Here is a 60,948-nt window from a genome sequence, read left to right on the forward strand (position 1 = left end):
CACTCATTCACCGTCCTAACCATGCTGTTGTGCCATGTTTTGTTAGTAGCACAACATATGAACATAACAAAAACATAGATTAGGCGTAAAGTGGGACCCACCACCATGTGCATGTGCCACTTGTGGGGGCCACCTTGTGCTCTTTTGCACATTTTTTCTTTCCTCATGCCCAACCATGAATTTTATTGTTAAAGACAAAAGACCATAAAGTGTCCCCACTACAACGTTCGAGTTTTAACCCAATCTTTGATGTTGGTTTGAATTAAATATATATAAAAGCTCAATTAAAAGCAAATTAATAACCCCCATTCATTTTCATTGGGCAAGTATCTTATCTTATTATAGAACTACGAGCGCTTTATTTTCGGACCCGTCAGCGAATTTTTTTTCCATTTTAAGTCGGTGATAAATCAGTAAAATAAGTGTACGTGATCGTCCTTTCGCGCCGAGAAAACGGCGTCGTAGCACCATCATGTTTATGATATGCCGTCGTTTAGTTTAAAACTTTCTAGTTTCTATAATCACACATATTTTAATAATACAGGAAAACGTTCCTATTCATATTTTTTATAATTATACTATGAAGTGTGGTTCAAGTTAAATTCACGTTATTTTTTCGAATAATGTTGACTAGTTATACGTGTGAAGTGTGTTTTCAATTAAATTCATGTTGTTTTTTTTAATATTATAATAATAATAATTTAAGTAAATGTAATAAAGCAATCTAACTGATAATTTTTATTTAAGGAAAATTGAAAAAAATATTTTACAGTAACAATAATAGAAGTCTAACAAACTATTTTTCGCACAATGATCTTGCAAAGTAGACATATTATGTTTAAAATATTAAATTGTAAACTTGATCTTCCTAATATTAAATTGATATCAAGCTAATTAAGCTAAAACTGAAAAGTGTTGATTTGATTTTAAGATTACTAAATTCTATGGATAAAAAAAATTCCAATTTTAAATTGATGGTAAATCTTGTGTTACTTATGTTCAGTTTCTATAAATAAAAAAATAATCCTAATTTAATAATCTTAAAATCAAATCAATCTTTGTGAATTAAATTAACATTTAAAGTATATTTTTTTATATTAGTTTAGGTGTTTATATTATTGTGTAAGATTTTATAATTTTTCCATCAATAAAAGAACATCATCAAGATTATTTGGCAACATTTAAGTAAGATTTTTTACGATAATAATAAACAAAATATTGTTATGAATGCTATATATTTACCGAATACTTTACTTCCTTAACATCCTCGTATATTTTTTTCATAAAAAAAATCCTCGTACAGTATTTTTTATTTTTTACAATATAAACGGTCATCATTTAGTATTATTAGATAATTTAATTAGTGCACTGCAGTGCAAACCCACCAAAAGTGAAAGGAGACAAGCCGCAGCAGAGCATAGAAGAACAACGCTTTTTGAGTTTTTGTGGGTCATTTCTTTTGTTTCAGTCTCTAAGAGTTAGTGAGTGCTAAGTGCTAACCAAAGGAAGCTTTTTGAGTAAGCAAACCCCTTTTTCTCTCCCCTCAAATCTCGCACCCCATAATCCTCTTCTAGTTTCTATTCACTCCATCACTCTCTCCACAAGAGTGTTTCGTCTTTTGTTGCCATTTGGTACCCTCTTAAAACTGGTGTTCTTATACATGTCTGAATCAGAATGCGATAGTTTCCTTCGTTCCTTGTAGCACCCTTTTGCTTTGTTTAACCAAAAGCTTCGTTTTTTTTTTTTTTTTGTGTTAGGCCTTTCATTTTGAAGAAGTGCATTTGCATCAAGGGGTTTTGCTTTGTTTGAGATTTCAACGGTTAGGTTAAGATGTTCACCGAAGGCCTTGACAGAAATGCACTTCGATGGGTCAGAGAGGTAACCTTCACTCGTTAATTCCACACCCTTTTGATTTTCTTTCTCAAAGATTGATTTTTTTAACGGTATATCAAAATGGGGTTTTCTTGATTCGGCTTAATATTTGTAAAGTTTTGTTTTTTTTTAATTGTTGTGTTGGTGTTCTGGACCAACATTACCACTACATTGAGATCACGTTAATGTTTGTAAGGTTGTAAGGTTGTGATGTTTTTTTTCTTTTTCTTTTTTGGGTTAGTGTTTAGAGGGAAGTTTCATTCTCCAAGTCCACCTTGAGATCACATTAGTGTTTGTGAAAATTCTGATTATTTTTGTCTTTGTTGGTGATTAGAAGGAAGTCCCATTCTCAAACACTGCATTGAGATCTCGCAATGATCCCATCAGTGGGATGAAGAGTGGTGCTGGCAGAGGGTTTGGGTTGCCACCCCCAGCAAAATTCAGAAGTGGGCATCTTCCTGCTAATGCAATCCCTGTGTCAACAGTCATGCCGGGTGAGACTGGCGACAGCGGTTCAAATTCTGATAATGACGACAGCATCGAATCGGAGGAGGAGGTTTATGGTGGCAGGTATTCATTGGATTCGTCACCGCAAGACCGAAGAGTCCCCCCCAATGGTGCTGCTAGGAGATATGGGAACCTCACTCGACCCCGGTATGCAAGTGATTATACATATTCCGAGGTCAGTTCTTCCAGGGAAACACTGGTTGGCAAACCTGGTACTGTGAGGGATCCATTGATGAGGGGGGCGGCAAATGTAAGACAGAGTGGCTTCACAGAGGATGATTCATCGGATTCTGCAGCCAGCTCCGAATTCTCTACCACACAGGTAGGAGGAAGTATCAATGGAGCACTGCCTAGAGGTAGAACTTATTTGTCTGAAGGGTATGCTTCTAGTGTGCCTTCAAGGATGAATGTGAAAAGTACTGCAGAAAAGGTATGGAATGGTGGATATGATATAGATTATTGAGGCTGTAATGTGCCTACAGTATTACTGAAAAATTGTTAATGTTGATTTTTTATTTATTTATTTATGAAAATGGTGATAAAAAGTATTGTTTTTAGAATAGCAGTTTTTATTTTACGAATTAATATGAATTTGATCATGAAAACTACTGCTCACAGTAATTTAAAATTTATATTTGATAAGACAGATACTGTGTTACCCGCTATTGTTGTATGGGCGGTGTGTCTCTTCTTTGACATTCATTATTTCCTAATAAATTTCTCATCTTTGAATTAGTCGCTTCACTGCTTACCTACCAGTATTCAACCGTATTGCTGAAATTAGTCTAACTTATTGATTTTGTTATGAAAATCCCCAGAATGGAAGAATATCTGATGATGAGGATGATGACATTCCCAGTGCACCCCCATTTGTTGGTTCTACTCAAGAGATCAGACAAACACATGAGGAAACTGCTGCTTCCAGAGTTCATGCTACTCCAAATAAAGCAGAATCAAGTTCTTTGAAATCCATGTCTGGGGATAAGATAGAAAACCATGTCGAAAATGGGAGCCCTGACCAATTTGCTAGGTTAGTATATTTGATAATAATTGTATAGCATTCCTTCCCAGCCAAACAAGTTATAGGAATGTATAGCAATCCAATATTATTTAATCTTGATTTATGTTCACAGAATTGCTACTGGTTCAGAGGCTGCTACATCTTCAAATTCACACCCACCTCGCCTTCCAACATTTCATGCAAGGTATTTTGTGTGTTCTTTATTGTGCTGAATATTTATCTCCTTGAATGTGCGCTAATATGCAAATTCATTTCAGTGCTCTTGGTCCATGGCATGGAGTGATTGCATATGATGCTTGTGTGCGTCTTTGCCTTCATGCTTGGGCAATGCAGTGCATGGAAGCTCCTATGTTTTTGGAAAATGAATGTGCTTTACTTAGGGATGCATTTGGGTAAGTTAAGGCTCTTCCTCCACTGCTGTTTCTTCCCAATCCTTCCTCGAATCTTTATGTATTTGGTTCTGGTAAAGATGCTATTGCTTTACGCTGCTGTGTATAATCCATGAGTATAAACAAGTGTTGCTAACTGTACATGGTCTGGTTCCATGAGTAAATAGTATCTTGTAGAGAATTTAAAAATAGGTATTTACTATGCCATGCTGAGTCTGACCAAAACATTTTTTCCTTATAAAAAAACTATATTTTGCTGCAACCGTGAAACAAGTAAACATTGAGCTTGCATGATTCCATTCAGAAAAATTGCTGGTTCAGGAACAACTAGGATAATAAAAACCATATTTGAGCCAATGCTCACTTTTCTTTTCCAAAGCTTTCCACAACTTCTCTTGGCAGTTGGCACTCAATCTTATTCTTTCCCCAAGTCAATAAAAACCACATGCAAGTCTTTTTCTTTGCTTTTGTAGTTGTACCTTTCCATTAGCTCCTATAGAAGATAAATAAATTCTATTGTAGACCTTCTTGCCATAAAACCAAATTGATTCTCTGCAATTCCAATCTTTGTTCTTAATCTATGTTCATGATTCATTTTCTGAACTGTTTTTATTGTTAGATATAAAACTGCCTTCACTAATCTTATGCTTTTGAGGATGTTGGTCCTTAACATGGTACCATAGACTCTATGACCAAGTGATCAGTAGTTTGATCATTGTCGCCCTCGTTCTTCTAAATAAAAGTTGAACTTCAGCATAAGGGGAGTGGGTTTGTAGTATTGTCTTCAAAGTTTAAATGGCTTGTGTGAATGGAGTGTGATATTTATAAAACAATTCACAGGCCTCTATTTAACTAAGGTTTTTTTAATAGTTGGTCCTTGACAGCTACTTTGCTTCTTATTGGTTTTTTGTTTTTGAATATTCAGATTAACTAAAGTTTTAATAGTTGGTCCTTGACAACTACTTTGGTTCTTATTGGATTTTTGTTTTTGAATATGTAGATTGCGACAAATTCTATTGCAATCAGAAGATGAACTAATGGTGAAGTGCAATGCGGAGCCTTCCAGTGAGGGTGTTGCTCCAAAACCCAAAAAACTTATTGGCAAGATGAAGGTGCAAGGTACATTCTCATGTTATCTTTTACTAATTATTTAACTTCTCCCAAGCGAGTCTTTGTTGAAACTTTATTCACTTTGCAGTTCGTAAAGTCAAAATGGGCTTGGACCCTCCTACTGGCTGTAGCATGTCATCGATCATGACGCACAAAATTAAAATGGAATCTGTGCGACACCATTTCTCCAATTTGCAATCATCACTGTCTGCTGGATGGCAAGCTCTCAGAAGAATTCGATTTATACCACGTTTGCCTGCAAATGGTTCCTTGGCTCGACAGAGCTTGGCATATGTGCATGCTAGCACCCGCTATATACAGCAGGTGTCTGGACTCCTGAAAGTTGGTGTTGTAACAACTCTAAGGAATAATTCATCATCCTATGAAGTTGGGCAAGGTATGTAAGAATGCAACATGCATTATAATTATTCATTATTACTATGCATTGTTGGTTGTAGTACTCCTTAGTCCTTACTAAGGATTGTGTAATAATAACATTCTTATCACAATTAAAATTAAAATTGCACTGTAGCTATAGAGGTTGACATAAAGATAGGAATAAGATTGAATAGAGTCAACATAAAAGTTCTCCAATTCCTACTGTAATCTGTAAGGTCTCATTGACACGTGTCTTTCCCTGACCTTATAATTGGGAGCCTTTCTCTCTCTCAACTTTTTATTACTAAGAAAAAAGAATTGTGCTCTAGCTATAAGGTATACTCCTGGGCTGGAACTAACCTTAACAATAGTTATGAGAGATTCCTTTGGATGTTATTTCTGTTACAGCTTGAGTTAAAAAAAATTATTCCATTTCATTTTATTATAATGAGTTATTGCTGAATTTGTGGATCTTTGGTTGACTTTTATACTTCCTTTCATGTTTTATTACTTGGGTCAGTGATTCATGATGTTGCTGTTCTAAATGCACCTATTTGATTCTCATTTCACTAGTTTGGTTTTTGCTTGGATTTGTTCCATTTTATTTATTTTTCTATCTATGCATGTGATCAGAGACATACTCATGTTCCTTAAGGTTGAAAAGCACAGTTGAAGAAGATGCAATAAGGTTGCAGCCTGGATCTAGTGAAGTCCATATGTTGTAAGTTTTACTTGTTTGTTTTTTTGTGTTTTTAATCTTTTATGATTGTACCTCTTGAAAAAATTTCTGAATACTTGTACAGTTTTCCAGATAGCCTCGGAGATGATTTGATTGTTGAAGTTCAAGAATCCAATGGAAAGCATTTTGGCCGTGTTCTTGTCCAAGTGGCTACTATAGCTGATGATCCGGTAATACTATATGCTCCTTATTTTTCTGGACGTTATTGGTGCCTGTCATGAGTGATGATCATCATGATAGAATTCATGTTCAACTGAAACAGGCTGACAAATTACGCTGGTGGCCTATTTATCGTGAACCAGACCATGAGCTTGTGGGCAAGTTACAGCTGTATGTAAATTATTCAACAAGTGCAGATGACAATAGTCACCTCAAGGTTAGTTAATGTGAACAATGACTTGATTTTTGTGGACATGTAAGCTGTAGCAGTGAGAGCCTCAGATCTCATGAGCTGTTCTTTCTTAAATCACCATCAAACTATCATGACAACTTAAAAAAACTAGGGATTCTTCTAACTGATAAATTATTTAAAGTAGAAAAGATAATTATATCTCCTGGTAAATTCCCGGGGCTTCTTATATATAAGATAATTGAAGTTATTTTTATTTTTTAGAATCCATTTTATGATATCTAGAACTGACTTTACATGATATCATTACAAGCCATTGTGTTTTTGGGCTGCCAAAAATACAATACTATTTGATTAAGTATTTTGATTTTAATGTTAAACTTTATTTGCATTCATTCATCAGACCTATAAATTGTGTGATTTTACATTTTAGTTTAGATGCAATGTAAGGATCTGTTTAGTTTCAAAAACAATTACAAAACTGCCACATTGTTTGTCAGCCATGGTAGTTGCCATCAGACATACTTTGTTTCTTGTTTTCAGTGATTTGTATAGGAATAGTGGTCCTGAAAACAGGAAACATTTCTCAAATAATATTGGCCCAAATTTTTTCAATTCATAGGCAGGTGTCACTCTCTGTCACCCCCTTTCCTTTCTTGTATGTATCCTCAACAGAAAACGCAAAAAGAAACAAAGATATCATTATTCTTTGACAACATATCAGAAATAGGAAAATAAAAATGTTTCATGTGCTTTATGTTGGAGTCTTCATTTGCTCAATGATGTGCTATTTTAAATTCTTGAGTTTTCTAATAATTTGTGCATCACGTATTCACATTTTATTCTCTTTTCTTGCAATCCCAGTATGGTTCTGTAGCAGAGACAGTTGCATATGACTTAGTTTTGGAAGTTGCAATGAAAATCCAGGGATTTCAGCAAAGGAATTTATTGTTGCACGGTCCATGGAAATGGCTGTTGACACAGTTTGCATCTTATTATGGGGTATCTGAGATATATACCAAGCTGCGGTAATGTGAAATAGATTTGCACTTTTCCCCTGAATATTTGATTTCTTATATGTCTAGATTTGCACTTTTCCCCTGAATATTTGATTTCTTATATGTCTAGTTTGACGCTTTTCTAATGATACTAATGGTGTTCATAACATTCTGTTTAAATAGATATCTATCTTATGTCATGGATGTGGCTACACCTACAGCAGACTGCCTCAACTTGGTGTATAACCTGCTAGCACCTGTTATCATGAAGGGCAATAGCAAGACTTCTTTGAGCCACCAGGAGGTATCATTGTCATCTTTTAATTCACAAGTGATATAACTTCAACTGCTCACTGCAATGTACTGTATTTTAGATGCTGTCAATATACTTGAACTGATCTCATTTGCTTACTATTAAATTCATTGATTTTTTTGTCTTGTCTAACATGGTATGATTTTTGTTCATCTCCAGAACCGAATACTAGGAGAGACCAAGGATCAAATTGAACAGATACTTACACTTGTTTTTGAGAATTATAAATCACTTGATGAGTCTTCTTTCTCGGGCATCATAGAGGTTTTCAGACCAGCAACGGGTCAAGCAGCACCAGCCTTGGAACCTGCTGTTAAACTCTACAAGCTTCTTCATGATATCTTATCTCCTGAGGCTCAAACTGCATTTTGTCATTATTTCCAGGTTAGAGAAACTTGAGTTTTTTAATGATATCAATTGCTAATTATATTCACATATCAATTTATTTGACAACTTGCTGATAAAAAAAAATAATTTATTTGACAACTGGTATCTTCCCAGGTTGCTGCAAAAAAGAGGTCCAAGAGGCACCTGAGTGAAACAGATGAATATATTACACAAAATAATGAAAACAGTTTGATGGATGGCATGGCTATGTCTACTGCTTACCAGAAGATGAAAACCCTATGTGTAAATCTTAGAAATGAGATCCATACTGATATCCAGATTCATAATCAAAATATACTACCTAGGTATTATTTGTTTCTCAAAGCATCTTGTATGTATTTAGTTTGCTAGAATTTTGATGCAGGTTATGTGTATTGTTTCTCATCTTTATGTTCACACTTAAAGAACTTAACTTTTTTTATTTTGGTCTTTGTTCTTGTTTATTGCATTTTGTATTTTATGTTTAACTGTTTATTTTGGTCTCTTTAACCCCAACTGTTGTTATCATGAATCTGTATTCACATGTGACAGCATATCTTTCTTGATTACTTTTGTTTTAAGCTTGGCTCAGACATAGAATCATCATTTTAATTGCTTGATTAGATGCATTTCAAACTTCAACTTCTTTAGTTTTAAGTATTCTTGCATGTTATGTTAGTTTGTCAAACTACTATTGTAGGCTAAAGGTTCTAATGTAGCTGGATTAATATTTTCACAGCTTTGTGGACCTGCCAAATCTTTCTGCTTCCATATACAGCACAGAGCTTTGCAATAGATTACGAGCCTTCCTCATATCTTGTCCACCGACGGGCCCATCATCACCAGTGGCAGAACTTGTTATTGCAACATCAGATTTTCAGAGAGATCTTGTAAGCTGGGGTATTGGGTAAGTGCCACTATGCTTTAGTTGGAGAGACTAGGGTCTAGGAGTATAGCCCTGTTTTTCAAGTTCAAGAACGAATCCCTACTACTACACAAGTCTAACTTGTTTTATTTCCTTCTCAGTCCTATCAAAGGTGGAGTGGACGCAAAAGAGTTGTTCCATTTGTATATTCTTGTTTGGATCCAAGATAAACGTCTATCTTTGCTGGAGTCATGCAAATTAGATAAGGTACTTATTTATCGCAATGGTATTGTCATATTCCATTTTGTGTCTTCAGGACTTCATCATAGTCCCTTTAGGTGATCTAGGCTTGAATGAACCTTTTGATTTTGAAGGATACTTCAAAACTGGTCATGTTAACTGCTGCATCTCTTCAGTAGTAAATTGTTGTGACAACGGGTTGTCTAAAATCTAAATGCTTTGCTGTTGCAGGTGAAATGGTCAGGAGTTAGAACACAACATTCTACTACTCCCTTTGTTGATGATATGTATGAGCGGCTGAAGGAGACGTTGACAGACTACGAGGTCATCATTTGCCGCTGGCCAGAATATACCTTGGTCTTAGAGAATGTATGCCAGTTCCTATTATTTATTTCCTTGTCCTGCATATTTCTTTCCCCCCTTTTCCCGGTGAATTTCAGATGCTATCCATTTCCATTTTCATCTTTTGATCTCTCTTATAAGCAAATACCTATCCTTAGGTTTTTTTTTTTTTTTGTAAAAAATATTATTGCTCATATTGAAAAGGCATAATTTAGCACTGGAGTTTTTATTCCTTGATTCTCAACGTGCTATTGAATGAGATGGACAAAAGATTGATGAAGGAGTTTGATTTTTTTTTTTTTGAAAAAAATGGCAACAGGCCGTTGCTGATATTGAAAAGGCCATTGTGGAAGCTTTAGACAAACAATATGCGGATGTAATATCTCCTCTCAAAGAAAGCATGGGTCCTAAGAAATTCGGCCTTAATAAATATGTCCAAAAACTTGCCAAACGCTCTACATGTGCCTATGTGGTTCCTGATGAGGTGAGTTGAATTTCTGAAAAACTTGAGATACTTTTTTTTTATAAGCAAATATTTTATACTTTGTTTGAACTTGTCACTTTTTTCAGCTTGGAGTTCTTTTGAATTCCTTGAAGAGAATGCTCGACAGCTTGCGCCCCAGGGTCGAATCCCAGTTCAAGACATGGGGTTCTTGCTTGCCACATGTTGGAAACACAACACCTGGTGAGCGACTTAGTGAGGTGACAGTGATGCTGAGAGCAAAGTTCAGGAACTACGTGCAAGCTATTGTGGAGAAACTTGCGGAGAATGTCAGTAGCCTTTTGAAAGCAAATTTACTGTTCTTAATAGCATAATATTTAACTTAAGTAGGTAGAGCAGTACTGCAGTCAGGATATTTATGCATACCAATGACTGACCAGAATATTACCATTAAATTGAAAATGTGAAGTTACTGTTTTCTTCATATTTATGCAGTGCAAGATATCTCAAATTTTTGTTCCCATTTCAGAATAATGTTAATAAAGTATTCACGTATCCTAATATCATCATCTATGTTGTTCCAGGCAAAGTTACAGAATACCACAAAATTAAAAAAGATTCTTCAAGATTCGAAGGAAACTGTTGTGGAGTCTGATTTAAGAAATAGAATGCAGCCACTGAAAGATCAGTTGGCTAATACCATAAGCCACCTTTACAGTGTCTTTGAGACTCATGTTTTCATTGCCATATGCCGAGGTTATTGGGATCGTATGGGACAGGTCAGTTCACTTTCATCTGGATTTCGTTGCCTTGAGCATCTTTAGATTTCAGAGTCTTGAGATATTAATTGCATCATATTTGTTGTATTTCTTATTTAACAGGAAATTTTAAGTTTCTTGGAGAACAGAAAAGAGAATAGATCGTGGTACAAAGGTTCAAGGGTTGCTGTTTCTGTGAGTAGCTAGCTACCTTTATAGTTTTGAAGTTATGAAATTAATTTTCACACTTTCCAATGAAAAGCATGCATACCAATGTAAATAATTTTTTTTTCACATTACTTAACCTCTAAACTAAACCAGTACATCTTTGATTTGATAACAGTGTATTTGCATGGTTAGTTATGAAAACAAAAATGCATGTTTCTTTCAATTGAGATTCTAAGGTCCCAAAGAACATTGCCTGGGTTGTGATTTCTGACCCCAAGTAAAATGTGTGCAGATTCTGGATGATACATTTGCTTCACACATGCAACAGCTTCTAGGAAATGCATTGCATGAGAAAGACCTGGAGCCACCTAGATCCATCATGGAAGTTCGTTCCATGCTATGCAAGGATGCTCCCAATCACAAAGACAACACATTTTACTATTAGGCTAATTCTACATGTAAATATGAAGAGAGGAATGCACGGGGTAAAAAGAGAATGGATCACCAATTTTGTTGTAGGAGCAAGCAACTCAACTGCTCCCTGAATGATTGATGTGCTTTTCAATGGGAATAGTGATTTTTTAATACACGATATATACACAGTAAAATTACTCATTGTAATACTTGGTAGTAGTAATATATAAATGTTAGTTTTTTGCATTCTATTAATCAAACCTTGGCCTTTTTGATTAACTAGTGCAGTGTCTAACGGCACTAATATTTTGTTTATAACTAATATATTAATTAAATAATATATGCACTAACGGTATAAAGGTTTCTTACATTGTCATTTAATTATAATTTTATATGTATGCTATAAATAAATGTTGATTTTTATAATTTATAATTAACTCTTAAAGGTTATACTACGGGTAATTTCTATTTGATTTATAGTGTAAAGTATATGTCTATTAATCACTAACTAAATCATTGTTTTGGCGGAGTTCAAAAAAATGACATTATTCTTTTGGTGGATTGTCGAAATACGTTACATACCAATTTTATGTGAAGATTAATAATGATGCAAGAGAAGTCAATTTTAATAGCAAAGAAAACTAATGAATTCATTGGTTTCTCCTCAAGTCTGGAATAGCCAAACTCAAAAAGGCATAATACTATACGCAATGAATCAGGAAAAATCACAGCTCAATTTGAAGTGCACAAATTCAAGTCAGTCACATGATCACAGTTTCTTCATAGAAAGACAAATGAAAATACAACACGAGTACACAGCCTAAAAAGAGCACCCTAACAAACATCCTAATCTTATACTAAAAAATGAAATTAACAGCTATAAATGATGCTAAGCCACCTAAAAAAATTGCTAGGGTTGTAAACGTAAGACTATGAAACACGGACACTCCAGTCCTTTGTCGTGTTCAGTGTTCGACACGCGTCCGTGTCAGTGTCCGACACCGACACGACACCTGTACTATGTTCTATATTTTGGACATTACAGGTGTCCACATGTCCGTATCCGGTGTCCGTATCGGTGTCGATGTTTCATAGCGTATGAGTCTTTCATGGTTTTTTCATTTTTTTTTTCTCCGTGCTTCTTCAGTCTTGGCCATCTCTATGTCATTCTCAGTGACTATAGAAACACAGTCTTGGCCATCTCTATTCATCTCTATAGAAACACCATCATTGCAGTTCCAACTATTGTCAACCCTTCCATGGCTTTCCTAATTGACTCGAGGAGCAACTCCCTTTTTTCATCCTTTTCATTCTACAAATTAAAAATCATTAGTAAATAATATGATATTGGCTAAAATATTTTTCATCTTTATAAATATGAAAATGTTTGAAATTTTAGGTATGTTTCCATTCTTGCAAAATTATAACATATTTAAAGTGATAAAAAAAATTAATTATATAATTTGTACTCTACATAATATAACACACGGTACAGTTGCAATGTATGTATGCTTTTCGGTTAGTTTTGGTCACTGCATGTTTTTGGTTGCTCGGATATGTATATAAGGTAATTTTATTAATAAAAAGAGCAATAGAAAAGCTTCTTATACAATCACACATATATTCTTTTTTATATTTTATTTAAATTTTATTAATTAAGAAATTAAATTGTTTTTTTTATCAAAATAATATTTTAAAAATGAAAGGGATTTAGTTAAAATAATTAATTCACATACATTTTAAAATTCTTTGTCCAAACACTACATAAGGTAATTTATAATTGTTTACCTCAATGTTATTTGTTTATCATTTGTGTTTATATTGCAACTTAAAATCTAGATATATAATATGACATTACATGTTTAATTTACACAATAAAATTTTATATAGGCTCCTCAAATTTTTTGTTCAAGCTCCGCCGAGGGTCCTTCAACCAGATCTCTGCCGCCAGAGGGAGGGGATCATAGGGAGTGAGGAGAGGGATTTGGTGTTAATGATCATTCAAGACAGAGAGGATTAGTGATTTAACACATGGCGGTGTCCAATTGGTTACTGGGCCGCTTATGTGCATAATCATTAGATATGTAGATGTGGATATATTTGAACTTAATTTTAAAATAAATTTTTATACATTTTAATTTTGTGAAAATAAAAAATAATTTTTTTAGAAATAAATTCTGAATATTTTTATATTTACGATGACAAAAAATATATTTTAACTTATAATATTTAATCTATTAAACAATGTGATAAAAAATGATGCTCATTTTTTTTTCCAGCATTCTTTAATAACTCCTCTAGCCAAAGTTATTTCCTGTTGAAGCTTTTCAATTACTTTCTCTTGAAGCCTTTCATTTTCTGCTGTAATAGTTAGTCAGAAATTATGTACTGCAAGATTATTACATGTCTGTAATATTTATTAATGTTCGACTTATTTTATATATATATATATATATATATATATATATATATATATATATATATTCAGGAATTATAGTAATATACAGTGGGTACTATCTAATAATTATTTCCTAGTTACCTGTGTACAGAGTGTGGTCCTCTAGTTAAGTCCAAGAGCCAAGTAGCTAGAAGCTACAATTGTTTTTTCAAATTTAATGAACTTACTATACAGTATAGTATTTCTTAGTTGTTGAATGTTTAATGAGTTTGTTATGCTCTATGAAGCCAAATATCATTTATGTGTAAATGTTTAACTAAATAATTATAACTACCAGTTTATTTGAAGCAGGTGGTTGAACTTGCATGACAGGCATTGGAGTTTGACTAATTTCTGTGTTCCCACCTTCCTCCTCCTCTGGCAACTTCCGCTGCGTCAGCTCGCTGGAATCCGCCACCATGGCTGACGTTAGTGTTTTGTGGGCAATGTCCTCCTCCTCCTTGTCCATGTTGTCGTTAGTTATTAGTGTTTTTGTTAGTAGAAGATTTGAACTAACTACTACGATCTCTCTCCAATAAGTGAAAGTTACTTGCATTGGTAAGAACTGCACATAAAATCCAAAGATGTTGTATAAGAATGTTGGCTGTACCAACTGACAAGAACTGCATTGTTTAAAAATAAGGGAAGTCCTTCAGATTTAAATTTTACAAGGAGGCTAACTTCACAAATATTCACATCAAAATATGATGTGTCAAAGAACATAAAATATCCTGAATTTTCTTTTTTTGTTTTGAAGAAAACTAAACTGTAAGAGAAAATAATTATACCTGCAATTAATTTTCAAGCATGCACTGATATGATTTTTACCAAGGAAAGCAAAGAGAAACTGAAGACGTTTCCTGAATTCCCCAATCCTGGACATTTGAATGAAGTCTTCTAGGCTGCAAAATACAAAAGCAAAAACAAAAGTAACTCCAAAAACTAGGTCACAAAATCTAAAATATGAAACTGCAAACAGACTGAATTTAATCTATAACATGCCTTTGGATAATTGATATATGATAAGAGCTGGGTTGAAGAAAAGAATACACCACAACTGCACCAAAGGAATGAAACAAATAAGCGATATTCTTATAAAGAACAAAATTTTACAGCATGCAGGAATCATAATAGGGTGCAAAGGCGTGTACATGTGGATTACTAATTGTGATCGCCCACTGCATTAAGGTTTTCACGAATATGAATGTTAAGGATCCTGCAATGCAAGTTACATTCCTTGCAATGTGAATGACTCACAACTTTAAACATCAATCCATATTAACATTTAATTAATATGTTTTCATTCATGGCAATAAGACCTTAGCCTCATATAACACATGACAACTTTCTTCATAGACAGACCACCACAACCTGTCGGAGCACTCAACCGACACTCCATCTCCTCCTCTGACCACATCTCCGCTGTCATGGACTCATGCACCCACTGCCAATCACAATGAAAACTATGACAAGAACGAGGATATTAAGGATGAGGAAAGAAGTCTGGCTCCAAAGATAAACTGGAGACCCAGCATAGCCTGCCAAACTCCAGCCTAGCCTTGGCCATAAAGCAGGAAATGCATGTGAAATTTGACTCCTAAGAGGTAACCAAATCGCCTACCAAACTCCAATGCCAGCCTTGTCGGCAGAGCCCAAGGAGCTGATCCAGCTGGAAATGCAGGCGGAATCCAGCTCCAAAGAGGTAATCAAAGACCACATGATTGGTCAAACTCCAAACTCCAATCCTGACCAGTCAAGACCCCATGCAAATTTGCTTCAGGTAACCTGGTAGTTATAATTATTTAGTTTGACATTCACCCAAATAATATTTGACTTCGTATAACATAACATTTATTAAAAATATTGATGTGACAATAGTGGCAAGGTAACATTACATTAAACATTAGATAAGTTAATAAATTAACAAAAATTACCCAATTAAAATAATAAATATGTTAAATTTTAAAAATAACAATAATTGAAATTGCTAAGAGACAAATTTTCACAAATTAAATGATAATGTATGAAAGAACATTTTAAAAAAAGAGAAAAAATAATATTGTGAATGTCTATTAAGAAAATATATAAGACTAACAATAAATTTATGAGAACGATATTTTTTTATTATAAATTAGTCTTTTATTACATTGCAAATTATAAGATTTATAATTCCTATAAATGTGTTCTTCATTTATTCTTTAAATGTGTTGATTGTTCTATAAGTTTCCCTAAACATATATACTAACATGTCATGTTCTTGGTAAGTTAATTAATGTTATGTCTAGGAATCATAATAGAGTATTCAATAATGTAGGTCCATGAATGTGCGTGCTGTGCGTGTGGATGTGTTAATTATTATTTTCTTTGGTCTCAAATATAAAAAAATAAAACATCATACATTAATTAAGAAAGTTAGTTAATCATCATGATTTTAAATTATGGTCACAATCACATTATGATTTTCATGATGGCAGATATTAAGGATCCTGCAATGTGGATTGTTGTTATTACAGTGTGAATGATTCACAACTTTGCATAACCATCATGAAAAATATGGATGAAAACATATTAATTAATGTTAAGATGGATTGTTGTACAAAGTTGTGAATCATTCACACTCTAATGACCTTAATCCGCATCATAGAATCTTTAATATTCATAATCCTAAAAACCTTAATGTGACCGTGATTACAATTTAAAATCATGCTGGTTAATTAACTTTCTTTAGTTAGTATGTCATGTTTTATTTTCTTATATTTAAGACAAGAGAAAATAATTAGCACATCCACGTGCACACACCTTTGCATGCACGCCACTGCACTCATGCACATACCACATCATATGCTGCTCCACGCACACCAATGTATTACTCAATATCCTATTATGATTCCTAGACATGCTTATTAATTAACATAGGAAGAATAAAGGCAACAAAAACAAGACATAAAGTTTTGAGCTAAAAGATTTATATCATAATTTTAGTTTATTGTAAAATAACATGCAATTTTTGAGCTAAAAGATCTATATCATAATTTTTGCCTACTATTCTTTATCTTTCTTTAGTAACAAAATATCAACTTAAAAGTTTTAAAATTTCATATAAATCATTTTTAATCGTTTCATGATAAAATATAAATTCATATGTAATTTTATGTTTTAACCTTTTATATTTTTGTTATTTAAGAAAAATGCCTTATTATCTCAAATTATTTATGTAGTATGATAAAAATATATTTACAACATCTATACATTTTTAATAAAAATATCTCTATTATGAATTATTAACATATCACTTAGGCTAAACTTTTATACATGATCTCCAGCAAAAAAAAATTTTATACATATATTCAAACCTTTCATTTTCATAATTTATAAAAATCTCATTATTTATATAATTTCAATAAAAATATTAAAAAAAACAGATTGTACTGACACTTGCAACATGCTTTGAAACAGCAGGATTTCGATCAATTACCTCTGTAATTATTGGCTTTTGGCTTTTGAAAAAATGAAATAATTGGTGACCAGTAAAAAAAAAAATAAGAGGTGAAGGAGAACTTCCAAGAAGAGGAAAAAAGGTAAAGATTAAAGAAATTAGGTATGAAGTTATAAAACTTTTGATGATTGTAGAAGGTTAGGAAACCCTTGTAGGTACCTCCCAATCCCATTAACACAATTTTCTTCCTTTGAGATAAAAAAGAAATAAAAAGCCGTGAGAAAGCTATGAAGTCCAGCTGTCATTGCCAAAAAAAATGCATGGAGTGAAACAGATAGTGAACTTATTACTAGTGAGACTCCTATCAAGAACATAACGTAGTTAGAACATTATAGGCTCAAAAAATAGAAAATGCTTGATGGGCTTCTGAAAAGGCAAGAAGATGACACGCAAAAAAAATTATAATTTTTTTAAAACTATTTATGTTATTAATATTTTTTTTCTTTTAATATTTTACCAATATATTTTCTCTCTTATCTATAACAATATTGTAACCATACACTCCATTATTTGTATTATTTCATTTGGTTTAACATTTTGTTTATCTTTCCATCTTTCTTACTCATCCTTTTTTCACTTTTTCATTTTTTTTTCATTCTATTTCCATAACATCTAGTGTCATTCTCACCGTTTATATATATATATATTCAATTCATACAGGTTTTTCATACTGAATTTTGGAATAAAGATCCTATATAAGTGTTATTGTAGTCATATTAACATGTTCCTAATTTTGCTATTCCTTTTCTTCTGTAGTTCTATTGCATGCCATCAAGGAGCTTAACATTATTAAACTTTATGTGAAAAATCCTCAGGTGTTAATAAGGTATTTGCATGAAGCTTATACCTTGACTTTTATATTCTCCAGTATGTGTACATGGTATTTAAGTATGAAATATGCAAACATAAAGCTTATATTATGACTTTTATTCTATTATATTAAATATTACGGATCTATATTTATTCTTTTCAATTGAACTAAAGTTTTAGGGGTTTTTTATCTGCATTGCGATTCATCAAATTAAATATGATCTTTAGATTCATGGTTGATGAAATCATCATATATATGTCAAACATTTTCTTGTGATTTCATTTCCTAACTTTGGCATATATGTGGATTTAATAGTTGGATTTTAGTTTTCGCTGTGAATTTTAGTTCAAAATGATTTTTGTCCATGTCCAAGTATTTAGGTGCAAGGCTTTTTTTTTTTTTTTTTCGTAAAAGAAAAAGTTGCAAGGATTTTTTGTTTTTAGTTGCAATTCTTAGTTACAAGGCTCAACTGCACCAATTTCTTGATTTTAAAAAATAAAATAAAATAAAATGAGATGGGAGAAATGCATAATCGACATATTAAATAATATAAATGTGAAGAGTATTTAATAACATATTCTCTAACTTATATAATACTTCTTATTATAAATATACTAAAAACTATAAAATTTGGAATAAAATTTAATAAATAAAGAGAAATTCAAATAATTATGCTAGTTTTAATAAATTTCAACTAATAATAAAACTTAGTATCTCTAATGCAATATGAAGCAATTATAGGATTTTATACTATTTTTAAAAGAGTATTTTATATTATAAATAGTATTAGTAGCATTATGATTTTATTTCTCCTTCCTATATACTTAATAGAAAACAGTAATTTGATACAGAACATTTAATTTTAAAAAAAGAAAAAAAGAAAGCATCATTGATATACTAAAATGCAATACAGAGCAATTATACGATTTATTATTTAATTTTCTTTTTCCTCTTCCTATATCTATATATGTATATATCATTATCTAAAAAAAATCTATATATGTATCATTCAAATTAATATTGAAAACTAAATAAAATTAACTAGTACCAACCAAGAAAGAATACGAGATTAAGAGACAGGTGTTTATACTTATTAGATTAAATTATCTACTCAAAAAGAATATGTAAGTCCATGATTTAATTAAATTTTTAAACGAGTCCCTATAATTTGTCTTTGTATAAAAAAAATAATTAGAAAAGTCTAATTCAATTGGTTGAGTATAGGATTAAGAGTTGTTATAAAAGTAAATTTCCTAATAGTCTTTGATTTCTAAGAAAAGTTGGAAAAAATTGTAATATTAAGGTTACAAATTTATAAAACTTTAACTTTGTTATAAGCTACACCTTTCGCTCTAAAGCATTCATAGAGAGACAGAAGCATGAAGACAGGATGCCAATCTAAAGCTTGAAGAGACTACACCTTTACAAACATGAGAAAAAGGTATAATCCTACAAAACCTATTACACTCTATCCTAAAATGCTATATGATGCATTATCTTCTGATATGATACCCTAGCTAGCACTACAAATTACAAAAGGTAGAGTGGTGGCATAAGAATTAAGAAGGTTAATTTGTATATTATACAAAATCACAGCAAGACAAAAACACCAAATCTTAAAACCAGAAGAGCAAGCCAAGAATGTGATAACAACACCTATCCCATTTCCAAAAAAAATAAAAAAAAGATCAATAGCAGATTCAAAATCTTAAATCAGTGGATTCAAATTATAAAAAATAAAATCAATGGATTTAATTATATAAATATAAATGAAATAAAATATAAAATATAAGATTTTATTTATAAATTTAATAAATTTTAAAAAATGAGGGATGCAAGTATACACCCTGTGCCTGTAGGTCTGCCAGTGAAGAAGGTGATCCAGCTTCTATTCGATGCATATCCCAAATAGGCGCCTAAAAAATAGAAACCATTACCCATTTCAATTTTCAACGTTTAGCATATATATCGAACGCGCAATGTATGTTCAAATATCAACTAAACAAATTCGATCAACTTATGAATAAAAGGGGAAAACTCACAAAATAGTTGTTTCCACACGTCAAAAGGATGTTTGGTCGAATTCTGTCTCAAGGACAAGCCTATTTTCTCATTGAATTAGCAACTAATTGCATTCCCAACTAATTAATTATTTCTCTAAGCAACTAATTATTTGATTATTGTAACACAACAAAAACTTTAAAAATTACTATTAACTATTAAGCACATTAAAACTTGCACTCCCTGTAAGATCTAAGAATAACCTTGATGGTCTGTATGGCACATGACTCTTTAATGTAAACTAGATTATAGTTCCAAAATCATTTTCATCCTTAAAATCACGTCAAATACATTAAAGATGATGCTAACGTGTGTCCAAAAAGCGAGTTTAACGTCACATGTCATTTGTATATAAAATTTATTGATGAAAAACTGCATCTTATCTCTTAAAATAAGTGTTGTAATTTAATATATGAGGCCTGATTGATCACCCTTTTAAAAAAAAGGTTTTAATGTTCTTAAATAAAATAAAATTAAATTTAAGTTTTAAAAGTTTGAACTAATACATTCCAATATGCTCAGAGCAGGACCGACCCAAGGATAAAACACTAAACCTACCAATATTTACTATTAGTTTTTAAAGCAAAAGTTACCGCATATATTGACTAAAAAACTTCATATATCACTTTTAAAAATAAAAAATAAATGTCTTAATTTTTTTTTGGTCTAACTTTCTGTTGGGTCAACCTAGACTCCGAGAGGTACATATATATGTTTCCTTCAATACATAGATTATATTTCACAAAACATTTCAATTAATTTTTATCTTTTTCATTAATAAAAAAATTTGTTTAATTGTTTGACAAATGAATTTTTTTAGTATCTTTTAATATTTTTTGAAACATTACTTGAAATAACGTTTTTTAAAATATTAGTTTTTAGTTTTTTATATTTTCTTTCACTTTTATTCTCAATATATTTATTTATTTTTATTATTATTTTTTAAAATAAATCATAATTTTATTATTTTTTTGTCATTTTTTATTTTTTAACTAATTTAACAATAAACTTTATCAAATATTTATAATTTAATAAACTAATTTTTTAAGCTTTCAATTTCATGTTATTAACTAATTTTTCAACTTTCAACTATTTTTTCGGCTAATTTTATTAAATATAACCATAATGTTTAAGTGATTTCTTCCTCGTCAACGCATTCATCCAAATTGTTATGGTACTTACTCCCACAAACAAACATGCTAGTAACGTCTTGTAAATTTAGGGTACCCCTTATGGGGGAATATCAAGAGTAATTCCTGGAAACTGAGAAATGAATACTCCCTTGGATTCCTAGCTAGCCGGTAAAGTCCAAGTTCAGCTGTGTCTACGCTTCATTGTACATGGAAGCACCAAAATAGCCCGTTAAATAGGGACAACACTAATTTCCAAAACAAATTGAAGAACGTACGTTAATTCTTATTCCTATACAATTAATTTCATTTAAATTCTATATGTTGATCAAATAATAGTTCAAAAAACTATATCAAAACTACTTTAAGTGTTTATTGATCTGAAGTAAAAGTGATAAGATCAGTTAGATTAATATAAAAAAGAGATCGGAAGAAGCTGAACTATATATACAGCTAAAAAATATATACTATGTGACATTGGTTTTCTTTTCTGATACTAAAAACAAATGGAGATGATTATTTGCTTCTCCCAGTGGGGTTACGTACTGAATCAGAAATTTGCATGTTGATTCATCAATTCATACGTAACTTGAAATGAGGGGTCCATGCATGCATGGATTTTAAGCAAATAAATTAATGTGAAGTATTTCAATGTATGCCCGTGACCGACCACATCTCATGCACTGCCCATACCTAAAGGATAAAATATCAAGTGATGTTCATTTTTTAATCTCCCCTTCAAAATGACCAATTAATGTAGAGAACCTTCTAAGTTCTATAGATTTTAACACTTGTCTAATTCTTAACCATCCACATCCGTTTCTCATGTACCTTTATAGTTTCAATTATTTCAACAATAACGCCAACACTGTAAAGTTTTTGCCGTTACCAGTTCCAAATTCTACCTTTTTTCTTTTCTGTAACAGCTGGATTCACTGTACTAAAATCCAAAAAGTGTCTGAAACCGGAGTTTGTCTATTTGCTTCACCCCAATGATCAATAGGTCGTTTGTATCAGATCTATTTTCTTTTGCAAACGTCGTAATCAAACTTTGTTTGCAAGTTGAGCAGAATCTCAAAACAGGTTATAAATTTAAACTTGACAAGGGTACGTTTATTCATTATGTTGTGTATTACATTTCAATGCTGGCCGGCCCGTGTTTCTTATACAAAATTGACAGAGTCGAGAGTATCTCACATGAGTATGTGCCCCCACAACATGAGTGATTATATTCGCTTACTTTAATTGTTATAGAATTATAGAATATAATAGGAGTACATATTTAATGTTAATAATCATTGTAATTGTATAAATGGTTTAAGATAATACCGCTTGCTTCTTTCATTTCATTATAACTATCATCATGTAAGAAGAAAAAACATGTACTAATAATTGAGGGATGACATACTTTAAAAATAAATTAATAGTAATATAAGATTAATTTTAAAAAATTATTATTTTTATTTATGTATTATATTTTTTATTTGTATAAAATAATATAAGATAATAATTATTTTGAGACGAAAAGAATAATGACTAATAATTGAGGGATGACATACTTTAGTGGTGCTAGTACAACCTATGAAGAATATTTCACATACGAGTGAGTGCAGACGAGTCTCTACATTTCTTAAAATTCTTTTACACATTTAATGTACATAATTAATAGCATGTATCTGTCTAGTTCCGTGTTTATAACTTCTACTATATTCTTTAGCATTATTTGACATAGTTTTGTGAAACAAAGTGCATTGGTGAAGCAAAACTAAACGTATGTGTGAAAATCTGTTGACTGATTAGCTACCATGCAGACTAATCATCAATAAGTGATTCTCCTCTAGACAATTGTCATAATGAAGGAATTTGTTTTTATTGGTTTCTTAGTTCACTTCAAAGAATTTTTTAGAAGTTGATGTACTAAAATTTCTATGCTAATTAAATTACTCCTACGTGGAATTACAGTAAAGAAAAATTATAAATTACTAAAAGATGTAAAGAAAATTATAAATGACCGAAATCGTTAAAGAAAATTGTAAATGATTGGAAGTGGTAAAGGAAAGTTGTAAATAAAGAAATAAATAAATTATGAATGAAAGGTAAGCCACTAGAAAAAGATAGATTTGATTGATTTGGTTTGGGACCTCGATTACATCTAATTTTCTCCTATTTATAATGTTTTCTAAGCAATAACAACCATATATCAACTGTTTTTTAATAATTACCAACATTTGGTCGTTATGGGATGCTTCCGTCATCATCCTTTTGCCATGAACATTTTCTCACATTTTGATCTATGCTTCTTCATGTGGAAAAACATTTGTTAACTTCCCACTATCCACTTCTCTGATTTTTTTAAGAAATCATGAATTCATATGCATTTAGTTTTGATAAAAACGACTTGCAAGTTGCAACTATCTTTCATATTCAAATATTCCTTTCAACTTAATCTTTTCTGAAATAGGTCTGGTTCAATTTTATTATTCTAGCTAGTCATCAGAAATTAACAATTAACCGTCCGCAAACAGAAATAATCGTTAGCCATTAAAAATGATTCTTTTAGTTATTAGATTATTTTAGTTACCAATCATCTTTAGTAGTGGAGGGCAAGCTAAAATTCATTTAGATTTAACTGCATTAATCAACGGCAGTCAACTAAAGTAGCCAGTTGAATTATTCATTATTCGACGATAAACGACTTCAGTACCAAATATTTTTAGTGGCAACATGGTAAGCCAATTTCAAATTAATGTATCATGATTTGAAATGTAAATTTAAATCTATCTTACGAATTTATGAATTTAAATTTCATGTATCAAACTTTATGGACGAGGGAGTATAATTATTTAGAATAATTTTTTTTCTTATACTAAATTGTCAATATCTAATTAAAAAGTAAACAAGAGATATAAGCAACCACACAAAACTTATGAAATTAAGAATTCCCGTAATAACTTATATATGGTCCAACAGTTTCAGGAATGACTATGTAAATTCATTAACGGCACTTTCTTACTATGTTTTTTTTCCATCACTTTCTTATGATAGAATTATGTGTACGAACGAATTGATCAAGTGTGTGTGTTTTGGTGTTTGACATATTATTAACTAATTTATATGAAACAAATAATTGAGTTTGTGCAATAATTTCCACTTTTGCATGTATTAAAGGACTCGTCCATGCATGCACACATTAGCCTCTTAGGTCTTAGCTACAACCTTTTTTCTCCCTCCTCCATCAACCATGGGTGTGAAGCACACCACCACCACCACCACCACCACCACAATTCTTTTCACTTCAATGCTACTTCACCTCTCCATCATAGCCATTGCCAACGATCCATGCGCTTCTCAACACGACAACGACGACTCCGACATCACCATGATTCCCATCTACGGCAATTGCTCGCCTTTCAAGAACTACTCAACCTCGTGGGAGAACATCATCATCGACATGGCCTCCAAGGACCCAGAAAGAGTCGTGTACTTGTCTAGCCTCGACGCCTCATTGAGGAGAAAGCCCATTTCCGCAGCCCCAATCGCTTCGGGCCAAGCCTTCGGGATTGGTAGCTACGTGGTCCGAGTGAAACTGGGTTCGCCGAACCAACTATTTTTTATGGTTCTGGATACCAGCACCGATGAGGCTTGGGTACCGTGTACCGGCTGCACTGGTTGCTCTTCCTCCTCCACCTATTATTCCCCTCAAGCCTCCACCACTTATGGCGGCGCCGTAGCTTGCTACGCCCCGCGTTGTGCCCAGGCTCGTGGTGCCCTCCCTTGCCCCTACACTGGTTCTAAAGCTTGCACATTCAACCAATCCTATGCAGGTAAGAACAACCCTTTACCCAATTTTTTTTAGGATTAAACTTAAAATAGAATTGAAAGTACCGTCTTTCGATCATAATTTAAGTTAATTATTGGTAATCCGTAATCTGAAGCTTTAATTTTGATTGTATAACAATTGAAAAAAAAAACTTTTCATTACATCTTTGTTTCTTATATTACTATTTTAAAAACATAGTAAAATAAAAAATAGTACACATTGTAAAAAAAAATTCTATAAAAATATAGTATTTAACTTTTTTAGGGATAAAAATTGTAAAAACAAAGAGACATCCTCAATATTACTGTGACAGCTAGGGTGCTAATTAAACTGCTAATTAATGAAATGATGAAACTATTAGCTGAACATTATATTTAAACATCAACCAGTCTTAGCTATAGTAATTAAACTAGTTCCTTTTTTTAGAAGAATTAAATTAAACTAGTTCCTGCGCCTTAGCTAGAGATCTCTTGAAAAAACTTGTCTATCATGCAAAATTTTAGAAGAGTTGGAGAGTCAAACTAACATCAACGGGGAGGAGAGGATAAGAGTCAACATTGAATCATTGACCACTTATACCAACCTACAATTACATTATTAATTGTTAATAAGAATATACTCCTTATCACATGTATGTTCCAATTTATATTAATTAGTTTCATTATATAATATGTAAGAACCGGAGAGTAATTTCAAAACCAAAATTTTATGAAGCAGTTGAGAATGAGAGTATTAGAAACTAAAAAGTGTGTTATCATTTTTCTTTTTTCTTTTTTCAAATGAAAATTGAATTTTGTTTACTTTCTAGTTTCTACCTTCTCCATTCATATCTTGCATAATGCAGGCTCCACATTCTCCGCCACTCTCGTGCAAGACTCTCTCAGATTGGGCATCGACACCCTACCAAGCTACGCTTTCGGGTGCGTCAACTCTGCCTCCGGCTGGACGCTCCCGGCCCAAGGCCTATTGGGCTTGGGCCGCGGGCCCTTGTCACTTCCTTCCCAATCCTCCAAACTCTACTCCGGCATTTTCTCCTACTGCCTCCCAAGTTTCCAGTCCTCCTACTTCTCTGGGTCCCTCAAACTTGGGCCCACGGGCCAGCCTAGGCGAATCCGGACCACCCCGCTCCTCCAAAACCCGCGTCGGCCCTCTCTTTACTACGTGAACCTCACCGGCGTCACCGTGGGCCGGGTTAAGGTCCCATTACCCATAGAATATCTGGCGTTCGACCCGAATAAGGGCTCCGGAACCATCCTAGATTCTGGCACGGTCATAACCCGGTTCGTAGGACCGGTTTACAGTGCAATAAGGGATGAGTTTAGAAACCAAGTGAAGGGACCGTTCTTCAGCAGAGGTGGTTTCGACACGTGCTTTGTGAAAACCTACGAGAATTTGACGCCCTTGATCAAGCTTCGCTTCACGGGCTTGGATGTGACTTTGCCCTACGAGAACACCCTCATACACACCGCCTACGGCGGCATGGCGTGCTTGGCGATGGCGGCGGCGCCGAATAACGTGAACTCGGTGCTCAATGTCATTGCCAACTATCAGCAACAGAACCTTAGGGTTTTGTTTGATACCGTTAATAATAGGGTTGGCATAGCGCGAGAGCTTTGTAACTAGCTAGTTGAACGTGTGTAATTTTTGTTTGTCTTCTTAATTGGTACGTTTGTATTTGCTTGTTTGCTTGTTTAATTTCCTATGTTGTTTTGCTTTTTGGACCTTGTTCAAATGGGTGTGGTGAATAAGCCGTGTGGGCACTGATTTGGTTGGCTTTGGAGTTTGGAGTATTTTCTCAAAATAAGATGTGTCATGTTGTGGACTTGTGGTACTTTTGTTTTTTGTTTTGGTTGATTGATCTTTTTGGTGTAGGACCTCTGCAGGCTGCTTCAAATTAGGCCAAAAGAACTTTTGAAAAGTTTTGGCATTACTCAAAATGATGATCATTATTTATAGCGTATTTGGATTGGATTTCACTATCCAAATTTTCCAACTTTTTCGCGTTCATAATCTTCAATTGACGTTGAAGCAAATGTTTTTTTTGCTTCAACTGGATTCACATTGACGCTATCAAACGCCAAGCCAAACAGGTTATTAAAAACTTATTGTGTAGAGTCACTTGTTAAGTAAGGTTACAAACATACCTTTGAATAGGTTAATTTTGATGCAAACTAAGTTATAAGCCCTATGCCTTCCAATAAAAAAAAGAAGAAGCTGTAAGCCCATGCCTATTTTCATAACTAAACAACAGGAAGTGACTTCAACGTCGCACGTCTTTTGTACATCTCATGCTCGACCCATCCAAGGACAAAATATCAAGTAATGTTCATTCATTAATTTTCCCCAACAAACTGATCATCATAAGTCCCTTCAAAGTTTTAAAGTCTAATTCGTATCCGTCCAATATCTGTTTCTAAATACGATCAAAATTCATTTGACGGTTATGAAAGGATAGGATGATAGGATATATATATATATATATATATATATATATATATATATATATATATATATATATATATATATATATATTCAATATTTAAAGTAACATAAACTCTAATCTTATTCAATATTTAATTAATACCATATAATAAATTAAATAAAATTTTCTATTATCATATTATATTAATCTTATACTTAATCATAAACTTAGAGTACATACCATATATTAACTTTTTTTATTAAAATAAGTAAACAAAATTTACTAAAATAATATTTTTATATAATCAATTGGAATTGTATTGGCTTAAATTTTTTTTAAAGAAAATAAAAAATATTAATTACATTATATATATATATATAGTTGCTCTTGGAGAATATTTTTTCCCATATATTGATTGTTGCGGCCTAGACCAAGTACTAGCTACTAGAATAACGCAATTATCTTTATGATTTTGCATTCAATGTTATTGACATATTTATAAGTAAACTTATAGATGTGTTATTATTTTTTTGAGAGATTATAGATGTGTTTCTTTCTGTGATAAGAATTAAGAAGGGTTATTTTTTTATAAAGCTTTTATGGTAAATACATATATTAAATTGTCAGCAATTTTTTATTTAGTTACTTTTTTTATTAAAATAAAAAATTGTCTTACTAACTAACATGTGATTATACTATCAAAACCTTTTTTTTCACCCGGTTACACATAGTATAATACTGTATAAAAATTGAATATAATAATAAGAAAATAATAGTATTATCCTTGTAATACTTTTATTTATTTAAATAGACTTATTTGTTTAGTCTTAAAGATTTTTATTTATTTTTAATAGTTTCAGGTTTAGTTTTTTTAACTATAAACTTTTAAAGAATCATATTTTTAGTCTATTTATTTAGCAAATAAGCATCTCGTGACTAGTTTGGTTGCAATTAAGCTAATAAAGATATAAGCCCTACATCTATTTTCATCCTAAATGAGAGCAAGCGACTTTAACGTCACATGTCTTTTGCATACAAGTTTCTTGATGAAAAATTGTAAGTATGTGTTAAAACTTAGAAATGGGAGTTTTAGTTATAACAAAATAAAAACTTTAAATGTAATATCTTGTAAATTTATGGTAACCCAAGCCTGGTGAGGAATCTCCAAGAGGATAAACTGGGAAATGAATAGTTTCTGTTGGTTCGTGATGCCTTTTCCATATTTTGTTACAATGCACGGAAATCGATGTAGCAAACTAGCACTAGATCAATAATCTTCCATTGGATTCCTGCATGGCTGGTAAAGTGTGCTTGTTTGGTAGAAGTTGAGCTGTCTACGCTTCGTTTAACATGGAAGCACGAAAATAGCCCCTTAAAAAGGGACAAGATACACTAATTTCCAGAACATAAAGGGACAACACCGACAAAATTTTATTCCCTATTTGAAGAGCGTTTATTGTTATTCCTGTACAATTAATATCTATTTATAATCTATTTTTTTCTTAATCAAATTTAAACAACTTAAAATAGACGAAATAATAGTTACGTACATTGGAGTGCAAATATCCCCTTTGGCTCGGTAGAGACTTATCGAGAAAAGATTGGTGAGACTTGGATTATATATTTATTGTCTGATAAAAACAAATGGAAATGATTATTTGCTTTTCTCACCGGAGTTACAGAATCATAATGCATGTCGATACATATGTAACTGAAAATGAGGGGTCCATACGTGCATGGAATTTATGCAAATAAATCAATGAGAGTCTTCAATCTATGCCCGTGACCGACCAAATCTCATGCACAATGTTCATTTATTAATCTCCCCTACAAACTGACCACAAGTCCCTTTCTAAGTTCCAAAGATTTCTGTTTCTTGTCTAATTCTTATCCGTCCACATCTGTTTTCTAAATATTTCCTTAGGTCGCGCGGTTGGATAATATATGAGAGAGGGGATAATATATAAAAGTAAGATAAGATAAGATAAAAGTAAAATGATTTTTAATTTTTTTTAACAATCATGATTAGAATTTCTGACTTCTCAAGATATCTTTATAAGTTTCCACACTTTCAGTCGGACTATATAGGACTAATCCAGAGAACCCTAGGATGGTAATGGTACTGGCAAGGGGGTGCAACTGCGTGCCCAAGGCCCATGGCAAGGAAGGGAAGGAAATTTTAAAAAAAAAATAGTTGTATGGTAATTTTTTTATCGTTTTGTATTATTTTTATAAAAACATTAAAAAGAATTTGGTATATCTTTTTTTATCTCAATTAAAATATTACATGTGATTATAAAATACTAATATCTTAGTTTTTTCTTTTTAATGTGTTATGTTTATAAATTTATGTTATATGAATTTTTTTATCTCAATGTGCTATGATAATATATAAACTTAAAGTGTTTATTTTATCAATAATATAAAAAAACACAAATTAAAATTCAAATTATAAATGAGTCTACTTTTGTACAATAAATTAAAATTCCTAACTTAGATAATAAATAAAAATTTCACTCTGCTTACTCTCTCAACTACATGTATATAACACTTTATTTTCATATTTAGCAAGTTCATCTCACACACATTCTCAACAATTCGGCAAAAAAACATATCTATCATTATTCTCAAACTACTCTCCATTTTTTTATGTATACTTTAAGTTTTTTAAATTGACTATTCATTTCAATTTAAAAATAACATTAAATCACAATTTAAATTATTTATTATAAATCTAAAATATAATTTATATATGTTAAAATAATTACTTATTATGGATATTTTTAAGAATATTTATTATTAGTTTTAATAATAATAATGATGATGTAAAAATAATCACTTATCTTCAGACTAAAATACTAGTACTAATTAAAATTAAAAGTAAGTATATTAATAAAGATAAAAAAAATGCATGCAAGATTAATGAAACAATAATATTTTGTCAATGACATGGTAAATTAAAGGTTTAATTGTAAAATTTGTCTCCCTATTTTATCTATTTCATCAAATTAGTCTCTATTTTTTTAATTCACTATTTGAGTCACCTTATATTTTAAAATATATTATTTTAATTACTAGAACTGATTTTTAACCGTTAAGAAGCATAATTTTTACCACTACATTCAAATACTCATTTGAATATTTAATTTAAGATATAATATTAATATAAATTTTATGCAAACATATTTCAAAATTCAAAATTTATTCTTTTTAATTTATTATATTTTTATAATCTTATATATTATCTTTTAAAATATAATATAACATTAAATTTTATTTTTACTAAATTAGAATATATATACATTTATATAAGTTTTATTTTTATTTATATATTATATTTATCTTTTAAAATAATGCTTGTGATTTAGTGACTACATTTTTTTTATCTATATTAAGATATTCATATTATTTATTGTAATATAGATAAATAATAATATTAATAAATCACATACATAAATATTTTTAAAGATAGAACATACTGTCATTTTATTTAGTTATATATCAAAATATTGTCATTAAATTACATATATAAATATTTTAAAAGATAATAAAATACTGTCATTTTATGAAATTATAATTTATATAAAGATAATATATAAGATTATAAAATATAATACATTAAAAAAGAATAAAGTTTAAATTTTAAATTACTTTTGTATAAAACTTATATTTATATTATATTTTGTACCAAATTTTCAAATGGTCACGTGGGTATATTAATAAAGAAGTGTGTCATTCACTTCAGATATCATAATTTTAGTCTTGTTTCAAGATAATGAATTTTGAAATATAGAAAGATTTAAGTAGTCAATTAAAAAATAAAAGAACCGATTTAGTAAAATAGAAAAAAAAATAAGAGAATAGATTTTACAATAAAACCTATATTAAATGAAAATTATAATTCATCTCGATCTACGCTTTTGAGTGCGTTAACTCTGTTTCTAGTGGGTCAATATTGGCTTAAAGGATATTGGGCTTTGAATGTGAGCTCTTACGGTTGCTTTCACAATTTTAGTTGTTATTTCCAGCATCTTTTAAGTTGTTTTCTGCATCTCTTTTTCCGTATTTTCAAGAATAATTAATTCAAAATGTGAAATTTCATTCTAAAATGATTATAGATTTTGGCTTTTTGAAATGATCAATTTGAAAGGTAAAAAAATATTTCAGAAAGGGTGCTGGAAACAATTTGGAGCTGCAAGAAGGAGATGCCCACAATTTTTTTTGTCAAGCCATTGTTAAACGAACCCCCTCCTTTTTTGTATTTTTTATTACCCAAAATACCTCTTTGTATAAACACCTTACAACCTTATTCTCATCCTCATTGTCCTCTAAACCTTTTCCACCTATTTGTCTACCCTCTCCCTTTTTTTGGCTTAGTATTTCTACCCTCTCCCCCTTCTCCTCTATCAAAGATACTAGAATTTTCTGTTAACCTTATTCCATTGCAATCCTACCATGTAATCATATATCATTCAAGAATTAGTCGATCATATTTTGGATTTTTTACACCAAGGTTTTACTTGTTTACATATTTTTTTATCCCTCTAGAAATTAATTTTCGAAATAGTAATAATTTGTATTATAACTATTATTTTAACCTATATATATATATATATACAACACTATTTAAAAAAAAAATCTGTCTATCATATAATCTAATTGCATTTCTCATTTGCAAAGACATCAAGATCCTATATTAGTCATCATGTTTTTTTAGGCTAAATGTTATTTTGGCCTCTTTTTTCTCAAATCCTAATTTTAGTTTTATTGGATTTTAATTACAACATTTGATCTCTCTAGTCTCATAAATTAGTGATTTTGATCCTCATGATAGATTATTAAGTTGATTATAAATTAATCAAAATCATTAGTTATTAAAAATTAAACAAAAAATTTATTAATCCTAATTTTCTACTGTAGCAGGCTTGACTACAAGACAATGCCGTTGTATGTCTGAAATGTCAAACCCTTCCCTCAAATGAAAAGTCCTTTGCAAATGAGGGCCCTTTACAAACTAATCTAGCGTTAAGCTTTTGAACAAAACAATTTGCATTTTTCTTCAACCGACCAAAATAGTCATTTACATTCAGTGGAAATCAACTAGTACCATGGCACTCTAAATCTCTGTCATAAATCATATAAAAAATTATTTAAGCTGGACACTCTGTCGATAATGCAAAAATAAGACACACTGCCGCCAACACTAGCTGCATTCTCAATTTGAAATTTTGTACATGACGAATGGAAAGTTTGTTGCATATCACAATCACAACTAGAACTGGCTCTGACCAGGGAGCAATAGTAATGCAACATTTGTCTACAACATTGTATAAACTCAAAAAACAAATATCTGCATATAAAGGAGTAATAATGATAATAGACGTTGGTTGTGTATTGAAAGTCTTTATAACTTTATCATCACATCACTAATGTTTGGCATCGGTTTCTAATCACATCTCTTCTCTGATATGGACTACGATTGTCATCTACTAGGATCACAATTCATATATTGCCAACAAATTTGGAAACATTTTATTGGGAAAGGCATGATGGCATTGAAGTCTGAAAACTCCAGGTTTTTCCCCAGTATAACAATAGGTCCACAATGTCCTAGCACTTGTTAACATTCTCAAAAAGGGAATACTTGTCCAGGTTGTTTATCAAGCCTTTATTTTTTTGTGTGTGATATGTGCTGCCAAAATCATGCTTACTACAATAAAGTATAACCGGAGATATAAAGTTTGCTCGGTTAGCTAAGAAAGGATTGGAATCCCCCACTAACATTTCTAATAAAACTAATAAGTTAATATTTATTGATAAAAAAATAACTATAAAGTATGTCTATGTGCCGTGCAAATTTATGGGTTACTTTGTACCTCTTAATTGGGCCAAATGCACGAGACCCCATCACAAGCACATCAGCATGCAAATCCTGCACAGCTTCACAAATCTTCTCCTTTGGATCTCCAACAAGGACATGGGTTCTGCCCTTACTCTGCCATAGATAGAGAAAAGTCAAAAACAGTAAACGGGAGCTGACAATAACTTGAGATGGAGTACTTGCACAAAACAGTAGCGTCCGTGTTGAACTTTGAAGGAAAAATTAATAAATATTTTTAATTCGATATTTTTAAATAAGAAATACAATAATATATTAACATAAAAATTTAATGTCTTGATATTATATTTATTTTCATCAATATTATAACTCTTTTTTTACGGGAATATGATAACTCTTTTATTTAAAAATAAAATGAAAAAAAAAATTGCACATCCACCCTTCTCGCGCAGAAAACAACCATAAAGCTTCCATGACCAATTTTCATGCTATACCACTAGCTAAAGTTCCTCGGCAAAGCCAAAAGATAATTTTTTACTTTGTTCAAAGCACGGTCCAAAATTAAGTGTGAACACTTCTTCAAACCATGGTCAGCTATGTTGTGAGAGACTGGTATCTTCTCCTAGACTCAATTGGTAGGTAAAGTGAAGAGAGATTAGATATTCACTTTTATAGCTAAGAAAGAATAAAATTGTGAAAGTTATTCACTTTAGACTTAGAGCATGTTTGAAGATAAGGTGAAAAATAACTTTCGAGACAAAAATATCTTTGCAAAAGGATTAAAACATTTGTTTTTATTTTTATCCTTTGGATATACATTGAAACATGTGTCATAATAATTTCAAGTGCAAATTTCAACCGCAAACATCCAGATAGTGTTATAAACTTCCATTTTATTCCCAGAACTTGAGTTCTAAAATGAAAGTTGTGTAAAGTCGAGTACGTACGAAAGGGAACCATGCTTACAATCGAACAGACAAAAATGGAAATGTACTTGCGAAAAGGTTAAATTCAAGGGAGAGTGACATAATAAAGTCATCGAAAAATATAATAAACTTTTGAAAGAAAATAAAAATGATGAACTGATTCAGAATTAAGAATTATAAGAAATAAATACAAAGTAGAGACAATTAAAAATGTTGAACAGTAAAAAATTAATGGTGACATTAATTGATCCTATAATTAACAAGATAACAAACATTTAACTAGAAACATCTCTAAATTACAAAATTCAAAGAATAGATAGCCGTAGCCACTATCCAATTCCGTTGTTTCGAACATTTCAATAAACATTTTTTTTTGGTAACCTGCATATAATGGAAATACGGAAAAGAGAAAGCTACAAACTGTCAAAGTCAGATTTTAGAAAAATAAAATGTAGTAGTAATAATAAGAAAAAGGAATAAGCAAAACGCACGGTTAGGTTGAATTCGGAGCAGATTCCGAGGACGTGGTCGAGTACGGCGTTGGTGATGCGCTTCTGGTGAGCTTCAATGGCTGCAGTGAAAGCAGGAACTTCGATATCACCTGATGAAAAATCAAAGAAGTGAAGAACGGATCAATGTTTGACTTCAACTCAATGAAGGTTAGGATGGGAAAATAGAGAGAATGTAATGTAATGCACGGAACTGGGACCACCGAAGGGGATGGCACCGGGATGGAGGCCAGTGGCGATGGAGGGCGGGGATTGGACGTGGAAGATGATGAAGGAGGGAGCACCGGTGGAATCGGGTGTAGGGGATCGGAGCTTGAGGTTGTTCAGTGCCCAACGCAGCGCGTTCATGCTTTCCTCGCTTCCATCCACAGCTACCAACACGCAACTAAGGTTTCCACCACTCGACATCGCTACCTGCTTTGGTTTGGTTTCTCACTTGTGTCTGTCGTGTTGGCTTCTCGCTTCAGATGATGATTGCTGATTTTTTTCTCTCTCTTTTCTTTCTTTGACTTTGTTTGCTCCTATTCAATTCGGACATGTATTTGACTCGATGTTTATCTTTATCAAACTACTTGTTGTTAAACCGTGCATAGCTACGGGTCGCTTTGATTGTGTGCACACACTTGTTTTAAAACAAGGTTTTAATTAAGTTTTTTATATTTGAAATATAATTGGTTTTAAAAAATTATTTAACATTTATTTTTTTTTCCTTAGATATCTGAAAAATTGTAAGGTTTCATTATTTTAGTATCTGTCGTCAACCTGTATCTCTTAAATGATAACGTGACAGGTAGTGATGGCATCGAAATATTATTCAAAACTCTTAGTGCAGTACAGTGCGGGCTACAACAACCTTTAGCTTCCTAAACTAGAGTCAAAAAGTTGTACCTACAACCAAAACTGATTGTTAAACAATAAACGAAAAAAACTCTTGGCATAACTATATTATATATCTCTTCTATCCTTCTACTTTGACAGTAGGTTTCCTCTCTCTCTTTGTCTATCGACACCTTGGTTGTTATATGTATTGGTCATTTTTTTTTATCAATTTGGTGTCATTTATGTGTGTTTGCAGCAAATGCAACCCTAAACATGAGAGTGTGATTTCCAAAACCTTTGCAATTTTTATTTTGAATAACCACGGACCACATGTTTTCGTTTTTAGTTGTTATCCGGCAACTATAAATTTGTGTCGTGCCATATCATTTTTTTCCTTAGGTAGTTATCTTAAAAGCAGAAGGCAGAAAGCTAAACAGACTGAATTTGAATACATCATACACACGTTAAGCACTACTAATGTTGATAAGACCATACAAAGTTACTTGCAAGAAAGGAAGTTCACTCTGTGTAGAAAGTTTGAAATTTCATTAAATGGAATGAGTGGAAAGAATAAATATTCAACAGAATTAAAATCAAGAAAGAACTTTTACATAGTTACTTCAAGTAAACATTATTTGACCATTCACAATTGTGTCAGGCATGCATATTAAGGCTAGAACCTAGCCTCATTTGATCAGCTGATTGAGGTACCCAGAGATCAAAATCTCAACTTGTACAAAATTTCAAGGCATTCAACATAAGAAACATGCTTGAAGTTGACCGGTTAGATCAAGTGCCAAATGATGTAGAATGAAGGATGTTTAAGGATTATTATAGGATTAGTGATATGTTGTAAGTTCTGCTATCAGTACTTTAGTAGTATAGAATAACCATACTATAAATAGTTTCCAAGGATTTATGGTATTCGACTATTTGTCATTATTCTGAATATGAGATTTTTTCAACTTACAATCTTTGAATTTCTCTGGTTGATTTATGTCGACTTGATTCTTATCATAATGTTGTTACTGGCCTCCTGCTTTTTTGTTTGAAAGCAACCATTATCACTAAACCTGACTGACTATAACTCATGACTAACTACCCTCAATTTTATTTTCACAATGCATCCTCATATGATTGAAATTCATTATTGGAATCTGGCTGCTTATGATCACTCATGATTGTGTTGAGACTTTAATAAACTGCTCTATAGACAAACATGATTTACTTTTTAATAGTGTGTTTGGTTTAAAGGAGAGGAGAGAGGAAGAGAGGAATTTTAAGGGAAATGGGCAATAGGAAGGGAAAAAGGGCCTTCCCATTTCATCCAAATCCCCCACTTTTGGTGGGGAGACAAAAATAAGGGAGAAGGGATTTTATTTCCCCTACTCTTTCCTTTTAATTTTTTGAACCACACAGAATGATTAAAATCTCAACCATCCCCTTCTTTATTCTTTTAACCAAACAAGGCAACTAAGGGACTATTTGATTCCTTTCTCAGCTTTTGGTTTTATAAATGGTTTTCTAAAACAATTCCACTTTACTCAGCAATCACTTTCTCATCCAAATCCTATTAAGTTGTGAAAATTATTTCCAAAACAAGTGTTTTTTTTTAAATAAAAAGTAAAACAAACACCTAGAAGATGTTTCCTCATCTTCTTTTGTTTCCATCTTGTTCAGCCTCTCCCTCAATTCTACACTCTGTTTTGTGCCTTGCACCTTCCTCCACCAACTATCTGAGCAACAACCTTGTTTACTTGTATTTTTTAAACCAAAAGCAGTTTTTGAAATTAGAAATTAAACACGCCCACCTTGAATTTCCTCTTTCCCTTCATTACTTTTAAACCAAACAAGAGAATTTCATTGAAATTCCTTTCCTTTCCTCCACATCCTTCCATTTCCCACTTACAAAACATATAAGAGTTGTTCATTGGATGGACACAGGATCAAGCTAGATATTGAACTTGAAATAGAATGAAAGGCTGATTGATATGTGATTGAGTTCTCTGTCTTTGTCCGATCCTAATAGAATACTTAATCCTTGGTCTGGCATGAAGCCAACTCCAAAATGGCATGAAAGCTTAGCCTTGAAAGCTGTTTTAGATTTCAACAAGGGAAATAATGTCAATTTGTAATGAAGAGTACAATCCAACCAGCACATAAATAAACTTCTTCCAATTTTATATTTAGACTTTGGGTTGAGAATCACACTTTAAAAGTATAGTTATCGAATACATATAGTATATTAATATTGGAAAATTTTCAACCATACTCTTGACATTGTCCTACATTAGAAAAAAGATGTTAAAATACAACAGAATACAAAATGATAATAGAACTAAGATTGAAATATACTACATAAACTATCATGAAAATCGTGAGTGATAGAGTAGATAATTTTAAAAATCATTGCTTAGGGATGCAGGGTTCCATTAGAAGAATTCAAAGGCTATATATATATATATATGGGGCACACACACACATTCCTTAGGTCATGGATTCATGATCTTGAGTGCAAGTTTTAATAGTAACAGGTATAACATCCCATTTTTCGTAAAATAAATTTAAAAGAATTTTTTTATTTAAAAATAAAAAGTTTTAAAAAAATGATGATGTTTTTATAATTAAATAAATAAGGAGAAATAAATTTATTAATTAAAATAATGATTTGAAGGAAAATAAAAAAAATATATTTTATTTATTCATTTGATAGGAAATAAAATAGAGTTCTTGTTTATACAATAATAAAAATAAAGAAAATAAGAGTAAATAATAGGCTGAAAGTACCATAGCTATAAATAGAGACACGTTAGGTCAGTTTTCAGACTAACGATACATCTCTACGCTTCCTCTTTCTCTCAATTTTGTTTTTCCTTATTCCTCTCCCGAAACCCTCCCTTTTTTCCGCATACACCCAAACTTGTGTCAGTAAAATAATGATCCCAGACTCGTTAACCGTTGGATCATCATGAAATTTGAGCACCAGGTTCAGAACTTATCTCCAAACATTCTCACCATTGGAATTTGTGAAACAATGTATTAGATAAGAGAAATTCCCTTCGCATCGTAACTTTATTTTTTCCACATACACCCAAACCTGTTCCAGTAAAACTACGATCCTGGACTCATTAACCGTTGGATTGTCATGAAATTTAAACACTAGGTTTGCACACCTCCATTGCAGGGATTTGCGAAATAATATTCATAGAGAGAGAAACGTCCATCGCACGAAGACAGTAAAATGGAGGCTTCAATCCCTTCTCTTTCTCTCTAACGCTTGGAAACCCTAACAGAGCAAATAGAGGAAAAACTTGAGGAATCTTAGGAAACTGCTAGAGATACCGTTGTCACTGCCGGACTACACACGTGAGCTCGCTTAGAGGTAAGGGACGAGTTTATCGCAATTAGGGTTGAATGAACATGTGTAGGGGTCCTTAGAGGACCAAATTTGGATTTATTTTAGGATGTTTATTGTATTGTAATTCTTCATGTATAATTATGTGAAATTGTTTGAGGGGTTTTACTCCCCGTGTTGTGAGAAGCATTTTTGTATAATTTGTTTGTGTTTTGGATAAGATTAGCATGATAAATAGTTATATTGGGATCATGAAATTGTGATTAAAATTGTGTATAAGTGATAAATTGAATATGTGATGAATTGTGAGATAATATGTTGCTTTGAGATTATAATATTGTTATTGAGATTGAGTATAAGTGCAAATTTGAACATGAGTTAATTTGTGAGATACACATAAACATGTGATGGTGGATTATGACATTATTAGGTGTTAAATTGTGGACATGAGATTTGGTTGTGAATAAGTGTGTGGTTAACACTTGATGTGACAATACTTGTGTTGTGAGCTATGAATTATACAACAACCCGACTGGTATTTACCTTGAGAAAAGTGTTTATGCACAATGTTAAAAGGAACATGTAGGATTCCTAGTTAGGAACCTAAAGTGTTAAATTGTAGCGCAATGTATTAAATGTATTTGAAACACGAGTGTGAGATTGTGGGTATTGTATAATTCATGAGCAGTGTCTGCATGCAAAAAAATTTTTAGGGATTGGACCTGAATCAGGAAGGCGAGACTCTAACGAATTCTTCGGAGTCTAGGCCTTGTGGATAAAGACACTCGATTTGAGTGCTCATTTAAGCCTATTTTGGTCTCATATGGTTGGAGCATTCTCGCAAAACAGAGTGACCCTGACTGGTCACCTTATGATTTTACTTAGTGGGAGTGACCTAACATATCCATTGTGTGGTGTGTCTTATTATGTACTCCTAAGCGCCCCAGTGTGGTTTTTTACTGACATGGTACCACATTGCACATAGGCTTGAGTTTTAGTATAATTGTTGCATAACGCTTGCTAATTGTTCATTATGAAATTGATGAGTGTTATTACGTCTTGACCCAGATGTATGATTCATGTGTAATGTGATTGGTGATTGAAAGATGAATTTTAAATGATAAAGTGGTGAAGTGACGTGGATTGTATTAAGTTGAGTTATGTTATAAATACCTCCCTAATTTATTTTGATTACGTCTTTGTTTATTTGTTTTTTTTTTTAATGTGATAACTCACTCCCTGTGTGCTATTTGTGCTTGGATCCTGTGATGATCTTGAACCTTGTATTCGTGGGAGCAGATGACTAGGTGAATGATTTTAAAGAACTTTATGCTAGAGGGCATTGGAATACAATGCTTTAATAGGATGTTACATTAGGGCATAAGTTTCTATATTAATTGCATGAAGTCTTGGACGACCTTGTTTTGAGTCGAGATGATTTTATTATTTATTTGGACACATTGTATTATGATGTTAAAAAAGTGAATGTGAGTTTTTTACCCTTTTAAAATGCTTTTATTTAAATGTGTTTTAAAAACTTTTAATTAATTATGCATTCTTATTCCTTTTATTATTTGTACATATATGTGTGGGGTAGAGGGTGTCACAACAGGTGAAGCCATGAAATGGCTATTTTATTGTATACAACGACTCCCAAATATGACAAAGTAATCCATCAACAATACATACCCACTTTTTGACAAAATCAAACTATCAACATCAAACCCTTAGGAAACAAGCAGAAGTGCATTATGTCAAAGATATGCTCTCATCAAACCCTTGGATTCTAATAGTGAAAGGAAGTTGTGGTACATTCACTATGTTGTAAACATTTCTGTTGTACAAGCTTGTGAGTTGTGGCTGGTAGTATTAAAAATACCCCCACCATACCCCCTTTCCCCTTATCACAAACTTTGTCAAATACTATTGCTACTCTAGAACAATGATCTTTACTTAATCTACACTTTAGGTTAATTCCATCATATAATTGCCTTGCAGGCCCTAAAATCAGAGAACATTGAGTTTGTTGTAGTTCCATATGAAGCAGATGGTCAGTTAGCGCACATGTCTCAGCTTGGAGTAAAAAATGGTGGAGTTGCAGCGATGATCACAGAAGATAGTGATCTAATAGCATATGACTATCCAACTGTAAGAACTCCTCCAATACTGTCTTGATTTATTAAACAATAGATTTATAGATGTATCAAATCCTACATCTAACTTTTGCTTGTTTTCCTGCATTAGATCTTATTTTATCTCATAACATTATCACAATAAATAAGAACTATTAAGCAAAAATATGAAATATTATAAATAAATCATATCTTGTAAGTTGTAAAGTTATCATAATGATCAGTTAAGTCATTAGAGGATGCAATTTCAACTTCATTGCATTTGGCAAAACATAGCATTCTTGGTGAATTTCTACTTGAATCTTAGTTTAACAGGAGAATATCCACTTGACATATGGAAAATTCAAAGCCTTAAACAGATCCAGGTGAGTTACCTTTGGTGATCCCAGAGCTCAAACATATTTAAAACCAGTTCTTTAAGTCATACCTCAAAGCTCAAGAATAAAAAATTGTTTGGCAGTGTTAATTAGAGTTCATGTATATCGATTTCCCTATTTTTATATCTTCTATTCAAGTTTTTTTTAAAAAAAACACATTTGTAATACATACTATGATAAAGAAAAGTTATTGTTGGATCAACATATATGTTGACATAGTTAGCAGAACTCATATTCTTTCATTGGTCTATACATTCAAACGTTAAGCATAAATATGCTGCTTTAACCTTTTCTTCATCTTGTTTTTATATTATTGTAATTCTTACATGTGTCAATCAACAATATAGTTTCAGAACTTTACTCTCCTTTAGCATGTTCCATGCCTCCCCAGTCCTACCATATAGTACCTATATCTGCCACCAAAAAAAGAGGTAAGGTATAATTCAATTGTTAATGTCTTAGTTTCTTCTTGGCAGTATGCTAACTAAGCTCGTGGGAATCATTTTTGTGTCAAATAGAAGCTGAATAATCTGTTATGAAATCAATCATTGTAATATAAAAACCTTCTTCATTGTCTCATAACATGGTATATCAAATATACATTATTTAAAGTAAAAGCTGACCACAAATAGCGATTAAAAATACATATGAAAGACTTTCCTTCTCATAATTAAAAGGACTTAACAATGACCTGCCAAATCCATATGGAAACAAATAACCATGAATAAAAGTAAAACCATTTTAAAACCAAAATATACCAATTGGCATGCCAAAAATCCTAATCAAAATAATGCAGAATGTTATATCAATGAATTGATAAATTTATATAGAATAACATATATGAAAAAAATGAGCAATAGCAAGGTTGTTACTCGCCCATTGATTAATAATCATATCAATCCCTATGTCTAGTCTAAGCCATTGGCCAATTGTTTCATTTGATCATCATTCAAAAATTGCTCACTGGTAGAGGAGCATAGTATGACAAATTTTGCAGGGAAACTTTCTCACCATTTCAACCACTTTTCCTCTAGCCCATCCATTGATGGCTCTGGGACAAGGAAACTAATACACAAAACCAGTTTCCCAAATTGCTTTTCTATGTAGTCTAACTAGGATTTAGATATTTCCAACCACGATCTAAACACTATCAATGAGCACTCACTAAAGGGATGCAAAACTTGCTCATAACTAGTAAAGTTTTTCTTTTGCAAAATGTTTTGAAGAGGAACATGAACTCCATGGCCACAAAGGCCTTCAGAGAAACGTTGGAGTTTTATGGATACCTACCTTAATGGAGGCTTTTTAAGATCCTCAAAAGTGATGTTTCTTCGTTCAATATTAGCAACCCTTGAAGGCACAATAATGTAACAATCAAATAAGGGAAATGAGAAACTGACCTAGCTACGACAATGACAACGATAATTGAACGGCGATCGAAGATGTTCGATGATGAGGCGAGGCGGCACAAAAGATACCTACGACGGAGACGGTGAGCTGAGGGAGGGCACAATGTAATGCGCGTAGGTCAGTACTGACTGAGGGCACGAGCCTGGGTTCATATGACTAAATGACAGGCAAGTCTAAGACGGTGCTTTCCAAAAACGTCATGGAAAAAGAGGCACGCAGTGTTCGAAGACAATTTTTTATAGCACCGTCTTTGTTGATAAATTTCCTAATTACAAAAATGTCAAAAGTGCGTCATAAATTGTTCTTTTTCTAGTAGTGTTTTCATCTTCTGTGTCAGACACACTCTTAAAAGCGGAGTTACGAATCTAGTGTTCAGTCAATTATTTATTGAACCAATTGCATTGATAATTTGATAAGATAAAATAAACATAAAATTTAATTTTATAAGGAAAATATAATTAACTTACTTATTTCAATAACAGAAAAATGTTCAAAACTCGTGTTCAACCAACGTTATATTTTTACTTTATTCAAAGTTCAATAGTTGGATCCACACAAGGACAACTCTAGAAGCTACTCGTATACAGTACTTTATTTCATTGTGAAAATGACCATAATTTATTGTTTATCTTGTTCAAAATATATTTTAGGGTTAATTATATATTTTAGGGCTAATTATGTTTTTAATTCCTTTAATTTTTAAATAAAAAAATAATTGTTCTAAGTCTTAATGTTTTGCCTCCGTTTTCTTTTTAGTCCCATTATGTGCTGATGTGGCAATTAACTTTTAATTGTATCAAAATATTTGTGGCGGTTTATATTTTCTTGCTAACACCAATTGATATGAATTCAAAAAAAGCCAATCAAAATAATTGTATTAGCATCCGGGTAGAGAACAGATAATAACTATCTACAATAAATTTTAAAATCCTTGGATTTCGTGCAATCTCGTATGATAACTTTTCGTACTAATTATCATTATCCTTTCTTGAAGTCATAAACCACCAAAAAATGCTTTAATTTCTTTTATTTGAACAAATATACAGGACCAACATAAATCTTGGTGGTTCCTTCAGCTTTCTGGGAACATAAAATATTTACGGCTAGCAAATAGTAGATTACCATGTGTAACCTTGGGAATTCCTGAAATTGAAAATAAGAATAGTCCAGAAGACAGTTTGCTTATGGAGTGGAAAACAGCCATTGATTATTACTTCAAGAGTGTTGTGTCTGTCCTGCTTTTGCAGCAGACATGCATGCCTCAATCCACACACAGATGTAACTCTTAAACAAGTGAAAGGACTCACTGAATTTATAATGACAATATTTGGGAAGCTATGTATCAATTATTATTTATTTATAAAATTTCTAATTTAATGATCATTTCAGTTTTTCATTTGTTTAATCTTCATTTGGTTTTTCTTGTGCTGTTTTATATTTTACTTATTTTCCCTCTGCATCTTTTTATATAGTATCTATCTCTACTGCATTTCTTTGCCCATCTCATTGAACAATGAACACATTCCTCAATTGTAACCATGGTGGTCACTATTTTCACACTTCTTTCTCAATCAACAACTTCCATAAACATCCACAAAGCAATCATAGAAAAATATGATTAAATTGTTAAAAAACACAAGCCACAAAAGAAAATAAGAAATTAAAAGGACAAGAGAGAAAATTAAAACTCCTTGACTTTTAGCTCCTCAGGGGCCACAACTTCCACTCTTAAATCTCTCTAACATTCTTCACCCCCAACTCCATGTCTTCTTCATCTAGTTATACCATTCTCGCTGTGAAACAAAAATTCTTAAAACACCTCTTTCATGTTTCTACCATAGTAATCTATGAATCAATCAATCCAAGGTTTTAAAAAATGGTCCACCTCCATGATTTCGATCGTGACATCAATTAGGTTTTTAGGTCACCACAGTCATATATATCAGTCATATTTATCTGTAATTTTCCACAACATCAAGAAATCATCACAACGAAGCCACAATTTAAAACTTCAAAATCAACCCCACCACTGATGCACAGCCACACCTTCATCTCTTAACTTCCCATACAAAGCCAAGCACTCCCAATAGGCCCTTCTATTCTTCTTCTTCACATTCCCTTGTTGTGGCTTGCACTCCAAGAAAAGCTCATCCACCAACATTATGGCCTTACTCCTCATCATCTCCTCCACCACCTCAGCCTCTGATTTCATCACCACATATTCTTCCTCCCTCACATTCTTCCTCAACCAATCTGACATCTCGATCTGTGGACCACCCTCCGCCACCGTCTCGATCTTATATATCTCAAAGTCCTTGTTCCTCGTAGGGTATGTCTTGTGAAACCAATCGGTGCCACTCCCTCCGTCCTTCTCCGGCAGCCCCACATCAATGAAAACGCGACGAGGGTAACCCTCGAGGGAATCACCCATCAAATCAGGCAAGTACTTCGTACGCTTCAAGTACACCCTTGATTTCCCCGAAGCCGCACGTGGGGGTTCGAGAAGAACGTCTTCTAGGTTTTGCAATGCAGCTTTCTTTGCCTCTGGCACGTACCCTAATAGTTTTCTTTGGGTTCCAAGCTTTGTTTCCATGTTGATGGCAATAGGGTCATGTTTGGCTTCTTGTTGTTGAGTTGAGGTCGAAGATATAAAGGTAAAGGAAGCTAGAAACAATGCCAAAAGCAACACACGGTGAGAAATGTTCTTCATTTCTGAATTAGGGTAATTAACCTAATCACGATATAGATATATAGTTGGTATGTGGCTTCAAAAGCAAGTGTAGGGAATTCAAAAAGAGAAAGAAACACAAAGAAGATGTCGACGACGACAGTGTTGAAAATTTTAAAGAGAGTTTGTTATGTGTAGAAGAAGAAAAAGAGAGGTATAGAAAAAGAAGAGATTAGAGAAGGAAAAAGGTTGTGGAATGAATATTGTTTTAGCGAGTGCAAAATCTGGCGGCAGTGTGATTTCCACCGACAAGGGATATTCTCTTGCTTTCAAATGACGACCACAGTAACAACAACTCTCTCATTCGCAGCATCTCCATGTTTTTGGACTAATGATCTTGGTCGGTGAAGGTGGTTTCAGGAGCTCATGATGTACATGTTTATTAAGGCTTTTAATTTTATGTTAGATACTTCACCTTCATGGATCAAATATGCATGGAGATGTGGAAGGGGGAGAGAGTAGTGCAATCAAGTTTTGTGTTTTTCTTAAGTCTCGTAAGGTTTGAATTGAAGAGGGGTACGGATTTGGTGGGAGGAGAGTGCGCGAGGGTTATATGCATAGGGAACCTTTGGAAATGGCTGGTGCCACGAGAATTTAGTTATGCCATCCGGTAATGGTTAAGCTATATGATTAATTATTAGTTATTACAAATATATCTTGTGCAAACTCCCAAATGGTGTGGGGTGGAATTGATCCTATGAAAACGGGGACAGGTTGGTCTAATTAAGTTAGGAATTTGATTTGCTTAATTTTGTTATTAGGAAAGATTATGTACTATTAATGGGTGGTGGACTACTATTGACAGAAATGGGTAGTTATACTTTGTAACCGGAAATCACATATAGTAATATAATCTTGTTAGTTTTAATTATATGGCATTTAATTAATTTGCTTCTAGACAACTTGCTTTGCACCCAAATTTCACAAGACTAAGACTAATTTGAGACATTAACTATTCTAACAATTATCATTTGAACTAATTAAGCCAATATGCCAAATCGTAATGAGCAGCCAAAATGGGTGTTGGCTCACTTGGTTCACTTGCATAAAGTCAAGACTTAGTTTCAATTATAAAATACTAGCAGAAAGACGGACAGGTTTGTCCTTATTTTTTATAAGAAAATAAAACTGAAAACAATGAATTTATAACATAAAAAGGAAATTGAAATTATAATTCTGCATTTAGAATACACTAGTAGTAGTTGAAGAGTGCAATTAATAGATCAAGATCGAAAATGTATAAACTAAAAGTCGGTATATATTGTCTTTATATGTTGTCATAAATTTGTTGAGATTGGTGATAGTTACTAGCCCCACTTGAAAATGAACCTTTCCTTAGTCTTTATTTTTTTTAAAAAAAAAAAACTCACAATGACAAGATTTTTAAGTAGCAGCAGCAATTGCTCCAACTTAAACTTTTACAAAAGTAAAAATATACATATCTATTATGAAAATGTAAAGTGAATCGAAATTGTATTAAAATAATTAACAATTTAGCTTGTAATTTTGTACATATATAAGTATTTGTTACACGTATGAAATCAATGGAGAATTTGTGTTTGAAATTTTTATTAAATCTGAGTAGTTTTTATAATTACATTTAGAATATTAGCATAAAATTGAAATAATTCCAAAAGTAATTATCTATGAAATTATATTAGCTAAAATCAACCTTATCCTTTAAATCATAATTTCTAACCTGATATCCACATTATACATTTACTTTTCTTGTTTACTTTTTTTAGGTGTTTCATTCACCATTATCATTATCTCCATCGCTGTTACTATTATCGTCTACCACCACTTTTCCTCTCATTACTATCACTATTATTAACTATCATTGCCAATGCCACCTCTTTTCACCTCTACCACTATATCATTGTCTTTGTAACCCTTATCTCTACTACCATAGCCATTAGACCATCACCAATTGTTGTCACCCCAATGCCCAAAACTCATAGGGTCCTACAAGTTAGTAAGTATATATACTCATGAGTCATGATCCTAACAAATCAATAATTAGGTCTTGGACAAATTACTCCTATAGAGGAAAGTTTTATTATAAGGCTACTAGGGGTAGACATGAATTTAACATCACCTATATTTACCTTACTCAAATTTTTATATATGTGGGCAGAGAAAGAAACATTCACATGTTTTGATCCCTTCAATGCCATGGAAGTAGTGGAGCAGAGTAGATGGGAATTTGAGGGGAAAATTATCATTTAGGCCTAAGATCAGATCAAAGAACTCAGCAAAGGAACTGCATGTAATTATGATGTCATCCACGTAAACTAAGATTGTGATAATGGATTGAGCAATGTGTCTAAGATAGAGAGGGATCACACTCTAGTGGAATGAAATTCAAAACCAAAGAGTGTAGTAATCAACTGCTCAAATCAAGCTTTAGGAACTTGTTAAAGACCAAAGAATCGCTATTTGAGTCATTTGTTACAAATCTTAACTTGGACATATTATGTGAGAATCTTTTCAAAGCAATTTCTTTTAGGGTAAGTTATGTTCTTTGTGGGTTATCTTTATACTTGGTACTCTTTCTTGCTAGACAACTAAATTGACAACAGTTATTCGTATGTAGGAGCCCATTTTAGAAATCTAAATATGTTCATGGATCAATTACTAAACTTTGGTGATGAACTCATGAAAAATTTCTTAGCCATGCACAAATCAATAAGCTCAATACTCTTCTCATTCTGTGTAAAAGCTCATTCCCCCCTCCCCATGAACCTGTATATCATGTAATTGACATATTCTCTAATAGACATGTTGGATGATCTAATTGTACATGTGAATTTGCATGTATTAGTAACAATTCATGTGATTGCAAATATTTTAGCTTCTTTATTTTCAAAAGGTTTTGAAATATCTCCTGAAAACCAGGAGGAAGATAGAAGCCTCAATACATCTGGAGATACAAGTGGGACAGACATGGGAAAGGGTGTTGGATTAAAGGATGTAAGTGATCAGATTGCTAATAAAGATCAACTGTTGTGAACACAGGAACACGTTAGCTTTTTAGCTTATATATTTTGCTGATTTGGTAAGATTCTTCTCATATATCTTATCTATGTCCTTGTATCAATGGTTCAACAAAATGAAAAGCAAGATGACTCCAATGAATTGCCAAGTAGCAATAATATAGGGTTGAGATGGAATAGGATTTTTAGGCTGACCAAATGAGCCTTAGTGAAGACTCTGGAGAAGATGATGATATTGATGGTGAAGACGAGGAACTTAATTCTGAAATGGGACCCAGTAGACCAAACAATGAAGTAGTGGGCAAGAAAGTTTTGATGAGAATGAAGATGAAACTCCTAATGATACAAGAGAAAAGTATTATGAGGGTGGAGAGCCAAAATTATGCAAGTGCATGGATTCCTTTCCCTTTCCCTACTACATTGTTCTGAGGAATCGTAGGCACTGCCTAGGATCCTTGTAAACCTACTGAGACAAATTAATTTGAATCTCTTACCCCCTTCTTTGAGGCAGAAATATAAATAAATAAATAAAGATCCTGGTTAACAAAGTGAATTATATTTATTTTGTTGTGCTTATTTCAATGAATGAAGCTTATGCAACATTCAATTGGTTGAGGACATTTTTCGTGTAAGTTCCATTTTGCCATTTTGGGAGATAGAGTCTGCTCCCTATTTCATATGTAGTATAGACACAAAATTGTACAATTATTGTAGAGTATTACACAATATTATGTTAGTTGTGCATTTGATGAGTCTTAATAGCAAGTGTTTTTTCTACCAAGTGTGAAGTACTGCAATTCAAATTACGGATGCTTCATTAATCATTGATGCCTTTGAGCAAATGTAATTACAAGATGATCTTGGTTTTACAATTGATGTGTTTTATATTTGACATGCCATATCTAGGAATCATAATAAGGTAATTAGTAATGTAGGTGCGTGATATGGTGTGTAGAGATGTGTGTGTCGATGTACTAATTATTACTCCTTTTGATCTCAAATATAAGAAAATAAAACATGACACACTAACTAAGAAACTTAGTTAATCACATTTAATTGCATCAATTTCAATTAAAAGGTAATAATTTCCAACTTACCCTTCATTAGAACTTGGTATCAAGGATAAGGAATAGTTATTGAAACTAGAACATCAATTAAATGAAGGGTATGTTAGAGCTAATGATATTAAATAAGGTAGAGTTAGTTGAAATCTTCTTATACTTGACCAAGAAAAAATTGTTTTTTTCCTTATATTTGAGACTAGAGGGAGTATGTTTATTATATGAACACCCATGCTTTTTTATAAATTAACTACTTCCTTTGTTCCTATTTACAAGACCCAAATTTAAAATTGTGGTTGTTCCTTTTTATAAGACCTAATCTATGTTTCTTGCATTAATTACTTTTATACTAGAATACCCTTAATTAAAATAAGAGAAAGAATGTATTGACAAAAAATTAGGAGAAAAATATTAATAACATGAATATTTTTAAAAAAAATTATAAATTTCTTTCACATGCCATCTTCTTGCCTTTTCATAAACCCATCATTTTCTATTTTTGTTAGCCTATAATGGTCTAGCTCTTTTATGTTCTTGTGATAGAATAACTTAGGAGTGTCACTAGCTTGTAATAAGTTCACTATTTATCTCACTCTATGCATTTTTTCGGCAATGGCAGCATGAATTTATAGTTTTCTCACAGTTTTTTTTAGCCACAAAAGAAGAAAACTGTTAATGGGATTGGGAGGTACATACAAGGGTTCCCTAACCTTCTACAATCATAGAAGTCTTGTAATTTTATACCTAATTTCTTTAATCTTTACATTATCTTCTCTCCTTGGAAGTTCTCCTTCACCTTATTTTCTTTTACTTGTCACCAATTGTTCCACTTTTTCAAAACCCAAAAGCCAATTGTTCCAAAGAAGTAATTGATCGAAACTCTACTGTTTTAAAGCATGTTGTTGGCATCAGTGCAATTTGTTTTTTAAATATTTTTATTGGGATTATATAATAATGAGATTTTTTTATAAATTATGAAAATGAAAGGTTTGAATATCATGTATAATTATTATTTTTTTTGCTGGAGTTCATTTACAAAAGTTAAGCCTAAGTGATATGTTAATAATTCATAATATGAATATTTTTATTAAAAATGTATAGATGTTGTAAATATTTTGTTTATCATACTACATAAATAATTTGAGTTAAAAAGGCATTTTTTTTAAATAACAAAAATATAAAAGGTTAAAACATAAAGTTACATATGAATTTACATTTTCTCTTGAAACAATTAAAAACGACTTATATAAAATTCTAAAACTTTTAAGTTGATCTTTTGTTCCTAAAGAAAAGTAAAAATAGTTGGAAAAAATTATGATATAGATCTTTTAGCTCAAAACTTGCATGTCATGTTCTTATTGCCTTTATTCTTGATATGCTAATTAAGATGTCATGTCTAGGAATCATAATAGGATATTTAGTCATGTAGGTGCACGTAGTGGTGTGTGTGCAATAGCATGATGTGGTGTGTGCATGTGTAGAGTTGTGTGCGTGCAAAGACATGCGGACGTGGATGTGTTAATTATTGCCCCCTCTGATTTCAAATATAAGAAAACAAAACATGGCACATTAACTAAGAAAGTTAGTTGACCACCATGGTTTTGAATTGTGGTCACGGTCACATTAAGGTTTTGACGATAATGGATATTAAGGATTATGTGATGTGGACTACAATCATTGTGGTGTGAATGATTCACAACTTTGCACAACAAACCTTAACATTTAATTAATATGTTTTCATCCATGTTTTTCGCTAGCATCTATGTTTTTTGCCACTTTATGTATGTTAATTTGTTTTGGTTGCTTAGGTTTAAGAAGACCTTAGCCTCATCCAACACATGACAGTTTCTTAAACCACCACAATGTGTCGGAGCACTCAACCTCCAACCCCAGCTCCTCCTCTGACCACATCCCCGCTGTCATGGACTCACCCACCACCAATCCCAACCAAAACGAGGACATAGACGAGGAGGAAAAGAAGTTCAACTTTGAAGACAAAACTGGAGACCACATCACTTGCTAAACTCCAACATCGGCCTTAGCGGCAAAGCCCAACAAGCTAATAAAGCAGGAGACGTTAGAAAAATCCAACTCTGAAGAAGTAACCGAAGACCGCATCACTTGCCAAACTCTAGTGCAAGCCTCGATGGCAGAGCCCATCGAGCCAATGCAGGCAGAATCCAGCTCCAAAGAGCTAATTGAAGACCGCATGATTGGCCAAACTCCAACACCGGCCACAAGTCAAGACGTCATGCATGTTCAACCACTGGCTTCAAGTAAACTGGTAGTTATAGTTATTTAGTTAGACATTCCCACATAAATGATATTTGGCTTCATACAGCATAACAACTCTTCAAAAAATATTGATGTGACAATTCATGACATGTCAAGGTAACAATGCATTAAACATTAGATATCAAGTTAATTAATTGACAAAAAATTAAGCAATTAAAATAGTAAAGATTCTAAATTTAAAAAATAACAATATTTGAAATTACTAAGAGACAAATTCTCATAAATTAAATGATAATGTATGAAATAACATTTTTAAAAAAAAATAATACTGCGAATGTCTATTAAGAAAATAAGACTAGGAATAAATTCATGGGAGCAATATTTTTTTATTATAAATTAATCTTTTATTACATTGCAAATTATAAGATTTATAATTCCTATAAATTTGTTCCATATTTATTCTTTAAATGTGTTGATTGTTTTATAAGTTTCCCTAAACATATATCACTATAACGTGTCATGTTCTTGTTGCCTTTATTCTTGGTATGTTAATTAATTTGTCATTTCTAGCTATCATAATAGGGTATTCAGTAATGTAGGTGCATGTAGTGGCGTGCATACAATGGAGATGTGGTGTGTGCAATGGTGTGCGTGCAAAGGTATATGTGTGTAGATGTGCTAATTATTGTTCCCTTTTGATCTCAAATATAAAAAAAAATGACACACTAACTAAGGATTATGCGATACGGATTTTGGTGTGAATGATTCTCAACTTTGCAAAACAATACACATTAAAATTTAATTAATATGTTTTGATCATTATTAAGTATTATATAGAGTATTATTTTATATATTAGACAAATTATCTTATTATCTATCTTTTTGTTCTTTTTTTTGCGTTATCTATCTTTCTATTCTTTAACTCATTTCACTTTGAGTTTTAAAATATACCTTAAATTGATTTTAAAATAATTTAAATTAATTCAAAATTATTTTGATCTTAATTTCATTTTAAACATTAAGTAAAATTATAGAGCCTAATATAATTAATCAATTCCCTACCATTAATCAATTTGCGATAACTTCCACTCAATTAATTAACTCTTCACAAATATATTAATTAAGTTTTTTAATTAAGAAATTGTCATTAACTTATTCTCTCCTCTCTCATTTTTTTGGTACATTGGGAATAGAAAAAAAAAAGACAAAGAAAGAAAACTAGTAGGTGACGTGTTTTACATTTGAAAACATTATTAAAATTTAAGTTGTAATAAAAAGTGATTATAAAAATTTCTACTCACTGCAAAAGACTTTTTCAACTTTAGAATTGAATTTAAAATTTTAAAAAAATGAAGTTCAAAGGTGGAAATAACACATGATAAAAAAATGACTAAATTGTTTTACATTAGTTGTGTTGACAACCAATACAAAAAGCATTGATTTTTGTCAAATAATTAAACAATACTAAATTGTTTCATTTTAAATAATTGAGAAACCAAATTGAATCTTTTTATAATTGAGAGACCAAATTGAAGCTTAAAATATAAGCAAGGGACCAATTATATAACTAAGCTTTTTTTTTTTACACTAGTATATAATTTTTCTCACATTCTTCTCAGTCTACCCCTATCCCTCTTCTTCACACAACTTTCGTCATTGCTACAACAACACCATTGGAGGGTGTAGATCTGAATCTTGAGGACACAATCTCCGATGACAACGACAACCCCCCTCTCCCCCCTGAAGAACTACATGTGTTTCAAAAACTCATAAAAGTGAGGTTTTAGACGTTGTCTACATGCGTGAGCAACATTCAATGATGTAAATCATATTATATGTTATGTTGATTTAGGATTCTGGTTTTGGGGTGATGGATACTACAACAAGGCAATTGTGACGCTACAACCAATGAAGGTGAGTGTTGAGAAGGTTTCTCACCAAAGAAGTCAGCAACATTATGAATCATTGTCCGCCAGAGAGACAAATTCGCCTTATGCCACCTTGTCGGAGGAGGACTCAACAGAATCCAAATGGTTCCCTTTTATGTGTGCCTTCATTCTCCTTTACTCTTGGTGTTGGGTAAGTCATGCTGCATTATTTCTCATAAAGCTCGATCTCTTTATTAATTAATATGCCATGTCTAAGAATCATAATAGGATAATTAGTAATTTAGATGCGTGCAGTGGTATGATGTGGTGTGTGCATGCATGCAAAGGCGTGTGTGTGGATGTGCTAATTATTACTCCCTTTTAGTCTCTTATATAAGAAAACAAAACATGTCACACTAAGAAAGATAGTTAACCACATTTAATTGCATTAATTTCAATTAAAAATTAATTTTTCTCAACTTAACTTTCATTGGAACTTGATATCAAGGATAAGAAATAGTCATTGAAACTAGAATATCAATTCAATGAAGGGTACTTTATAGATAGTATCAATAAATAAGGTAAAGTTAATTTTAATTTTTTTATAGGTTTAATTACCCATTTAGTCCCTATAGTTTTCAAACTTATCCATTTTATCCCTATAGTTAATAAGTGGCTTTTTTTAGTCCATGTAGTTTACCTTTTAATTCCCAATAGGTCCTTATCGTTAAAATTGTTTAACACCGTTAAATTATTATTGTTAGCCGTCCTTCCTTGGAGCTCCTTCTCTTTCTGGAGGCTCCCGCCTTCCGCAGCGGCAAGTACTGCGGCTCTGCTCCCTCCGCCACCATTAACGTAGCCATGACCCTCGACATCAACTACCTTTGCGGTACCATGCTTCACCATAGCATATTATTGTTGTCAGGACCGCACCGACAACCGGTGTGTTTTTGCACCACACCTTGGCTCTTCATATCAACACCATAAAGCTTGGCTATGTTGTCAACCACCACCAGGTCAAAGTCAAAATATATCACGCATTTCACGTCTTCTGGTATGGTATCGGCCAGGTATATTTTGGCGTAATTCAAGGGCTGATCCAAGGCCTCTTGAGTGGACTTGGATATCTTGTTGCGAACCCTGTTGGAGTCAAACCGATAAATCTTCATCTTGAGGTAAAGGAAGGTGGACTTAATGTTGGAGAAGAGTTCGGGAGCGTCGTCATGGGCGAAGAGGAAGTGGAAGGCCAGGTTCTTGGGGCACGTCGAATGTTAAATCATGGAGAGCACCGCGGCCATGGTGCCACGGAGGTAGTTGGTGTCGAGGGTCATGGCTACGTTAATGGTGGCGGAGGGAGAGGAGTCGCAGTCTTTGCCGTTGCGGAAGATAGGGGGCTTCGGAGAAGGACGACTGGCAACAATAATTTAACGGTGTTAAACAATTTTAACGGTAAGGACCTATTGGAAATTAAAAGGTAAACTACAGGGACAAAAAAAACCACTTATTAACTATAGGAACTAAAATAGATAAGTTTTGAAACTATAAGGACTAAATAGGTAATTAAACCTTTTTTATATTTGAGGTCAAGAAAAAAGTGTTTTTCTTATATTTGAGACTAGAGGGAGTATGTTTATTATATGAACACCCACACCTTTTTATGAATTAACTACTCCCCTTTTATTAAATAAGGTAAAGCAATATATATCAATGTTTGCACTTATTCAAGATTTGAAATCGTATTTCTGAAATTTTTGGGGGTTTTTAACCGCTAGAAGATAGTTAATATTATTAAATCCTTTAACCAAGCATTTTCTCACAATTTTTTACCATTGGAAAATAAAAACTGCCACAAATATTTTGTTATAATTAAAATTCAACCATCACTGTCCCATTAGCACATAATAGAGATTTTAAACGGTGAAGACAAAAAGAATGAAGGTAAACATTAGGGACTAAAACCAATGATTTTTTTTGTTTAGGGACTAAAAGTAAAAACTTGAAAAAGTTTAAGGATTAAAAACATAGTTAACCTTATATTTTATTGAAATATGGAATATATTAATAAATACTTTATGTGTATTAGTTAAAAATGAAAAATAAAAAGTTTTTTAAAAAAAATTATCAATCCATTCTTCTTATATAAACATATCTACCATGGACTACCTTTATAGGTGGTCTACTATGCATCACTTTTATTTACCCTAGAATTCATCTAATCCTCACACTGATACCATACATGTTTCACAGTGAATCATCCCTCTTCTTAATCTAAAGCTTTCCATCGCCTCCACCATCATCCATGGAGAGTCCACCATTGTGCCCATATCGACATTGTGACATTAATTACCACTCTGATTGACAACTCTAACATGATTGTCATTATGTCATGTACAAATCCATCTTCCTCTCGAACCTCACAAAGGAGAACAAGGCTTATGCATCCCTCACCTCTACCTTGCCACACTATGCATCCCCGCCTTTGCCTTGCCAAAAAGATTCAAACACACATGCACCACCACCACCCTTCGCTATTGTTGTTTTCAAGGAGGGAGAAGATGCGCACACTCATTGTGCAGAATAGTCAATGTCGTTTCCATATTTCTTCTTCCACTTCTCGTCTTGTTTCTTTTTTTTCTTAATTGTTTTTGTTTGGCATGTTCTGGATCTAGTTTCTTCAAGGATGAAGGATAAGCTTGACATTTTAAAAGTCACATAAACCTAATCCTTTGATTTTGCTACCACAATAGACTCTCCATCGTGTGTGCGTGCACCCACACACATGAATGAATTTTAGTTAGTATAGTGGTAACATTTTTTTATGAGCAAATGTTATTTGTTAATTGTTAATTTTTTGTTAGCCAGAAAAATTGAACCTACAACCTTTTTCCTCACTCCATTCTCTTTTTACTACTTAACCATTCTTATATCTCATAGCGTAGTCGAAACATTTATACATTAAAAAATCTATTTTGATATAACAATATTGATAACCACCAAGTGTGTGTGGATTGGTTGGTGTAAGGTTAAATACATTTGGAGGGAGAGTTTTACCGCTTATAGAGGTTTTATTTGGCTCAAACAACTTTATTTCTGATGAAGGATATATGTGGTTTAGAAAAAAAATAATAGCATAAAAATTAAAGTAATAATAATATTAATAATAGTAAAAAAAAAAGAAGAAGATGGAGAGTCTGTAATTTTAAAATTGATGGTAATCACAATAATTGACGGTAGATTTGAAAAAGAAATTTTCTCTAACTGATTTTTATTGAAATTATGCATGTAAGTTTTTCTTCTAATTGAAAATTATAGACTTCAAAAAAAATTAATTAGCTAGTCTGTATCAGATTATTAAAATTAAATCTTTCAAATAAGTTTGAGGTGTTACACCAAAGATTGAGATAGCAAAAAAATGGTCAATAATCGAGCAAACTAGTAAAGAACTAGCTAAAATCGAGTAAAAACTGTTTTAATGAATGACAAGTCTTATATGAAATATACTCAAGTATTCTTATTATTTTACTATTTATGGTGAATTTATTTTTATAAAATATGTAATATGATTCTTTTATGTTACTTTCAATTTCTTTTTATTCTATTTTATTATTTTAACACCTTCCGTGATATTATATATATATATATATATATATATATATATATATATTATTACTTTAACTCCAAAAATAATTGTTGAATAATTGAATCTTGAATTAAAGTCTCTATAGTTCAATAACTAGTTATAGTTTTAAAAATATTATATAAAACCCGATCTAATTATTTTCTTTCTCCCTTCAAACAACCACCATTTTTTTTCACAAAGAAGAATCATAATTTTTCCATTTCAATAATATGATAAATGCAGTTTGACATACAATGAATATAAGACTCAAGATTCTCTGATGAAAGTGATTAGCAAAAGAGTGAGATGCTATGTTAGCACTGACAAACTTCACTTGGTAATCTCAATATGAGTTATAAAAAGAGTTTAACTCAGTTGATTATCCAGAAATTAAGTATATATATTATAAATCTTTTCATACTATGTTTAATTCTTATAAATTAAAAAACCTCCATGTGAGTTTAGCAAGTGTCAGAGCTGCTTGACTAAAGCTCCACATTTAGAAATATAATTATTTGAACCAAACAAATGATCAACCACCCACCATTAGGAGAAAAATTAACATACAAATATAAAAATGATTAATCACAATATTAAAAATACATATTTAAATATTATACTTCCATTATGGTTTAATGAGATTGAATTATTAAATCTTAAACTAAAATCTTCATAATTTCTATTCTAATTTTAAAATATTTGTATTTGATAGTAATTGTTATTGTTTGTTTTTTCGTCCTTCTCTTTTTCCACTTAGTTTGGACTTGGAAGAATGAAGACGCTCCAATTTCTACTGCACAATACGTATTTCATAGTCATAGCAAATCATCTCACGTATTTTATCCCATATCGACCAACTATTTTGATTTTTCTTGCTAGTGTTAGGCACATATATTAAAGTTGATATTGAATAATTAATGGTGACAAATTTTTATTTCATATTTGAAATTGTTATAGTCAAGAATTTTGTGCAAATGATATAAAGTATTAAGATTTACACATATTTTTATGAAATTTTGATAAATATTTTTTTACTAATAAATTAAGTATACGTAGGATGACTATAATATCCTTAAAATTAAAGTCAGGAATCTAGGAAGATCATGATTCATGAGGACTAATTTGAGGAGAAATTATATGATCTTGATTTTTCATATGGCCTTAATTTTTTATAAATTAAAAAAAAAAGAGTATATGTGGCATGGAAATTAAGCGAGATCGCATCATTTTAAATTTCAGCATGACAAAATCATGAAATATTTTCTTCAATTTGAGACTTAAGTTTTTTTTAAAAAAGAAAGTCAAATTTCCTTTAAAAAATGTCCTTAAAAGTTACGATAACAAGTTAACAACAATGAGCGTGACAAGATATAGCCCTATAAAAAGTAAAGTTTAAATATGTTTTTTGTCTCTAATATATATTTGTTTTTAACATTTGATCCCTAGTAAATTTTTGTTTCGAGATGGATCCCTAATATTTGAAAACTTTTTATCCATTATCAACTTACATGATTGTTAACCGGACACGTAGGCACGCGACGTGTGGTGTCATATATAATATTTGTCAGATTGGGATTACACTTAGGATTTTTTTTTAAAAAAAAAAGGTAAAAATGACGTCATTTCTCCTTTTCCCACACCTTCACTCTCAAACCCCACAAACCCTTCCACCTTCGCAAGAAAGCTTCGGCAAAACAACGTGGTTGATTGTGTCGCCACCTCTGCCACCGCACCTCGACTACCCCGACTCCGTGGAATCCTCTTTGCACTCCCGCAACACTAACTACTGGGATGAGCCCTTCACCCCGACATCCAGATCCAAGCTCAGATTTGCGTTCTCCTCGAGTCCTTTGTATGTTGCTTCCCCTCCGAGCGTTCTTTGACCCTCACCGCTCCATCACCGCCAAAACAGCCCATCTTTCCAACCTCCACCGAGCTCCTCCAGCACTCCATTTGCGACTTTTTGGATGTCGTCGACCTCGAAAAAAACCATCTTTCCAAGGCCACCTAACTCCACTTCAAGATCCTGATGGTGTAGGAATATTCAATTGTTGCATGAATCGTCAACCAAAAATCGAACCTACATCATGTGAACACAATTAGGTAAGATATTTCTGAAATTTTGTACTGTTTGTATTATTCAAACTGAGAAATGAATCACATCTTTATAGGAAATGCGAGAATAAAAACTGCCCCACCTCCACGCAAATCGTGGGTGGTTTCCTAACTAAGTCATGAGCTAAATTTTAGCTCTCACTCCCTGAAATTAGGTTAACAATTAACTAAAAAAGCTTAATACTTGAAAACAAAAAAAAAAAACAGAAACTGATAAAGTTATTTAACTGCTAACATTCCCTCCCTTAAACTAAATGTAAAAAAAAAAGGCATTTAGTTTACTTCTGATGCTTCAATCATGCCCAACATGCTTCTAAGCTGTAAGAACTGCTCCAATTTGAGTGGCTTAGTCATTATGTCAACCAATTGATTCTGAGTGCTGCAATAACTCAGCTTGATGCTTCCATCCTTGACCAGATCTCTTAAAAAAGGAATCTAATATCAATATGTTTACTCCTTCCATGAAATACTGGATTTTCAGACAACTGAATAGCTGAATTGCTGTCACATAAAACCCGAATATTTTTCTGTTCCCGGAAACCAAAAGTCTCCAATATTCTTTTAATCCAGATACATTGACATGCACACGATGCAACGACTATGTACTCTGCTTCTGTTGTAGACAATGTTACCACTGGCTGCTTCTTGGAAGACCATGAAACTGCTCCAGTCCCTAATGAAAACACAAATCCAGATGTGCTCTTCCTATCGTCTATGTCTCCAACAAAATCACTGTCTGTATAAGCAATTATTTTTGTGTTTTCTCCTTTCTTGTAGAATATTCCGAATTTAGTAGCGCCTTTTAGGTACCTCAAAATTCTTTTGGCTGCAAACCAGTGAGTTTCTGTGGGATTAGCCATGAATCTGTTGATTAAGCTGACTCCATACATCAAGTCTGGTCGGGTTGCAGTCAAGTACATAAGGCTTCCAACTACTTGTTTGAATAAAGTAGCATCCACTTTAGTCCCTGCATCATTTTCAGACATCTTTGTTCTTGGAACAATCAGATTCTTGACTGCATTACAATCTTTCATGCCAAACCAAGATAACACCTCCTGAGCATAATTCATTTGATATATAAAAATTCCATGTGCATTCCGCAAAACTTCAACTCCAAGAAAATACCTCATCCTTCCTAGATCAGTCATGTCAAATTTTGACATCATGGAGCTTTTAAAATCATCACACATACTCCCATCATTTCTAGTGTATATTAAATCATCTACATATAGACTCACAATTAAAATTTTACCTCCTTTTGTTGATTTTGTAAACAACGTATGTTCACAAAAACATCTTTCAAATCCATTTCGCGCAAAGTATGCTTCTATCTTGTTGTACCAGTTTCTTGGTGCTTGTTTGAGCCCATACAATGCTTTTCTCAACTTGTACACCTTTTCTTCTTTACCCTTCTTCATAAATCCAGCTGGCTGTTGTACATATATCTCTTCTTTGAGCTCTCCATGAAGAAATGCGCTTTTCACATCCAACTGAAAAATGTTCCACCATAT

At 32.2% G+C, this 60,948-nt stretch overlaps 4 protein-coding genes, 1 long non-coding RNA gene and 1 pseudogene across 8 annotated transcripts; 2 read left to right on the forward strand and 4 right to left on the reverse strand.

The window, feature by feature from the left end:
- The first annotated feature begins 1,386 nt into the window (after positions 1-1,386).
- LOC114395323 lies at positions 1,387-11,531 on the forward strand. Of its 3 annotated transcripts, none has more exons than XM_028357087.1 (23): positions 1,387-1,517; positions 1,758-1,878; positions 2,207-2,809; positions 3,198-3,409; positions 3,513-3,584; positions 3,658-3,792; positions 4,790-4,908; positions 4,988-5,296; positions 5,911-5,998; positions 6,081-6,186; positions 6,279-6,392; positions 7,230-7,393; positions 7,547-7,667; positions 7,836-8,060; positions 8,178-8,368; positions 8,782-8,949; positions 9,069-9,174; positions 9,379-9,516; positions 9,809-9,973; positions 10,060-10,260; positions 10,516-10,710; positions 10,813-10,884; positions 11,150-11,531. In XM_028357087.1, the coding sequence occupies exons 2-23, from the start codon at positions 1,831-1,833 to the stop codon at positions 11,300-11,302; spliced, it is 3,705 nt and encodes a 1,234-aa protein (XP_028212888.1). In that variant the 5' UTR covers positions 1,387-1,517; positions 1,758-1,830; the 3' UTR covers positions 11,303-11,531. The 3 variants fall into 3 exon arrangements, with proteins under 3 accessions (XP_028212888.1, XP_028212881.1, XP_028212874.1); XM_028357080.1 differs by having other exon boundaries at positions 1,398-1,662; XM_028357073.1 differs by having other exon boundaries at positions 1,398-1,631.
- An 800-nt stretch (positions 11,532-12,331) lies between these two features.
- On the reverse strand, positions 12,332-14,695 carry LOC114371730. The gene is made up of 3 exons (XR_003658073.1): positions 14,497-14,695; positions 14,004-14,273; positions 12,332-12,583 (listed from the first exon to the last, which is right to left on the reverse strand). It is a non-coding gene; the product is annotated as an uncharacterized LOC114371730 (long non-coding RNA).
- A 9,690-nt stretch (positions 14,696-24,385) lies between these two features.
- LOC114395344 (aspartyl protease AED3-like) lies at positions 24,386-26,857 on the forward strand. The gene is made up of 2 exons (XM_028357099.1): positions 24,386-25,030; positions 25,871-26,857. The coding sequence occupies exons 1-2, from the start codon at positions 24,448-24,450 to the stop codon at positions 26,647-26,649; spliced, it is 1,362 nt and encodes a 453-aa protein (XP_028212900.1). The 5' UTR covers positions 24,386-24,447; the 3' UTR covers positions 26,650-26,857.
- Positions 26,858-32,619: 5,762 nt separating this feature from the next.
- On the reverse strand, positions 32,620-35,332 carry LOC114395349. Of its 2 annotated transcripts, none has more exons than XM_028357108.1 (3): positions 34,917-35,332; positions 34,705-34,814; positions 32,620-33,443 (listed from the first exon to the last, which is right to left on the reverse strand). In XM_028357108.1, exons 1-3 carry the CDS (start codon positions 35,128-35,130, stop codon positions 33,252-33,254), a joined length of 516 nt encoding a protein of 171 aa, XP_028212909.1. In that variant the 5' UTR covers positions 35,131-35,332; the 3' UTR covers positions 32,620-33,251. The 2 variants fall into 2 exon arrangements, with proteins under 2 accessions (XP_028212909.1, XP_028212917.1); XM_028357116.1 differs by lacking the exon at positions 32,620-33,443 and adding an exon at positions 34,417-34,594 and having other exon boundaries at positions 34,917-35,330.
- Positions 35,333-42,075: 6,743 nt separating this feature from the next.
- LOC114376394 lies at positions 42,076-44,019 on the reverse strand (annotated as a pseudogene).
- A 356-nt stretch (positions 44,020-44,375) lies between these two features.
- LOC114395361 lies at positions 44,376-46,053 on the reverse strand. The gene has a single exon (XM_028357126.1). The coding sequence runs from the start codon at positions 45,523-45,525 to the stop codon at positions 44,833-44,835; it is 693 nt and encodes a 230-aa protein (XP_028212927.1). The 5' UTR covers positions 45,526-46,053; the 3' UTR covers positions 44,376-44,832.
- Between the last annotated feature and the right edge of the window lie 14,895 nt (positions 46,054-60,948).

The sequence above is a fragment of the Glycine soja genome, chromosome 2, assembly GCF_004193775.1.
Source record: "Glycine soja cultivar W05 chromosome 2, ASM419377v2, whole genome shotgun sequence".
In the NCBI taxonomy this organism is placed as follows: Eukaryota; Viridiplantae; Streptophyta; class Magnoliopsida; order Fabales; family Fabaceae; genus Glycine; species Glycine soja.

Excerpts from the sequence above, each read along its gene's own strand:
- LOC114395349 (XM_028357108.1), bottom strand. The coding sequence starts at position 35,130 with ATGTCGAGTGGTGGAAACCTTAGTTGCGTGTTGGTAGCTGTGGATGGA. Across the intron at positions 34,815-34,916 it reads CATCCCCTTCGGTGGTCCCA|GTGATATCGAAGTTCCTGCT; the intron begins GTTCCGTGCATT and ends ATTTTTCATCAG. Across the intron at positions 33,444-34,704 it reads GCTCCGAATTCAACCTAACC|AGTAAGGGCAGAACCCATGT; the intron begins GTGCGTTTTGCT and ends TATCTATGGCAG.
- LOC114395361 (XM_028357126.1), bottom strand. The coding sequence starts at position 45,525 with ATGAAGAACATTTCTCACCGTGTGTTGCTTTTGGCATTGTTTCTAGCT.
- LOC114395344 (XM_028357099.1), top strand. The coding sequence starts at position 24,448 with ATGGGTGTGAAGCACACCACCACCACCACCACCACCACCACAATTCTT. Across the intron at positions 25,031-25,870 it reads ATTCAACCAATCCTATGCAG|GCTCCACATTCTCCGCCACT; the intron begins GTAAGAACAACC and ends TGCATAATGCAG.
- LOC114395323 (XM_028357087.1), top strand. The coding sequence starts at position 1,831 with ATGTTCACCGAAGGCCTTGACAGAAATGCACTTCGATGGGTCAGAGAG. Across the intron at positions 8,950-9,068 it reads CTTGTAAGCTGGGGTATTGG|TCCTATCAAAGGTGGAGTGG; the intron begins GTAAGTGCCACT and ends TTTCCTTCTCAG. Across the intron at positions 10,261-10,515 it reads TGGAGAAACTTGCGGAGAAT|GCAAAGTTACAGAATACCAC; the intron begins GTCAGTAGCCTT and ends ATGTTGTTCCAG.